We start from the raw sequence: 62822 nt of genomic DNA, 5'->3' as shown, positions 1-62822 counted from the left end.
CTGCCAGGGATTTACATCTGGGTGGTGGTAACAGTGTTTGTAAGAAGGCAGCTGTCTGCGCATGTCACATGTGTGCACTGTGCCACAGGTAAAACAACCATCACCTAAAAACTAATGCAAATATTATCTTTCCATCATGCAAGTGTCCATCCTTATTGTCTCCCTATGAGTCTATATTTTAAATAGAAGTAACTTCAATTTTGTATGTACAAGTACCTGCTCACACTGCTCTCTTTTAACTGGGAAAATCATGATGGCAAATTCTGTAAAAGACATGACAAGAAAGGTGAATTAAAATTCAAACTCTTTCAAATACTGTTGCCAAAATATCACACAGCACATTAGTAATCTTGATTCTGAGGTTTTTTTTTCTTTTTATTTTACTAAGTTTGGGATACATGTGCAGAATGTTCAGGTTAGTTACACAGGTATAGATGTGCCATGGTGGTTTGCTGCACCTATCAACCCGTCATCTACGTTTTAAGCCCCACATGCGTTAAGTATTCATCCTAATGTTCTCCCTCCCCTTGCCCCCTACCCCTGACACGCCCCAGTGTGTGATGTTCCCCTCCCTTTGTCCATGTGTTCTTATTGTTCAGCTCCCACTTATGAGTGAGAACATGCGGCGTTTGGTTTCCTGTTCCTGTGTTCGTTTGCTGAGGATGATGGCTTCCAGCTTTATCTATGCCCCTGCAAAGGTCATGATCTCACTCTTTTTTATGGCTGCACAGTATTCCATGGTGTACGTGTGCCACATTTTGGTTTTGTAAAGGAAAGACTGGGGTTTTGATATGGATATAAATGTGGTTGGATGAGGACAGGATCCCTACTGTTTAGGGTGCTGCTGGGGAGAGTGGTGAGAAGAGACAGAGCCCTCAGGTTGGAGGAATGGACATTTGGTTAGAAATAGGACCTGGTGGTCCTCAGGGACAGTCCTGTGGTGGGGTCTCCAGGCTGTAGCTGTGGAGGGTTCCCTCTAAGAGGAGAAGGGATTCTGTGCATTGTCCCTGCAGGGCTCGGGATGCAATAGGAGTCTGAAGACGCTGACCTTTGGTTTGGAAGAAATGAACAGGAAGAAAGGTCCACTCTGTGCTGGTGCAGCCACTGCCCATCCTCAGCTGGGCCTTAGTCCAGCTGCATAGACAGTGGCTCAGATCAATAGTAAGTCAGGCGGGAAGCTTTATAAACTGAGTTCATCAAGCCACTGACACTCCAGCCCAGGTGCCCCTTATCAGATAAGGGCATTAGCTGCTCACCCACAGTTGGTCAAGTGGAGGGAAGCGAAGTGGTCATGTGACAGTTTAGAATGCTGCTTTCTAATACAGTTAGGGGTCATTTGGCTGCAGGGGTCCCTTGTAACCAACTGATCATTGGAAACGTGTGGCCCAAGGCAGCTGACTGTGACTCTGCTATGAAAGGATTGCCCTGTTTTGAATCACCCTCATCTTTCCAAGGGGCTTCATTTGAGGTAAACCACATCCTGTTTGGGGTCTGGGATGGAAAGGAAGAGACAGAGGCCGGGTCTTGTGTCCAAGCTCTTTTCCGGGCTCAGGCATCTATTCCAGGACATCAGCCCTCCAACAGAAACCTTGGGTCAGGACATCTTGAGAGTCAGGGGAGTTCATGTTTTGGGGGGTCTAGAGCATGATCTGGAGGTCTGGAGTGTGAAGACATCTCTGGCCCCGAGGCCTAAGGTACATTTCTGCCCAGGGTGCATCACACAGCAGTGTGGTGACTGGAAGGTCACAGGCCTTTAGGAAAATTTCTTCCACCTGTGAAGCACAGGCCACAGCTCCTGCTCTGCCCACCCTCAGGGCTGATGTGGGCATCACAGGAGATGATCGCATGTACTGTCCATGCGCTGTAAAGCCTCTCACACAGGCAAATGAAGAAAAGCCAACCTCCACCCTCCCCTGCCCTGGAGCATCCATGTCCCCTCTCTGGTCACCCACTATCAAGTGTGTAGCTTCTTCTCCCAGGCATTTAATGATGGAGGAATCATGAAGCATTGAAGAGTCAGCCACTTTTTCTAAAACTTTAACTCTGTTCAATGATCTTCGGCCTCATCATGCTAATCAGTCAGCCCTATTAAAGTGTTTAGATGGCAGTGCAGAGAACTGGAGGCTGAGGGGTTGCAGGATGTTCCCTGGTTCTCGTGGCTCTAAGTGGGACTGAGCCCAGGCCCTCAGGCCCCAGCCCCCATGCTCAGTCACTCTGCTCAGCTGCCTTTCTGGACCGTCTCATCATAAAGGCATTTTCCACACAACCTTTGTCTTAGGTGTTTCAAGTGCACGTGAAAACCCCAAGATCTTCCGAAAGCCCAGTGTTGGCTCAGAGGCGGTCGGGGAGTCAATGCAGTGGAATCCACGGTTTGAGCTCTGCATAAATTATGGTCTGTTTCCTCTGGTCTTCTGCTAAAAAGATGTCAGCAGCTCTCATTACTGTAAGTGCATTTCCCAGGATCTTAGCTGATGAATTTGAGGAGAAAAGCATTTTCCTCCTTCAAGAATCTATACAGCCCCAGACCAGCAGCAAGTCAAGAAAGGGCCCCCGACCAAGAACAGGCACACCTGCAGACGAGCTGACGGCACTGCGGATACTCAGCCCTTATGTTGATTCAAGAATAATGATTGCAGCTTTGTTCCAAAGTTGCATATTTAAAATAAATCAATAAAAATGCTAAGCCATATTGTTATTCATGTGAGAAAATTTTAATTTACTGTTCAATCAGTAGTGTTTCAACCACAGGAAGATACACTCACAGCTCAGCTTTGGTTCACATTTAATAGCGAAACACATCTGAAGCTCCTGATGAGATATTAACTGATTGTTAAACATTTGCTGCAATAGATCTGCATCTAAAATAGTGTTGCCAAATGACTCTTTAATTAATAGAAGTTATTATTTGGATAATTTTTACATTAGCAAAAAATAGAACAGATACTGCAGTTAGCACAGGCCTTTATCCTCCATTTCCCCTGTAATTGACTTATCAGAATGGTGCATTTGTCATGGTTAATGAACCAATATTTACACACTATTAACTTATGTCTTAGCATTATGGATTACTTTCTATTTTGCATTTTCATGTTTTTTTTTTTTAATTTGCAATGTCTTGCTCCACCTTGCATGCACTCATTGTTCTGCTGCTGACAACCACCTGTGCTTCACCTGTTATTCTTTCTGCCTGTTCCTTGGAAACAGCTTTTTTTAAGAACAATCTCACTCTGTTACACAGGCTGGAGTGCTGTGGCACAATCTCGGCTCCCTGCAACCTCCGCCTCCCAGGTTCAAGTGATTCTCGTGCCTCAGCCTCTCAAGTGGCTGGGATTACAGGTGTCCCCCACCACACTTTTAGTAGAGACAGGCTTTCCCTATGTTGGCCAGGCTGGTCTCTGACTCCTGGCCTTGAGTGATGTGCCCACCTCGGCCTCCCAGAGTGCTGGGATTACAGGCATGAGCCACCACACACAGCTGGAAACAGATGATTTGTCAAATTGTCTCTAGAGTTTGCCTTTTTACAAAATGACACCTAGCTTGAATCATAGAGTATGTAGCTTCTTCAATAGACATTAAAGATCATGCCATGTTGGTCCATGGTGCCAGCACCTTGCTCTGAAACATCCCAGCCTCCAGAACTGAGAAAACACTGCATTTATACCACCCAGCCCATGGGCTTTGGGTTACCTTTTCTTTTCTGTGGGCAGGGTCTCACTGTGTTGCCCAGGGTGGAGCACAGTGGTGTGATCTGAGTTCATTGCAGCCTTGACCTTCTGAGCTCAAGTGATCCTCCCATCTCAGCTGGGACCACAGCTGCACACCACCATGCCAGGCAAATTTTCTTTATAGTTTTGTAGAGTTGGGGGTCGCACTATGTTGCCTAGGCAGTTCTGGATCTCCTGGCCTCAAGCAGTGTTGGGATTCACTCAGGGTGGCTGGCAAGATATTAAGGGAAATATCAGGGAAAGTTATAAGATATAGACTCAAACCTTTTGGAAGGCAAAAAGCTTTTCATAACTTGTAATAATGGAATAGGCTGAAGGCAGCCGTTCTTACCTTAGAGCATGAGGTCATGGGTAAAAATTAGGGGTGATAGAAGCTTCCCCAGTTAAGTCTGTTCACCCCACCTTCCTTTGTCTCTAACTCCCTTGTTTACTCATGTGGTCTGAAAACTAACCTTTGAGCCGATGGCCGTCTGGGGGAAGGTCAAAGGGAGATTACCCCTTAATGGTGTTTCCTCTGGGCCCTGGAACCAAACCTTTAACGTGTTAATTATCCACAAGCATGTTGACTTAGAACTTCTGTCATTAAATCTAAACTGAATAAATACGAGGAGGGACAGTGATTGAAGGCGTGGGTAGCTCAATGGCCCTCTGGGAGCAGCTGGCTTGTTCATGGTACTTTGTGTGTGGAGGGTATTTATTCATCTGTCACAAAGTCAGGGTTTGCAGGCCCGGCCCCCCGCAGGTGGGGATCAACATCTCAAAGCAATCCACCTGCCTCCACCTCCCAAGGTGCTGGGGTAAGAGGCGGGAGCCTCCTCGCCCAGCCAGCCTTGTTCTAGCAGCCTGCACTGACCCTGGCCAACTCTTCCAGATGACACTGGTTGGAGAGGGCAGTCGGGAGGGGCAATACCAGGCTTTGAGCTGTGCAAAAGGGGAAGTTTTGCCCAGCAGCAAATTCTCTCTGGATTAAGAGTTTTGTGATTGGCAGCCACAGTGAACTAGAGAGACACGTCTTCCAGGGAAAGCCTGAACCTCCTCCAAGGTGTCTGTGCTGGCTTCTGGGGCCTCTGACCACTGCTTTCCATCTGGTACTCTGTGTTCACGGGGGGAGCAAAAGACCTGAGAAACTCCACGCAGCGTGACTGGTGCTCGTGGTCCCTTCTCTTCTGTAATTGTAGGTGACCTCAGGAAAACAGCCTGGATTCTGCAATCACTGACTCACTGATGAAAAATCCAGATGAAAAGAAAGGCGGGGCTTTCCTGCTGCCTTCAGTCTGGAGATCTGATTTCAGCTGCCCACTGGGCACAAGGCAGGGTGGTGGAAGGAGTGGTTTTTGCAGGTGAAGAGCCCTGGCACCACTGTACAGTCCCTGGAGGAGCCATGTCCCTCTAGGTGGGTGGGTTTGTGTGCATGGGGCTCTGGGGTAGTCTTCCATGGGTGACATGCAGTGTGACTGAGTGTGTGTGGAAGTGTGTGTGGGAGTGTGTATCCTCAGGAGACGTGTCCCATCTACACAGCACAGGTGCCACATCAACGTTCTCTAGGGGAACCCTCTCCACTGTGTGCTTTCCACACATTGACACGTTCATGGCTCACCACAGCCTTCCCCATGGGCTCACTTTCCAGCCCTGTGCCTCAGAAAATGAGGCACAGAGAATGACCCATGCTCCTGAGCTTTTCTGTGAAAGAGATGCAAGTGAGTGAGGGGCGGGGCCCCGTGTGGAAGCTCAGGGCCACTGGGTGTCATTCCTCCCTCAGCAGCGGGCTCCTGGGTCACAGGGCAGGGGTGATCCAGCCCCATGCATATGCCTGGAAGTACCTGGGCATGCGGAGTTCCAAGACACCACCCACGCTTAAAAGGCAGCCCCAGTGATCACATAGCCCAGGTCATCTGTGCATGTCACAGATTTTCACCAAGCCATTAGCCTAAAAAGTCCAAGTCATGGAAACAGAGTAGAAGGGTGATGTCAGAGAGTGAAGAACATGGAGAGCTGGTGAAGGGCACCAAGTTTCAGTTATGTGATGAGTGCGTTCTGGAGACCTGACACACAGCATGGCGGCCATAGTTGATACTGATGAACTGCACACTTGGAATCTGCTGAAAAAGCACACCTGGAATATTCTCACCACACACACAAATGGCAACCATGTGAAGGGATGGGAATGTTTATGAGCTTGATGGCGGTCCTCATTTCACATTGTTTGCATATACCAAAACTTCACATTTTATACCTTAAATATACATATTTTAGAATTGTTCAATTCTGTCTCAATAAAGCCAGGAAAATAGCCCCAGAAATATTCTGTGAGCTACACATCCTGGAAGTGATGAATTAGAACCGGCAGGACCCCTGGTGATCAGTGGGGCCCATCAGCCTGGATGAAGTGCCCCAGGATTGCAGAGTTAGAGAACCAGCTCCTGGCCCGCACCTCCCCCTGTAAGGAGCCATCCTTCCGGCCTGTGTGAGCAGGTCCAGGGAGATGTCAGGAAGATACTGGCAGTTTAGTGGCAGTTAAACATGGCAGGAGAGGTCAGGGGACTTTCTTGTTGCATCACAGTGTAGAGCTGGGCACATGGGGACACTGAACATTTCCTGATGATTTAGGTGGCCTCTCGCTCCATAGCTGAGGACTCTGAGCTTCATCTCAGTCTTGCTTCTCTTTCCCAAGCCTCTTCCACCCAGGAGGATGACCCAGCAGCAGCGGAGCCCATGTGGCAAACCCACCACGCCCATGCACAGCAGGGCTGCGTCCATCTCAAGCCAGGGCCCCGAGTCATCCACGGGCAACACCATCAATGCACGGCCAGCCAGCCCCTCTGTCCTCCTGGCCTCCCTGAGAGGCTGCTGGGGGAAGTCCCACCTCACAGCAAGGAAGGAGTGCCTGTCTTTGTCCAAAATTGGGGTGGTGCTTTGTTGATGTATTTCATTTCAAATTGGCTCATGTATGAAAATCTGGCAATATACATAACATGTGATACTGTTTCCTGGCAAGACAGGGTCAGTCACGGATGGCAGCCTCAGCTCATAAACAAACTGGGAGAGGGCCTTTCCTCAGCACCTGTACTTCCTCCTTCTGGGACTAAGAATTTCCCAATTGCCAGCCAAAATAGACTCAGGAGACCCACCCTCCAGGGAAAGCTCCTTCATGTCCTATGGGTGTTCTCACCCTCCCTGCGGGGCTTTGACTGGACTACAGTTTCCCCTCTGTTTTTCTAAAGAAACCTGTTCTGTAATTATGATACAGACATGTTGGGAAGGGAAGAGCGTGGTCCCTTTAAATGATATGAAACAGGGGAAGGGAAGGGCTGGGTAGAGGAGGGTGAGGTCCCTGGTAGGGCTCCACCCCCAAGGAACTAGGTGAGGGCAAGCACTCCTGCCTTCGTACCCAAATGTTGCATTTCCCATGACCACCCTGGCCCACCATGTTGAGAGAAGCATATCAGTTGAGCAACACAGGTGGCTGGACATTGAGAGGGATGCCCTGTCAGGCACCAGCATGCAGGCAGGCCACGGGCAGAAGCAGAATGACTTGGAGTTTGGCCAGAGTGGTCAAAGAAGAGTCCCACCAATGGGGCAGGGTTGGGCTGCCAATGTCCCACCTCCAGGGAAAAGCCATCTCCCTGCTGGCTTCCCGATCTGCTGAGAGCTTCTCCCACTCAATAAAACCTTGCACTCATTCTCCAAGCCTGTGTGTGATCCTATTCTTCCCTACACCAAGGCAAGAAACCCTGGGATTGAGAAAGCCCTGTGTCCTTGTGACAACGTAGAGGGTCTAACTGAGCGGGTTAACAGGCGCCACCTGTAGACAACAAGCCAGAAGAGCACCCTGTAACACATGCCCACTGGTGCTTCAGATGCAAACACTCACCCCTAGACACTGCCGTGGAGGCAGAGCCCCACAGCCTGCTCGTCTGAAGAAGTGAGCCGCAACCCCACTGCACGCCCCTTGGAGGGAACAAGGGAACCTTTCCTGTTTCAATTACAGATCATCCCGAGAGTGAGTAAAAGTGCATGATCTAGAATCACTCACTTGCTGAGAAGAAGTGGAGGTGACGTGGAAAGTGGAACTTTCCTTTCAGCTTTGGTTGGGGAGGCTCCTTGATTCTGGGTTCCTGTGAGGGGTGAGGATCAGGGAGGTGGTGATGGAAACTGACTTTCCAATAGAAAGCAATGGGTGCATTTCAGGAAGCAGGTGTACTCCCCTTCAGATGGTGGGAGGCTGGCGTACAGGGCGGGCGCTCTGCGTGTGGATGCACCCGCTGCTCCCTGAGCGTGGCTGTCTGGGAGGCCCTGAATTCATGTCCCCCCTGGCAGCACAGCCACTGTCGTCAGTTTCCAAATGAAAAACTCGCATCTCCATGATTGCATATATATTTATTTATTTAAATTTTATCAAATATATGCTTTATATGTGTGTAGTTCATGACACTCCAGGCTGTGGCCAGGGCCAGGGGAGATGAGGGTGGGCTCATGGGGACAGTGAGGTGTCCACTCCCCTCTGCTGCAGCCTTCCTGGTTTTCCAGCACAGGTTGGCAGGGCCATGCTCTTCACTCTGCTTACAATTTGCTCCCAGCTGTGAACCCCTCTATGACCTGGATACGACCCACTGTTTAGCACCCCTAGGGCCTCACAGAGTGGCCAGTACTTGTGGCTGTGTGCAGGAAGTACCTATCAGATGAAAGATAGCACTTGTCCATTGATAGCTGCTCTGCAAGGAAAAACCCAGCGAGGCGGGGTGATGTCCCCCACGTGTCCGGATCCCCAGAACTATGCTCTCCAGGGTGGCAGTCATTAGCCAGGGGTGTCTATTCTAATTTTTTTAATGTACTCTCTAGTCCCTCATCATGCTGGGCACGTTTCCAGCACCCAGCAGCCCTGCACACAATGCAGAGAGAACGTTCCCGTCTGCACAGAATAGTCTTGCAGCAGCGGCTCTGACCTGGCACAGGGTCTGTTTGTTGGATCACCGACTTGAAGCCTGCCCGTAGTGGTTGGGGTTCCACATTGATAAGCCTGGCGGTGAGAGCCGTAATGACCTAGAGGACAGGGTAGTGGCAGGTTGAAAGGGGGTCCTCTCTTGATGGAAAAGTTTGCAAATGTGAGCAGTGACTTGATGAAGGCCTCTGATGCCAGAGAGCCCAGATCAGTTCTGAGAAGGCAGAGGACAGAGCAGGGAGTTGCTGTGGGAGGCGGTGTGGCCTCCCCTGTGGCAGGCAGGGTGGGTCAGCTCCTCTGGGTAACACCTTTCTTGCTGGTGTTTGTGTCTCCAGAGCTTGATTGGCTGTAGGAGACATGGTTCCAGCAGTGACAATGAAGACACTCCAGGTAGATGCACACACTGGAGAGAGGCTTGAGACGTCAATCACCACCAGCAGGGCTCTGTCCTGCAGTCCCAGACTCAACGATGGGTGAATAAATGCACTCTCACACCTGCTTCAGTGATTCAAGTGGGCTCGGGATGGTCGTCGGCTGCTTTTAGAGGGTGACTGCAGCCAATGGACCAGACCCCTGTCCATCCTCACATTTATTCTGTATGAATTCCATAACAGGGGTTCTAAGCCAACATACCTGTGGATAATTAACATGGTGAAAATAGTGGCCCAGAGCAAACACCATTAACGGGTAATTCCCCTTTCACCTCCCCCTGACTGGATGATCCAGCACAAAGTTTACATGAGGAAAAAGACTAGAGACAAAGGGATGTGGGATCAACACACTTAGCTGGGAAAGCCTCCCATCGTCTCCATCTTTTCCTAACGTAATGGACCGGCTGCCTTCAGCCTGTCCCGATAAAACCTCTCAGCCTTCCAAAAGGTTTGAGACTAATCTATAACTTTCCCTAATATTTCACTAATATTGTGCCAGCCACCCCAGATGAATTCCAACAGAGGCTTCCCAGGGGCAGCCCAGCCAGGCCTGCTGCCTCAGAGAAGAGGAAGGGGGAGGGGGATGAAACCAGGAAAAAAAGGGAAATATGCGTAATTTGTAAAATGTTAATGATACAATTAAAAAAGCCATTATTCCTATGGCCTTTGAGTGTCATGTTTGTCACCATCTTTTCTTGCTTTGCTTCTCAAAGATTATCTTCGCCACATGACCTGATCTTTTCTACCTCTGCCACCACCAAATATCAGACACGGGTTTTGTTGGTTACCATCTCTTGAGAACTGAGCATAGAGCGACTGGGCTGGGTGTTGGTGCTGGCCTGCACTGTGGGATGTCCACGGGCACAGCTCTCTCCCAGACACTAGAACCTGGGACTCACCTCTCCCAGAGTGTGCCAGGTGGGGTTGTGAGTGGACCTCTCCCATCTGCACTGCACTCCCAAGTCTAGTAGCAGCAACTTGGCGTTTCTGCCCCTCCGCTTACTCCTGGTTTAATGACACTCCTGTGGTTGTGGAACTTCACATATCTGCCTCAGTGTGGAGCAGTTGTAGCAAACTCAGCCCCTTCCATGATGACCTCTGGAGCTGGGACGGCCCCTCCAAGTCCTGACCTGGGTGAGAGGCCAGGGCCTCATCACTGCACACAGCTCAGCCATGGAGTGCCGGCGGTCCCTGGAAGCGCAATTGAGTGACCCCTTATCCAATTTCAAGACCCATCAGGCATCTCCGATGACACTGGTTGACCAGTAATATTCAGGCATTTGGGAAAGCACACACCGGCCTGAAGAGGCATTGAGATGGACACCATCAAGTCCGCTAATGTCCACCCCATGCACTGTTTAGACACACTCATTTCATGGGGCAGTTTCTCCAGGAATCTGTTTGGCCTTTTTCCCCAGAAAAAAAATGTCGAGCTCATCAGTGGAAGGAGCCATAGAACCTGATGGTCTCCTGTGGTAACTGAGGCTGGCTGTCCTCCTCCTCCACTGCCCTTCCAGCTGCCCCAGCCAGACACTGAATGTGTGTCCACAAAGCCATGTGTGGATATCCATGCCCCAGTGCAATGGCCTCAGGAAGCATAGTCTCTATGCAGTGATTAGGTCTTAAGGGCTGAGGCGTAACGAAGGAGCCTCCCATAACTTCTCCCACCCCCACTCTGCAAGGACGCAGCAGAAAGACAGCCTCCCACAAAGGAGGGGGCAGGCCCCCCCCAGGCATCACCTCCCCAGCGCCTCCATGTTGGACTTCCCAGCTCCCGGAACAGTGAGAAGTAAATTTCCGTTGCGTGTCACCTAGTTTACAGGACTTTACCACAGTGCATTGCACGGGCCATCTGCATCATGTGAAGAGGCTCGCTGTGCCACGGAACACAACACTGGCCTCCTGCTCAGGCTGGGCCCCATGACAACAGGGCAGCCTTGTCACCAAGCAGGGAGCCTAAAATCCGATGGGGACCCTTGGGCCCCAGTTGCTGGTGTCACCTATGAGACCCTGGGCGAAGAGATTAGACTGGGCTTCTGATGGATGCAGCGGGCAGAGTGCTGGTGATGATGGCCCCAGCACTGCAGCCACAGGAGTATGAGCAGCCCTCCAGGAGCCGTGGACAGTGACGCTTCCTGAGTCACCACAGCCTGGGAGGCGGCTCCTGAAAACAGATGACCAAAAGGTCTGGAGGGGAGATGGGGAAGGAAGGCTCTGTGTTGCCTGCCCTCCACCAGCGCAGAAGCTCCCCTGAGCAGCACAGGCAGCCAGGACAGTGAGCAGGAGGTGCCCAGCCTTAGTGTAGGCGGCCCAATGCGGTGCTGTTCTAGACCCGCTCCCGCAGGGCCAGCCCCAGCGCCTGGGTCACACCGGAGCCCTGTGGGATGGAGCTCAGACAGAGCAACTCCTTTCCAGGGGACTCATGGGACAGTCACTACTACCGAGTAGCTGCATATCAGCCACTGTGGACTCATGGTACCTGGGCCTGGAGGAGCCTTCCCACTGTCCTTGATCTGAAGAGCCCGGCCCAAGGTGCCCACTGTCCCAGAGGCATAGGGTGATGCCCTTGCTCCTGCAGGCCTTTCCTGTTCCCAGTGAGCACCGCACAGGCCAGCGTGGAGGACGCAGGAAGAAGAGCAGCAGCAACGCTGGCAAAACCATGGGGCACTGCTCAGGGAGACGTGTGAAGGGCATCACACAGCCCCTTGGCCAGAGAATCTGTGCAGATGCCTGCTCAGCATATAACACGTATAGAGCATCATGAGTCTCAAATGGAAAATTAAGTCGCCATGCTGTCTCATTACGCAAACACAGTGATGGCACAGAGGGAGTCGAGCGTGAAGATCTCTTGATGGGACGTGAACAAGTGCACATCTGAGACCTGCTGCCAGGAGCACAGCCGCTCTGCAGATGCTTGCTCACTCTTCCCAAAGCTCACACAGACTCTGTCCGAAGGTATTTCATTCTAGCCTTAGTGAAGTGCCCGAGAGAAACAAAACTGTGTGTCCACATAATGGTTTCCAGAGGAAGGGACATTGCAGGATTGTTCATAATGGATTAAGCTGGACACAACCCAAGTGATGGCCAGTAGGGGAATAGATTAAAATACCTCTATCCAGTGCAGCCCTGGGCAACATAAACACACAACACCACGAGTGAATTTCAAAGCTGCTGTGTTGAGGGCTAGAAGGTCGGTAAGACAGAGGACGTGTTACATGTTTCTACAAGATGAAATCCTACACAAGAGAAACCTCATCTGTAGCGACAGAAAGCAAATTCCTGGCACTTGGAGCCAGGGTTGGTGGGATAGTCTGTACGTTCATTGTGGAGCAGTTAAGAGATTTTCCCTCTTTGTCTCTCTCTACACACACACACACACACACACTCACACACACACACACTCACACACACACACTCACACACACACACACACAGAGTCACTCACACACATTTGTTTATCCATTTCCACATATTAGTCATTTCTCACAAGCTGTGCTCTTAATATAAACACATATGATTTCATATGAAGCTACTTCAATAACGCTGATTTCAACACAGAACTACTGTGCTATTTGCATCGAAGCAGCCAAAGGCCGAGTCATGGAGAGGTGGAGAAAAGAGGGAACTGCATTCTTAGGACTGTCAGGCCTTGTACCCTGGGTTGGGGTGGAAGAACTCAGCAGAGGAGCAGCCTGGCTGGAGTGGGGGACAGCCCTGACCCTGACAGCACAGGTGAATTTAGGGCTTCCTTTCCCATGTTCTCGAGCGCTGTGTGATCAGCACTGAGGCTGCTGTCCCATGTCAGTGTCATCATCAGCCTCCTGTACTTACTGGAGCCCAGGGAAGCTCTGGGAGGCTGAGCTGCTGACTGGAGCCGAGACCTGCCCTGGGATTCAGAGCAGGCTCGTCCCAGCAGAGCAGATGTTGAGGCATCTCCCGGCTGTCCTGGCAGCAGGACCCCGGTTACCCCCGATGTTGCTGGTGTTCCCTGTGGGTGGAGATTCTGCCTCCTGGAGGCTCAACTCTGAGGACCGCTGGGTCAGCACAGGCTGAGACCTGACTTCTGGAGGGACAGAGAAGCTGGAACCCGCAGAGTCCAGGACAGTGTGTGCTCAGAGAGGAGAGAGGGGTGTGTGGGGGTGAGAGAGGGAGAGAGGAATGACCATGCCCTGTGGCCTCAGGGAGCCGTTCCCTCCAAGACAAAGTGTGAGTGACCTCCAGTCCTCCCAGCACCTTCCCACACCCAGAGGGCAGCTCTCCATGCACATCCATCTCTGGGCTGGTTCTTCTCTGTGAGACCTGTCTCGGAGTAGTTTGTTTTCGGTAGGAAGGAGGAATGTAGAACAGATGAACCAATGTTACCAATTCCCCTTCCTCAGAGTGCCAGGTCCCACAGAGTGCCAGACACCATCCGCTGTCTTACCTGCAGGTCTGGGCTGCAGGCACAAAACCCACAGCTGTGGGGACTTCGGGTCTCAGGAAGCCCAGGCAGCGGGGACCTCACAGACCCACCTTCCTGCTCCCAGCACCACAGCCATTCCCACCATGCCCTGCCATCACCAGCTGTCTCTCAGCAGGTGACCAGGAGAGTTTCTCTACTTTTATATTGTAAAAGGGCTCATGCAAGGGACTTCAGGGGCCTGTGCCAAATGGTTTGTGTGGCTGAGGTGCTGTCCTGGGAGTTCTAGGAAAACTAATTGTGGAGCTAAAATGCACAGCGCCCTGCAGTGAGAGACGCTGCCCACCCTCCATCTGCTGAGACTTCACTTCTCACCTTCTGTAGGGCCTGAGGCAACTCCCAGGGAAATTAGTTCATTGGAAAGGAGACAAAAAGAAAGAAAAAAGAAAAATAATAAAGAAGAAATGCATCAACAGCCTCCATTTGCAAACACTCTCGGGCTGGAGGAACACAGCATTTATAAGAAATCAGAAGGAATTTACTGTCTTATTAAAGAGATTGGCCAAGGATGTGGAGCAGAGAGCCCGGCCATGGGGCTGGGAGGAGGAGTCAGGCTGTGAAGGGCCATGTGCTGCTCTGATGTCTGGAAATCATCCTCCTTAGAAAGGAGTCCCTGGAGAAGGGAACCCACAGCAGGAACAGGGGCAAGTGGAGCTGGGTTAAGATCTGAGAGCCTTAGGAGAGAGCGAGAGGCCTGAGGAAGGCAGCGGCCATGGAGAGAAGAGGAGGGTGAGTCCGGGGGTTGTTAGCAGTGAGGGTGGTTATTGGCCTTGTCCCCCTCACATGTCGTCTGGCTGGGACAGAGGAGAGTGTGTCCATGTGCAGGGTGAGTGCCAACGCGTCAGCCCTGGACACATCACTGGACACACCAGGCTCACTGTACGGAATCAGATGCTCAAGTGCATGTGCGGATGGATGTGGCTGTACTGATCGGAATTTCCAGGCACAGAAAACAGTTCTGACTCCTACTAATTTAGTCCAGAGCCTAGGGGGCTGGGCATTGGGCTGGGTTGTCTGGTCCGTCTGTGCGTTCCTCAGATGCCCGAGGCTGCCTTGTGATCAGGCACCATCTGTTTGCCTGTCTGTCTTCTGCTCATGGGCATGTCTCACTGAGGCAGGCGGCTCCTCAGGGGCTCCACAGAAGCCTCTCAGTGGAAAGACACCCGCAGCCAAGGTCTCTGGACCTGTAACAGGATCGGCCACGAGAAACAGAGCTCCCGAACGCCGAATGGGAAAGGAAAGTGTTTTTATTACAGCCGGGGGTCCAAATTCAGCTCATCTGACAAAGGAAGTTTCTGCCTTTAGATAGGCTTATACTTTAGATATTACACATGGAAGAATCTTAGGTTTATAGCTTTAGAAATCACATATGAGAGGGGTCTTGGTTTACAGCTTCAGGAATCACATATGAAAGCATTCCAGTTTACAGTGTTAGGACTCACACATGAAAAGGTTTCTGGTTTGATCTTGTTTTAAGTAAAAATAGTGCCTTCCAGAGAGTTTCCACAAGACCCAGCCTGCCACCTACAGGAAGGTGAAACAGGAGGTGACAGTCTTTCAGCCTTTTCTTCTATTGAACTACAGTGTGATAGTCAATTGGAAGTTGATCTGAGATGCCTGGGTCTCCCTCTTCAGGGCCAGGGGTTTTGTCTTACACGCCTTTTATCTGAACACGGCGAGGAGCTAAAGCAGCTTCCACCGCCAAGAGCAGTAGCGCAGTGAAAATCAAACTCAGCCAGAGCCCTGGTGAGCGCCTGAGTCTGGGTCGTATCTCAGGAGAAACCAAGGATGTGTCCCAGCATGTCATATAGTCACCAGCACGGAAGCCACTGCTCAGGGTGCAGGTGAGCAGATGCCGTGGGGACGCACAGACAGGGAGCAGCCGCATCAGCACAGGGTGCAGGTGAGCCTGAGACACCCCCGGGGATGCACAGGTGGGGAGCAGCCGCATCAGCACAGGGTGCAGGTGAGTCTGAGACGCCGCTGCCTACACACAGGTGGGGAGTAGCCGAGTCAGCACCGGGTGCAGGTGAGCCTGAGACACCCCGGGGAACGCACAGGCGGGGAGTGGCCGCATCAGCGCAGGGTGCAGGTGAGCCTGAGATACTCCCGGAGACTCACAGGTGGGGAGTGAAAAGTCAGCCCAGGGTGCAGGTGAGCAGATGCCCCCAGGGATGAAGAGGTGGGGAGTGGTCCAGTCAGCTCAGGCCAGGAAAGGAAGCCTGCAGGCGCAGACAGGTGAGTGTGGGCACCCACTACTGTAAGGCTCACGGGGTCTGAGGCGCAGGAGCCGACACAAGCTGGGAACTGAAACCTGGTCTCCAAGGCCTGCCCCGACCTGTGCAGTGAGCGAGGAGCACGAGGAGAGCAGCCCAGGCCCGTGGACTCAGCCCCTGACCCCGCCGTTGGGCGGGAATGCCCAGGCCTCCTTTCTTTCCACCCTTTCCAGAGGAGGGGCTGCTTCTGCAGATGCGTTTCTGTCTGGGACTGCCCAGCCTGCAAGGCTTCTTTGGCTCTGGCTAGCTCCTGCTCCTTCTGGGCCGGCTGGACCCTGAGCTCGGTGGCCAAGAGGACCTCGGAGGACTGGCCGCCCTGTGACTCCTCCAGGTCCTTTGCCAACATCTGCCGGAGAAAGTGAACTTCCTCCTGGAGCAGCGACCCCTATTCCCGCTGGAGCACCGGGTGGCTACAGTCGCCATCGCCTCGGACCGGGGCGCCCTGGCACGGGGCCGATCGCCGGGACCCGCCACGTCCACGCACGGCTCGCAGGCTGCAGGTCCCGGGGGACGCGCGGGCCCGGACCCCGCTCCACAGGAAAGCGCCGGCTCGCCCCGCGCTGCCAGCTGGCAGACGCGCTCCCACGAGCCCGAGTCGGCCGCCGAGTACCTAGGCGGCGCGGGAGGCTTCGACGGCGCGCGCGTGGCTCACAGCCCCAGGGGTCACCGCCGCATCGGGGAGCAGCCGAGCGCCGCCCCGGCGCCCCGGACCAGGGCTCTCCGTCTGGCCGGACGCCGGGCGGTCAGCGGCCGCCGCACGCGAGGAATTCGGCGGCCGGAGTTTTTATTTTTAATTTACCTGTTGATTTTTTTTTCTTTTTTTCCAGCTAGGTCACCGCCTCCTTTGTGACACTAGATGGCGGCATAAGCCAGGTTTGCCTTGGTGTAGAAAGCAGTTGAGTGCCACCCGTTGGGACGAGATCTCAAAGGGGACATTCCGGACTGTGGGAAGGATGGTTAGGAGATGTGCCCAGGGGACCTCTGAAACAAACCTACCACGTGCTGCTTCTGAACAGCCACGCTGATCCAGTGTCTGCTTCAGCCAAGTTAGAGCAAAGGGTTCAGGGCTGGAGACGATCCTGCCTTCCCCTCTGCCTCTGGCTGTCCTCTGGGATATTATTTCTACTTTCAGGCACATTAGATGCTTTCTGTGGGTTGAGTCAGGGACAGGTCTCCTTTCAGTGAACCCACGATGGTGGAGAAGCTGGTTGGCCATCTCGATCTCATTTTTCCAGTGCAGAATGCATGAGTCAGGGAGTTTTCTGTATGCTTGAGTGGGGCGGATTTGAGGGAGGGGCATCATGGAGATAGAAGTCTGAGTCTAAGCAGGGAGCAGTGGCTCACGCCTATAATCCCAGCACTTTGGGAGGCTTTGGTGGGTGGCTCACTTGAGATCAAGAGTTTGAGACCAGCCTGGCCAATGTGGTGAAACCCCCTCTCTACTAAAAATACAAAAAGTACCCAGGTGTGGTGGCGTGCACTTGTAATCTCAACTACTCAGGAGGCTGAGGCAGGAGAATTGCATGAACCAGGGAAGCATAGGTTGCAATGAGCCATTGCACTGCAGCCTGGGCGATAGAGCGAGACAACTCTGTCTCAAAAAAAAAAAAAAAAAAAAAAAAAAAAAAAAAAAAAAAAAAAAAAAAAAAAAAAAAACCAACAAAAAAATGGCCGGGCCCCGTGGCTTCCACCTGTAAACCCAGCACTTTGGGAGGCCAAGGAGAGTGGATCACGAGGTCAAGAGATATGGAGACCATCCTGGCCAACGTGGTGAAACCCCATCTCTACTAAAAATACAAAAGTTAGCCAAGCGTGATGGTGGGCACCTCTAGTCCCAGCTACTCGGGAGGCTGAGGCAAAAGAATTGCTTGAAGCTGGGAGGCAGAGGTTGCAGTGAGCTGAGATCGCACCACTGCACTCTAGCCTGGCAACAGACCAATACTCCGTCTGGAAAGAAAAAAAAAAAAAAAAAAAGAAGCTTCTTTAAGTGTGATTCTCTTGACATCTTCTGAAGTTTTTTCATCTGTGACCCCAGGGACTGTCTCATCCTCATATTTGAGTGCTGGGACAAGGCTGGTGAGGATCTCGGGCTGTGTGTTTCTTTCTGGTTTTCCGCCGGGTAAGTAAAGCCAGCTTACTTCCGCAGCACCCTAGTGAAATTTTGATTGAGAAATACTCTGCATATGATTGTATATGTTACTTCCTTCTCAGTGATCATTAGTCTCTAGCCATGTGATTGACAAGGACTTTCTCATCGTTCTGTACCCCTCACCACCTCATTCTCTCTTCCTCCCATAAATAGGAATGAAAATTCTGAGCCTCTCATTCTATGGACTCATCTCACATTATTTCTCCCAACATTATTTCTAGTCCGTCACCTACAACCCTCTTTTCTTTTTCTTCAAATCTCAATGTACTTTTTCTTTTTTTTTTCTTTTTTCTTTTTTTTTGTTTTGAGATGGAGTCTCACTCTGTTGCCCAGGCTGGAGAATAGTGGCACAATCTCAGCTCACTGCAACCTCTCCTGGGTTCAAGCGATTCTCCTGCGTCAGCCTGCCGAGTAGCTGGGATTACAGGCACCCACCACCAAGCCTGGCTAATTTCTGTATTTTTAGTAGAGACAGGCTTTTGCCATGTTGGCCTGGATGGTCTCGAACTCCTGATCTCAGTGATCCATCCACCTCAGCCTCCCAAAGTGCTGGGATTACAGGCATGAGTCACCACGCCTGACCAATGTACCCTTTTAAAAATATATTAATTTAGGGCAGGTGTAGTGGCTCATGCCTGTAATCCCAGCACTTTGGGAGACCGAAGTGGGCAGATCATGAGGTCAGAAGTTCATGGCCAGCCTGGTCAACATGGTGAAACCCTACCTCTACTAGAAATACAAAAATTAGCTGGGCGTGGTGGTGGGTGCCTGTAATCCCAGCTACTGGGGAAGTTGAGGCAGGAGAATCGCTTGAACCCAGGAGGCGGAGGTTGCAGTGATCCGAGATTATGCCACTGTACTCCACTCTGGGTGACAGAGCAAGATTCTGTCTCAAAATACATATATATGTATGTAAATTTAATTGCTATTCCTGCATGTAATTATTCTCACTCTGGCTTCATGTAACAGGAACACCCCTGGCCTGAGAGCTAAAAATTTCTAACTTCTTTACCAAGCACACCGCCTGGCTGTCTTTACCCTGGGCTCTGCCACTAACTACCTGGATAGCCTCAGTCACATAATTTCTCTATCAGGGCCTCAGTGTTGTGGCTTGGCTGCGTGGTGGTTGTGGTTAGGGTTAGTTTTGTCAATGCCAAAACTCTTTCAAAAAGTTGATGAGATTTATGAACTCTTTTCCAGAGAAAAAGCACACTCAAATAAACATTTTTCAAATGATTTCCAAGTGTTTACAAACTTCCTAGATTTTGTCTATGAACTTCAGTTTAACATTCCTTGGACTGGCTCCCCAACCTTTTCTTTAAATAGCTCTCTCTGGCTCTAACTCTAAATCCTCTTAGAAATAAAAATAGAAAAGGAACAATTTTTCCGGGCTTGGTGGCGTGTGCCTGTAGTCCCAGCTACTCAGGAGACTGAGACTGGAGGATCTCTTGAGCCCAGGAGTTCTGGGCTGTAGTGCATTATGCCGACCTGGGGTCCACACTAAGTTTGGCATCAATATGGTGACCTCCCGGGAGCAGGGGACCACCAGGTTGCCTAAGGAGTGGTGAACCAGCCCAGGTCGGAAACGGAGCAGGTCAAAACTCCCGTGCTGATCAGTAGTGGGATTGCGCCTGTGAATAGCCACTGTACTCCAGCCTGGGCAACATAGCGAGACCCCCGTCTCTAAAAAAAAGAAAAAAGAAAAGAAAAGGAACAATTTCTATCTCCGCTAAGAACTCACCTCTGAGAAAAGTGGCACTGACATCTCTCAGCCACATTCTGAAAATCAGGCTTCTGGGAAGTCCTGTGCTCTAAGACAAGTGATCTAGGCAAGAAAACTCTATACATCTGTTTATTTGCCCCTTAGAAATAAAAGCTGATCACTTCTACAGTTTCGTGGCATTCTCTCATCAGATAAGAGGCGTCCATCTTTCAATCTCCATAAAATGTAACTGACATATTTAGCAACTTGGAACCCTCACTTCTGGTACATTTAGTGGGGAATGTTGTGTTGAATTTAATAGATATGTTGTTCATAATAACTTTTTTTTTCTTTGAGATGGAGTTTTGCTCTTGTCCCTCAGGCTGGAGTGCAATGACGCTATCTTGGCTCACTGCAACCTCTGCCTCCCGGGTTCAAGTGATTCTCCTGTCTCAGGCTCTTGAGTAGCTGGGACTACAGGCATCTACTACCACACCTGGCTAATTTTCATATTTTTAGTAGAGATGGGGTTTCACCATGTTGGCCATGCTGGTCTTGAACTCCTGACCTCAGATGATCCACACACTCGGTCTCCCAAAGTGCTGGGATTACAAGCATGAGCCACCGGACCTGGCCTGTTCATAAGATTTTTAGTTTGTTTTGTTGTTTTTTTATTTGGTTTTTTGTTTGTTTGTTTGTTTTTTGAGATGGAGTCTTGCTCTGTCACCAGGCTGGAGTGCAGTAGTGCAATCTCGGCTCACTGCAACCTCTGCCTCCTGGATTCAAGCGATTCTTCCACCTCAGCCTCCCGAGTAGCTGGTATGACAGGTGTGTGCCACCACGCCCGGCTAATTTTTGTATTTTTAGTAGAGACGGGGTTTCGTCATGTCGGCCAGGATGGTCTCTATCTCTTGACCTGGTGATCTGCCCGCCTCAGCCTCCCAAAGTGCTGGGATTACAGGTGTGAGCCACTGCTCCTGGCCTTATTTTGTTTTAGAGACAATGCCTCATTCTGTCGCCCAGGCTGGAGTGCAGTGGTGTGTTGTCAACTCACTGTAGCCTCAACCTCCCAGGCTCAAGCAATCCTCCCACCTCAGCATCCTGAGTAGCTTGGACTATAGGACGCACCACCGTGCCTGGCTCATTTTTTGTAGAAATGAGGTTTTACCATGTTGCCCAGGCTGGTCTTAAACTCCTGGGTTCAAGCGATCCTCTCACTTCAGCCTTCTAAACTGCTGGGATTACAGGCATCAGCCACCACACCCAGCCCTCATTTTTATTTTGAAAAACAATTAAGGACTGGCTAAATGAGAATTACATTGGAAACACCATTGTGAACTATTCACTTTTTTAAAGCATAACTTTTCTAGCACCATTACTAAAAATAGCCCACAGCAGGATCACCCATTTTCGACTCACATGGAACAATTTGACATGTGCCCCTAGAACCCTCAACGGGGTCTCTAACACATCGCTAAGAGAACCAAGCCTGATGCAAAGTAGCTATACCTTGGTGCCTATAACATCTATTCTCAGAAAGCAAGATGCTTTCAGAGCATCTGGGATGGCACTCAGGAGACAACAGCAAGCCTAAGGGATCTTCCACAGGAGATGTTATCATCTGAACAATGAAAAGGAAATACTGGGCCAGTTGCGATGGCTCATGCCTGTAATCCCAGCACTTTGGGAGGCTGAGGTGGGCGTATCATCTGAGGTCAGGAGTTTAAGACTAGCCTGGACAACATGGTGAAACCCGTCTCTACTAAAAATATACAAATTAGCCAGGTGTGACGGCATGTACCTGTAATTCTGGCTACTCAGGAGACTGAGCAGAGAATCACTTGAACCCAGGAGGCAGAGGTTGCAGTGAGCCGAGATGGCGCCACTGCACTCCAGCCTGGGCGACAGAGCAAGACTCTGTCTCAAAAAAAAGAGAAAGAAAGAAAAGGAAATACCTGTCTGTCATTCTATTTCACAGAAACAAATCTGAGAGAAATCATGGCTATAGAGTGGTATTCCAGCACAAAATAAAATGCAAAGCATACTAGAAGAGCATTTTGACTCGTAAAAAGAACGACGTGCAGTATGTATTAGCGGTTACTGTGCAATCCTCTCTGCTGTCACCTTAGTATTAATATTAATTGGATTGGATTGGCATTTTATTATATCAAGAAATTGTTAGATACAGGTGATATTTGTTTAAAAATATCAAAGATTATAGTTATAAAAGTAATTGGTCCATTGACCGTGAGGGAGAGCGCTACATCTGACTTGAGAATGAGAGACAATATAAGAGAGACAGTAAAACATTTTAAAAGTGTAGAATCCATTCAAGGAGCAGAGTGATTAGTTATTAATACAACCTGGATAGAGGGCTCGTGACCTCACCAACTCAAATGTCGTGAAAGTGACCTGTGTTGGAAGGGTGTGGAAGTGACCAGTGTGGAAGAGTGTGGCTGTACACTGGTATTTCAAAAAGCACCTCATGGGATTCTAATATGTAGGCAGAGTTCAGAACCAGAATGGCAATTTCAAATGAGAGTACATATTACCCTGAGGTTACATTAAGACTTTCCAAGAGGCATGCCTTGGGAAGTTTAGGGCACAGATCCGTAAACTAGGGCCTATGGCCCAAGTCTGTCCTGTCTGTTTTTGTAGCCTCCAGGGAGCTAAGTTAGTTTTACAGTTTCAAATGATCCGGGGAAAAAAATCAAAAGGGAAATAATATGTTGGGATGAATGAAAATTATATGAAATTTAAGGCTGTGCGCGGTCGCTCACGCCTGTAATCCCAGGACTTTGGGAGGCCGAGGTGGGTGGATCATGAGGTAAAGAGATCAAGACCATCATGGCCTACATGGTGAAAACTTGTCTCTACTAAAAAATACCAAAAAATTAGCTGGGCGTGGTCACACACGCCTGTAGTCCCAGCTACTCTGGAGGCTGAGGCAGGAGAATTGCTTGAACCCGGGAGGTGGAGGCTGCAGTGAGCCAAGATTGTGCCACTGCACTGCAGCCTGGCACCTAGTGACAGAGCGAGACTCTCTCCAAAAAAAAAAAGAAATTTAAATGTTAAGTGTCCATAAATAAAGTTTTATTAGAACTCAGACACACTCGTTTGTTCACATATTGTTGATGACTGCTACAAGGTCAGAGTTGAATAGCTTTAGCAAAGTCTGAAATATTTACTATCTGACACTTTCCAGAAAAAAACTTGCTCGCCCTGGCTTGAAGGGAATACATTTGAAGGGAATGGACCTCCAGGATCTCAACATCCCCATGACCTCTTCCAGACACTTGCCCGCCAGGAAAGGTACCAGCTGTCAAGGTGTCAGGTGTGGGTGGAGGCTCCAATAATTGCAATGATGGATGAGGTTCTCAGTGTCTTGCACAGGACAGAGGCCTTTCTCATTCTCGGCCACTTGGGCCCCACCCAGGGAGGCTCACAGCATGGCTTCCCTAAGAGCTAGGAGCTCAGCAGGAGGGGCTGGGCAAGACAGATGTCAGGATCTTTTTGTAACTTAATCTTGTAAGTGGCATCCCATCATTTTTGTCTTCTATTCTCATTCTTATTTTTTTTTTTTTTTTGAATCTGAAGTTTTGTGTTTTACTCATGGAAGAAAAAAATACAAAAGAGGTTTTGTTCTCATGGCTGCCCACTGCAAGCCTGGCATAAACAGCCCGCTCACTTCTGTTTGGAGAAATATTCTTTGCTCTTTTGGACATCAAGCTTGGTGGTATCACTGCCAGGCTTCCAGCCAGGCGGGCACACTTCCCATGTTTGTCAGTGAACGGAGCCTCTGGGTCCAGCCCACCCTCTGGGAGGCGGATTCAGAAGGTCATGACTCCCAGGAGGTGGGATCCTAGGAGCCATCTGAGAAGCTGCCTAGGACAACCACCAATTTTTACATAACAATTACATCCGCTACATCTAGACTTAGGATAGAGAATTTTAGAAGTCGTATGACAGGATGCAGTTTTCCAAAATTGTTTTAGAAACAGACAAGCAAAGATATTTTGAAGGCCCCTGAGTTTCAGGCTTCATTCAGCTGGGTACTGTTTGTGGGCGGGGCTCATAGAGATGTCTCTGGGGTTAGCGGGTGCTTCGGACAGCCAGAAAATCCGCCGCCCCAGACGTGGGCCTCCTCTCCAGGCCAGTGGAGAATACAGGGAAAAGCCACGGAGTGCAGACTCCGTGCGTGTCAAGGCCAGGCAGAAGCGCACCTGATAGGCAAGGAGAAGCAGACGCTGGTGGGCTTGGGAGGAAGGAAAGAGAGGCGAGTGGGCAAGAGCGCGTGGATGACCTCGGCGGGTCGGGCTGGACGCGGGAACAGAGGATGGGGAAGCGTGGGCCTTCTTGAAAGGGCCCTTGAGGGTCCCGTGGGGAGAGGCCGCAGGCAGCCCGCGTGCTGATGGTGAGACTGGTGAGACGTGTACTTCACTGGCGACAGTTTCAGGGGCCGTGGAGTCCGCCTCTGGGGAATAACCATTCTTAGCTGCAGCTGGGACAGAGTCGCACAGACCAGGTGGGCGCCTGCCCTCCAGGAACTCAGTGTCCCGGAGCCGAGCCAGGACGCTGGAAGTGACTGCTGTCCCCTCCTCCCTGCAGCCCAGAGCTGTCTGTCCTTGTCCTGAGAAAGAGAAAGGAAAGCCATCAAAGCACAGCGAGCAGAACCAGGCAAAGGGGTGGGGACGATAAAATGGGATGGGGCCCGCGGTTCCAGCTACTCAGGAAACAGAGGCAGGAGGAGCAATTCAACCCGGGAGGCCTGGGCTGCAGTGAGCTGTGGTTGCACCACTGCACCCCCCGCCTGGAAGACAAAGCGAGGCCCTGTCTAAAATAATAAAACAAAATAAAAACTACGGCCGGGCGCTGCGGCTGACGCCTGTAATCCCAGCACTTTGGGAGGACGAGGAGGCCAGATCACCTGAGGTGGAGAGTTCGAGACCAAGACGGCGAAACCCTATCTCTACTAAAAACACAAAAATTAGCCGGGCCTGGTGGCACGTGCCTGTAGTCCCAGCTGCTAGGGAGGCTGAGGCTGCAGGGAGCCTAGATCGCGCCACTGCACTCCAGCCTGAGCAACAAGAGTGAAACTCCGTTTCAAAATTAATAATAAAAATAAAAGGACAGGGAGTAAGAAAATGGACTTCCTGGAATCCCAAGTTGGGATTTGACGTCCAATGACCCAGGAAAGAAACAAGGAGTCTGAACGGGTCCAAGAGTCAAGAGAATGAGGCGGAGGATTAAAATCGACCTTGCCGCAGCACCGCCAGGGCGGAGGGTGCGTGCCGAGGCGGGCGAGGCTTTGGCTGGAGTTGAACCCATCCTGGCGCGGGCTCAACTGGGGGCGGGACGGGCCAGGCCGGGGAGCAGCGGGAGGAGAGCACCTGGGGCGCTCGGCTGGGGAGGGCCGCGAAGGGACCCCACGAGGACTGAGCGGAGGGCCGGGACGAGGGGCACAGAGAGGAACCCGGGAGGCCCCGCCTCAGCCTAAGCCCCCCACTGCCCCAGCCTAAGTCCCCCTGTCCCAGCCTAAGCCACCACTCCGCACCCCAGCCTAAGTCCCCCCCCCGCCCCACCGCCCCAGCCTAAGTCAGGCCCTACCCCAGCCTGAGCCCCTCCCCTCCGCTGGCCCGGCCCGCCCCTGGTCCCGGGCTGGGAGCCGAAAGCGAGCTGAGCGGAGCCGACTCGAGCAGTGGCTGAAGAGAAAGCCCCAGAACGATCGTTCGCTGCGCGCCCAGCCGGGCCGAGCCCTCCACGACGCCACCGGGGCCATGGGGGCCGCACGCAGCCCGCCGCCCGCCGTCCCGGGACCCCCGCTGGGGGTGCTGGCCCTGGGTGGCGCCTCCCTGCGACTCCTGGACCACCCGGCGCTGGTCGGCTCCCAGCCGGTGAGACTCCGCGGGGGGCGCGGCCGCCGCCGGGGTGCTTTGGGCGCGGGGCAGGGTCGCCGGAGGCGCGGAAGGCCGGGACTACCGCCGGGCTGGGGAGGCAGGAAGGTCGCGCGGCGGCTCAGAGGGGTCCGAAGCTCGGGCGCGGATACCGCGGCGCCTGGGCGGGCCGTCGGAGCTGCGGTGGGGACTGGGGGTGAGGAGGCGGCAGACCGCGCGGCGCGAGCGGCACCACAGGCCTGCCGTAGTGACTGGGGGAGCCCGTGACACCCCGCCCGGGCCGCGGAGGTCGGAGAAGGAGGCCGCGGCGCTGGGCTGGCCGCATGGGCGGGCAGGGCTGGCGCAAACGCGCTGTGGGGAAGGGGCCGGGAGGAGACGGGTCTGGACCCGTCTCCACGCCTTGCGCCCTGCACGTCCCCCGGCGGGGCACGGCCGACCTTCGGGAGGCCCTTCGCGCCCTTGGGAGCTGCCCTCAGGCCCTGCCCTTCGTGCCGCCGACGGACCCAGGAGAGCCCACGGCGGCCGTACGGAGGTGAGCGCCCTCAGCCGCGCTCCCCAGAGGGACCTCGCGTTCGCAGAGCCGCCGGGGCACCGCGTTTCAGGGAGAGCTGTGCTGAGGCTGGCCGAGGGCCACCTGCCCAGGGGCGTGAAGACCTGAGTATGAGCGGATGGTTCTTAAGACGGCGCCCGTCTCGCCTCTCCCACCGCCGACTACCACCACCGGAGTCTGGGAACCCGCTGAGTACGCGTTGGGAGGACAGCAAGTTTGTAGCTATCAAGATGTAGCCCCGCAGCGCTCACAGGAAGTGACCCACCAGCCTGCCAGGTAGTGGCCTTTCTGTGAGCCAGAACTACCTTTAAAAAAACAAAACAAACAAACAAACAAAAAACAGCGTAATGCTGTGTCCTTCCACATATACTGTCTTCTCCCCCGCACCCCCCAGCTCTCCTCTTTCCTCCCCTCCGCCACCACCGCTGACCCCAGGGAATAATGCTCAGTAACTGAGTCAGAGGATGTGAAACAAAGGGATATTTCTTCTTATCTAATTTTGTGGACGATTTACCAAAAGATGGTGGAGGATGACTGACTATTTCGCAGGAAAAAAAAAAAAAAGATGTTTTTAAGGTGAATGGTGTTGAGAAATGTCCTGTGACTTCCACTGATGGGCAAAGCAGGGAGAATTGTGCTCAGCTGGTCCCTCCTGCAGGCTGTGTAGGAAGCGTTCTGATATGAAGGGTTCATGTGCCTGGCTTGACAGCCATTGATCAGGTGCGTGCAGAGTACAGGGTGCAATGCTGGGAACTGGAACTATCAAGATGGGGAACCTAATGACCAGAGACGTAACTAGGGGCCCTAGAGACCTCCCTAGGGGAGGAACAAGGCTTGAAGTTAGGAACTGGATAGCAAGGCAGCCTGTACCAAGCTGCTTGCACAACTGCTAAGTGTACAGAATTCCAGGGAAAAGAAAAATGACTTCCAGCTGGGGTGTCCTTCATGGAAAAGTCATTTGGGCAGCCCTGTGGGAGTCACAGGAGCATTCCAGGTGATAGAAAAGGCCTGAGCCACAGTCCTTAGGTGGGACAGGGTATGGTGTGTGACCGGAATGGAGGGTCTGTGTAATCGGACCCTGAGAAAAGATGCCTGAAGTGGGAACGGGACTCCCCTGTGTATGGCTTGGAAGCTGGGCTGTTTCACTGCACAGTGAAGCAACTGCCAGTCCGGAGCAGAAGCACAGCCTGGCTACCGGGAGGACTGGAGAGCGACACTTACTGTTCGTATTTATCTGCAGTCTCTTGTTCTCCTCGTCCTTCCTCTCACACTGCTCTGCATACACCTGGCTCACAGGCAGCTCATCTCCAGAGACAGACAGCTCTGGGATCCACTGACTAATTCTTTTAAAAAGAAAAAAAAACCGTCCGGGCCCGGTGGTTCACGCCTGGAATCCCAGCACATTGGGAGGCCGAGGTGGGCGGATCAGGAGGTCAAGAGATGGAGACCATCCTGGCCAACATAGTGAAACCCTGTCTCTACTAAAATACAAAAATTAGCTGGGTGTGGTGGCGCACGCCTGTATTTCCAGCTACTCGGGCAGCTGAGGCAGGAGAATTGCTTGAACCCAGGAGGCAGAGATTGCAGTGAGCTGAGATAGCGCCACTACACTCCAGCCTAGCACCTGGCGACAGAGTGAGACTCTCTCAAAAAAAAGAGAGAAAGAATGAAAACACACCCCTCAAATATCTCTCCCTCACTGGTGTTTTAGTGGATGCAGTGCGATATAGTGAGGGGAGGGAAGGCCACAGAGGTGGTCCCCGGAGGACCTGGGTTTGCATGCGACATTGCACTTACTGTCTCTGCAGCCTCCAGTTTTGAGGCTGCCTGGGCCTGGGTTCCCTCATTTCCACAAAGGCAGGACTGGGTGAGCCGTCTCAAAGGTAGCCCACGCCACTTTCCATAATATAAGTGTCTGCCCAAAGCCCAGTTAGATTTAGCCCTCCATGACTATCCTCAGACAGGGAGGAGGCTTCTGCACACCTGTTCACCTGTTCTGTTCCTAGCTCAGTGCTGAAGCACCAGACGCAGGGGCTCCATTAATATGTGTTGACTGAACAAAAGAATGCATGAATGAAGGAAAAAACGGTCAGCTACGCTTGGAAAGTAGTGGCAGGCTGAGACCCGCCTTAGCACTGATGCCAGCTGCCTGGGGTTAGCACCTCAAAACCCAGAAGACTGATTTCCCCACAGAAATCAATACAGGAGAAACCATCAGTAATTGCATTTCCCTGTGCATTTCCTTGTGGCTAGCCCTGCCCCCTGCCTAGGCTTCATGCAGGTTTCCCATGACCGCCAGCCTGGAGGAACGCCCATAGGAAAGAGCAGCAACGTAAGAGTTGGCCAGGGTGAATGTTAACACATAAGTTCACAGACAGGATGTGTGTTTCATTACCGTCTTTTTTCCTGAGCGTTCGCGGTTTTGACTTGTGGCTGTAGAACAAGTGCTCAGACCCCATTATCTTCTGCTTGCCAGAAGCCACTTTCATCATGCCAATCTTCCAAAGTCCACAAAGTTGTGTTCTTTGTGCCAGGCACTGTGCCGGTGGTTCACAAGTATCCCTCCATCCTGTGGTCACAACAGCTCACAAGGTTGGCAGGATGAACCTGCTTTTGAGAGGCTGCGTCGTTGGCCCAATGTCGCACAGCTAGTGAGTGCTAAGCTGAGAATGAGAGCAGGCTGTGCTTGTAAGTTCAAAGCCCACTTTCTGTCTCAGGCACTCAGTAGTGTTCACTGAATGCACTGAATTGAATAGAATCTTTCATTTCTTCCTCTTAACCTTCACCTTCTGGGTAGAGAATAGTGACCTATTGGAGGTGTCTCTTATTGATTCATTGATTGAGACAGAGCTTGGTTCTGTTGCCCAGGCTGGAGTGCCGTGGCATGATCTTGGCTCACTGCAACCTCCATCTCCCAAGTTCAAGCAATCCTCGAGCCTCAGCCACCAGAGTCACTGGGACTACAGGTACCCACCACCACACCCAGCTAATTTATGGGCTTTTTTTTTCTTTTTTTTTGAGTTGGAGAGCCACTGTTGCCCAGGCTGGAGTGCAGTGGCAAGATCTCAGCTCACTGCAACCTCCCAGGTTTGAGTGCTTCTGCTGCCTCAGCCTCCCAAGGAGCTGGGACTACAGGTGTGCACCATGACGGAGCTGATTTTTGTTATTTTTAGAGGAGATGGGATTTCACCATGTTGGCCAGGCTGATCTGGAACTTCTGACCTCGGGTGATAAGCCCGCCTCAGCCTCCCAAAGTGCTGGGATTACAGGTGTGAGCCAAGACGCCCAGCCAATTTATTTATTTTATTCATTTGTTTTTTTGAGACAGGGTCTCACTCTTTTGCCCACATTGGAGTGCAATGGCGTTACCTTAGCTCACTGCAACCTCCACTTCGGGCTCAAGGAATTCTCTTGCCTCAGCCTCCCAAGTAGCTGGGATTACAGACATGCACCACCATGCCCAGCTAATTTTGGTATTTTTAATAGAGACAGGGTTTCACCATGTTGGCCAGGCTGATTGCGAATTCCTGACCTCGAATGATTCACCCACCTCAACCTTCCAAAGTGCTGGCATTACAAGCATGAGCCACCACACCAGGCCAATTTTTTTATTTTTTATTTTTGTAGAAACAGGGTTTCACCATGTTGGCCAGGCTGGTCTTGAACTCCTGATCTGCCCACCTCGGACTTCCAAAGTGCTGGAATTACAGGCATGAGCCACCGCACCCTTGTCTTTTTTTTATTTAGAGAGACAAGATAGCAGTGATTAAGATATTGTATTCTGGAGCAAAACTTCCTCGTGCAAGTGCCAGCTCTGTGAGACCTTGGGCCATTTACCCAACCTCCCTGGTTCTTAGTTTTTTCAGCAGCACAGTTGGGATAAGGGTGCTTGGCTTATAGGATTGTTGTCAAGCTCAAATGAGGTATGTGTACAAAGTGCTTACCATGATGCCTGCACAAAAGAGGAGCTCAATAAACATCAGCTGTTGTCACGTTCATTGTCATGACAATCCCTCTCAGCTTTCTGCAGGATGCCTCACATAATGCCATTCACAAGCAGGGAGCTCACAGATAATGTTCTGATCCTGCTGTTTTTAAAGAATGGGCAGCGGCACCACGCCTGTAATCCTAGCACGTTGGGAGGCTGAGGGAGGGGAATCACTTAAGCCCAGGAGTTTAAGACTAGCCTGGGCAACATGGCAAAACCCTGTCTCTACAAAAAATACAAAACAACCAGGTGTGGTGGTGCATGCCTCTAGTCCAGCTACTGGGGAGGCTGAGGTGAGAGAATCTCTTGAGCCCAAGAGATCAACACTGCACTGAGCCCTAAGCATGCCGCTGCACAACAGAGTGAGACCCTGTCTCAAAAAAAAAAAAAAAAAAAAAGAATGGGGGATTTGAAATTAGAGATGACTGTTAGGAAGGAATTTGTTAGACAAGATATGTCTTAGTAATAGCCAAGGAAGATCCCCCCCCCCAAAAAAAAAGATCCCAAACACTTTTTTTTTGCTTTATTTAAAATGTTATATAATTTTATATTGAAACTAAATTATAAGGAAAAAATGCCTACTCTTTCTTCCTCAAAACAAATTAACATTTTCATTCATTCATCTTACTTTTCAATCATTTCATTTGTTTGGCAAACATATTTTTAAATTAATTTTTATCAAGTTATGTATGGTGATCCTCCTTTAACTCCTTTAAAAATGGTACTAAGATGTTTAAGACAAAAAACAGCAGATCCCTGTGCCACCCCAAACCTGCTCCCCAAATATGATTCCTTTAATTCTTCTGACATTTATCTCCATATTTCTAAACATGCTGATACTGTTAATTCATGATTTGTTAATTTCAGATATTATGTATTGACTTCCAATAGATGAAAATTACCTTATCTTTCTGCTACCATTTCTCTTTTATTATAGTTAAATCATGATGTTAGTTAAATGATAGGCAGCATTTATATTATTATAACAAGTAAGTAATCTTCACTGCCGAGGCAAGTAAGTGTACTTTTTGTTTTTTGAGACGGAGTCTCTCACTGTTGCCCAGGTGGAGTGCAATGACGTGATCTCAGCTCACTGCAACCTTTACCTCCAGTCACACACAGGGATCAGTCAGGCCAGGCTGTAAGTTAGGTGACACTGACCCCACGGTGCAGTGTGTCTCAGCAGCACAGGGTGGATTTCTCTGCCCTGTTATGCATCCCACCTGGGTCGACTGAGACTGCTCCTTGTGTACTTCACTCCATGCTCTCTCTGCTCCTGGAAGAGGGAAAAGAGAATGTGGCGAACCACGCCCTGGCTCTTTTTCTTTTTTTTTTTTTTAGATGTCCATCCACTCCCTCCTTGTATTTTGTTCCCTGAATTGTTAATTGTTGTTCCTTCTAGGCATAGTCAGGTTATTCCTTTTATTAACTAACTAGTAGAAAGAGCCTTTTAAAATTTTCGTTTTCAAATGAAATTCGAATTCAGTTTTAGCCTAGTGTTCTCCCTCTTTCTGGAATATGACCTGACCCTGGAGTGTGGAATTTCTGTCTAATTTTACAGAATTCAAATTATCTGGTTCTGTTTGGCAAATTTTCTTGATAAACTTTGCCTAATGTCAAGAGGTAATTTTTCTCTGACAATGCTGTTGTCTTTGGCTTCTGGTTCGAAGTTCTGTATTTTTGTACTTTTCTTTGCTTCTTCATGGTATACACACATATGCAGTTTTCTGGTTTTGATGTGCAGTTAGTTTCCATCTTAATGCGGATGTGTGTATACGTGGGTGTGTATAGGTCTCTTGTCCTGCTCCCTGCTCCTCCTCCTGGTCCTCTTGCTTCTCAACTTTGATCCTGGACACACTCACATGCAAACAGTACCCGTTGCCTGGCATTTCTCCTGCTTGGTACATTAACACCTTCTCACAACAGGGAGGGAAAGATCCTCTGAATGGAAGGCTTGCTCTTTCTGGGGCTGCCTTTGAAGCAAAACAGCAAAGGACCTGGTAGAGGGTCTGATAATCTTTGCTTCTCATTCAAGGTCTGGGTTACAGCTCACAGGTCCAGTAAAGGTGGTTTCTCTCCCAGTATTACCCATTAGATCCCACAGAGATCTCAGAGGAGGCTGAGACTTCCCACCTGGCCACTTTGGAGTCATTGCACATCCTTCCTGTGGAGACCCTTTGGGAGGGTAACCATGATTAGGGCTGACATGCTCTTCAAGAGGCACATCTCCCAAAGGACAGGTTTTCACTGCAGACCTCACAGGAACATGTGCTCAGCTCTTGGGGAATGGGATGAGGGGCTCCTACACTCCCCTACATAGGGACAAGCAGAAACTGTTGTTAGAAATGGAAAGGTGCCTATTAAATACAGAAACCAAAGGTTTTCTTTCTTTCTTTCTTTCTGTCTTTAGTTTTTTAGACAGAGTCTGGCTCTGTACCTCAGGCTGGAGTGCAGTGGGGTGATCTCAGCTCACTGCAACCTCTGCCCTCCAGGTTTAAGCAATTCTCCACCCCAACCTCCTGAGTAGCTGGGATTACAGGCACATGCCACCACACCCAGATAATTTTTTGTATTTTTAGTAGAGACAGAGTTTTACCATCTTGGCCAGGTCGGTTTCGAACTCCTGACCTCGTGATCCACCTGCCTTGGCCTCCCAAGGTGCTGGGACTACAGACGTGAGCCACCACACTCAGCAAGGAACTAAGAGTTTTCTTTATGTCATTATTCCACATAGTATGAAATACATTGAACACTCTGTATAATTCCTTATTTAGAATCTAGATTAACATTTTCTTTCTTTCTTTTTTTTAATTGTATTTTAGCTTCGGGGGTACATGTGAAGAACATGTAATATTGTTGCACAGGTACACACATAACATTTTCCAGTTTCTATTTCTAAAAATAGAGTTGCTGCAACTCCTGTGAAGTAAAAGGAATAGCATTGAACTATCCTACATGAAACAACGAAGAAAAAATATAAAATGGGCAAAATCCACAGAAGGAATATTTTCAAGGTAATAAACATGAGGCAGAAAAGGACAGATCACTGGTTCCTGAGAAACTGGCACCAGACATGAGAACCCTATAATTGGCCTAACTTACTGCCTTGAGAAGGTTTCCACATCAGGCACAGGGAGGGGAAAGTGAAGAGGATCTGAATGGGCTCTTTGTGTTGAAGACGCTGAGCTGAGAGTCCAGGGAACCTGCGGTATCATAGAGTCCATAGAGAGAGGAGGGCGAGGGAGCCGAGGAAAGTGAATCAGGAATAACTGCAGAGCACGACAGCTGGCATGCAGCACAGTGCTGAGACATACTAGAAAACTACCTGGGTCTATTAGAGGAAAAACCATTTGAAAAGATGGGAGGGAATAGAGTCTGGCACTCACACAGGGGTGGAATAGCATCTATTTCCAAAGAGCAGACAGAGGAGAATACGAATGCCTCAGAATTCACAAGGCAAGGGTAGAGAACTCAGAAAGGTTTGACTGAGTAGTAGGAACTTATTTCCCCTAGACTGGGCACTTCTGTGGACCCCCCCGACAAATCAGAAATGCAAGACCTGAAAAGTTCAAACTTCTTTCCGGCAACGCGAGTGCATCCCTAAACAAAACTCAAAATTTGTAGGATCACAAAAGTATCCAACAATCAACAAGAGAAAATTCACAATTGTCTGGCATGCTATCAAAATTTGGAATCACGTCTGGGCAACATAATGAGACCTCGTTGCTACCAAAAATAAAAATAAAAAAACTGTAAGTAGCTGTGTGTGGTGGTGTATGCCTGAAATCCCAGCTACTTGGAGGCTGAGGCAAGGGGATCTCTTGAGCCATCTGTTTCTTTGAGTCAAGGGCTTCAGAGCTTGCCAGGCACCCAGTCCAGGAGGCATGTAATGTGATCTGAGTGACAAAAATAGATGCCTGCTTGTAGACTAAGACAGCCACTGGTGTTTAGAAAATAAATGTTACCTATGGGTAGAGGGTTCCCATCCACCAGCATGGGTATATTTAAAAGGCAGCAAACACCACATGCTGTTAAGCATGTGCAACCAGTGGAACTCTCCTTGGTGCTGAGAAACGATTCTGGAAAAGCCCATTGGCCATTTCTAGTAAAGTTAACCTTATACCTACCTAATGACCCAACAATTCTAGTACTTGAAATGAATGCATGTGTTGACAAAAAGACCCACACAAGAATATTCATTCATCTTGTCCAGCAAGTGGCACCTGTTTCCTATCAGCAGGAGTATAAGTCTGAACACTTCTGACCCCAGCCTTGGTATCAGAATCACCAAGGAAAATACAATGCAGTCAAGCATTGGATGGAAGAACAACACTTTATTCACACAAGGAGGAGATGGAGTGGGGTCTGCTTTCGTGGTGGCTGTTGATCCCATGGCCAGCAGGTCCTTCTGGGTGCAGCAGGGCTATTTGGCCTGCATACACAGCCTCTTGAGAAACAGAAAGAAGGGCCCACCCTCCCCTGAGGGGGGCAGATACAGCAGTGGGGTTGATGCTCGTGTTTAAGAGTAACAAAGGGGGGCATACTGAGTCTGACCCAGAGAAAGATATTCCCACACTAAGAGGTGAGTCCAGAACAGGCTGTGAGGACTCCTTACCTCTTGGGAAGGAAGTGCCGCAGGCCCAAGGTCCATTCCTATGTGGTGGAGTGGAGGTGGAAAGACTCCTTTCATGAGATTGCCTTTCCCCACGCTTTCCTGTTACCATACAAACTTGGTGACAGGGCACACAGACAAACCAGTGTAGACCATGACACAGTTTGGAGTTCAAAGTCATTAAAAGCTTATGTCCTTTCATGTATAACAACCCCAGAGACCAGAAAACCAGTTCTGAGCACACCATTGGCTTCATGTAAGCCACCAACACAGGTGACTGGGTTATTTGCTGTGCCAAGCAGGGTTTCCCTTGGACTTCTTCCCAGGTTAGTGAGCTGTGAGGTCTCTTTCCCATCCCCTGACACCCTTGGTTCGAGGATCAAAAGGGAGTTGATGGCCAAGAGGAACAACACTGCCATAATTCAGATTCGAACAGAGGCTGCTGTGGCTACAATGCAGAGTATTGGCCACTGTACCATCACAGCTAGCCACTGGCCAAGTGACCCCTGAGCTTGCTCTAGTACTGTTGACATCAGTAGATTTCGATATTAGGCAGCTTTGTGGCAAGACCACCACTGCGAGCTCACGCTTTTCTTCCTTTCCTGCCTGCTCTGCTTTTCCCTCCCTTCCCCCCAATTTTCACAGGTGAGAACAATTCTCATCTCCACTGCAGCCTGGGCCCCCCTGTACCCGCCTCTCTCAGGAGGTCTCCCTGTCCTCGTCCACACATCCTCTGCTTCTCTCCCACCTCTCTGCATTTCTGCTTTTCGCCCTTTCTCCTGTATCACCGACTGATGCCAGTTGACTCAGGGAAGGGAGTCGTGAACCCGGGTGTTTCCCAGGATGCTGGCTCTGACACTAGCCCTGGCTAGGGGCAGGACTGGGCGAAGACCATTCAACTGCACTTTTAGCTTCGGAATTGCCCAATGCACTGGTTTCAACATAAGCCGGCAAAATACATCTCTTCTGGTTTCCGAAGCTTTGGAGCCTGAACAATTTTTCTACAGAAGGTGGTGGCTCAGCTAGCGTCACATGGGGCTGGCTCTGCATGGTGAGGCCTGAGCACACTTCGACCTTCCGTGTGGTGCAGCCAGTTGGTGTGCTTGTTTCCAATGCTGGAGGCGGGCGGTTCGAGGCCTTTTCCGGAGTGTCTCTTGCATTTGAAAAATCCTTAAACCATGGGCAGCTTTCTTCTGTCTAGCACATCCTCTCATGGAAAGGCAGAGTGAGACCTACTTTACCCTCCTCCCCTTTGTGTCTCCTGTAGGACTTGAAGACATAAATCAAGGTCTGCTAGGATTCTGTGAACACCCATTCCTTAATTTCATTTGACAAAGTCCTCTCTGTTTCTGTCTCTATTTTTTTTTTTTTACTGTTATTCATTTAGCCCTTTTCATATGCTTTTGAAGTTAAATTGGTTCTAAGATTTTTCGATTACATATAATGCTCTAGTCATTCTTGTACAGGTGTTCATGGTAGTTTTGTATTTCTGTGGGACAGAGGTGCAATCACTACAGAAAGAGCAATTACTCTATCATAGCGTTCAGGCAGTTTTCATATCATTCCATTTTCTGCTCTCTTGGCTCATTAGCTAGAACTCTTTCTTTTGTTATTTTAGTAATTGCCTTAGGGCTTATAGTATACCTTTTTAACTTATCACAGTCAACCTTCAAGTGATCTCATACCTCCCCTTCTGGCCTTGACACTATCACCGACATGCACTTTGCTTTTACACGTGTTATAAACCCCACAACCCATTGGTATTGCCTTTGTTTAAATAGTCAAACTTTTACAAAAGAGGTTTACAAAACAAAAAATTACTAGTGTAGTGACCCATTTCTGACGCTCATTTCCTTGTGTGGATGTGGATTTTTATCTGGTATCAGTTTCCTTCTGCCTGGAGGATCCTTTGACGTTTCTTGTAGTGTGGGTCAGCTCGAAGTGAATTCGGTCGGCTTTTGTATGTCACTACATGTCCTTGTTTCACTTCCACTTTTGAAAATACATTTGTTCTGATATCGTATTCTAGGTTAACGTCCCCCATCCTCAGTACGTTAAAGATTCTGCTTTGCTGTCTGCTCACAAGTATTGCTGCTCCTGGTAGAGGCCGGCAAGAGCAGAAAGAAAGCTGATGCCATCTTCGTTTTTGCTCCTGCGTATGTAGTGTCTTCTTCTGGCTGGATTCGGGCAATGTTATCATGATGTATCTAGGAGTGGTTTTCTCCATGTGTCTTGTGTTTCAGTTTCCTCAGCTCCCTGGGTCACTGGATTTATAATTTTCATTATGATTGGGAGCTTTGCAGCTATTACTTCTTCAGAAATGGGCCAGGCACAGTGGCTCACACCTTCTGGAGGTCGAGTCAGGAGGTGTCAGAGTGGGGCCTGCAGTTCGAGATCAGCCTGGGCAATATAGTGAGAGCCCACCCCTAATAAAAATGAAGAAAGAAATTAAATGGTTCCTTTCCTCCTCCCTTCTTTTCAGGGACTCCCATTACTCATAAATTAGGCCTTTTAGTCTTCCCTACAGTTCACTGATAATCTTTTCATTAAAAAAAAAAAAATCTGTTGCCTGTGAGTTTCATTCTACATATTTTCAATTATTCATGGTTCCAGGTTCCTTAATCATTTCTTCTGCAATGTCTAATCTGCGGTTAATCCCTTCTAGCAAATGTATTGTCTATCTGTGATATTGTGGGTTTCTTTTCTCTCTTTCTTTCTCCTTCCTCCCTTCTTTCTATCTCTCTCTCTCTCTCTTTCTTTCTTTCTTTTCTTTCTTCTTTCGAGACAGGGTCTCACCCTGTACCCCATGCTGTACTGCAAATTATGTTATCTTAGCTCACTGCAACCTCCACCTCCCAGGCTCAAACGATCCACCCATCACAACCTCCTGAGTAGCTGGGACTGCAGGCACACATCTCCATACCTGGCTGATTATTTGTAATTTTTGGTAGACACGAGGTTTTGTCCCATTGTCCAGGCTGATCTGAAACTCCTGAGCTCAAGGGATCCGCCCGCCTCTGCCTCCCCAAGTGCTGGGATTACAGGCATAAGGCACAGCACCTCATCCCTGATGGTGTGGTTTTCATCTCCAAAGTTTGATGTGGGTCATTTTGACATGTTCCATGTCTCTACTTAATTCTTTGGGCCCATGAAGTATGGTCATAATAACTGTTTTAAACTCCTCTTGGCTAATTCTACTATCAGGTCAGCTCTGGTTCCGTTTCCATTGGTTATTTTCTTCGTTATGTGTCCTGGTTTCCTGCCCCTTTACATGCCTGCTCTTCTTTGACTGGATGTCAGACATTGTGAAGTTTCCCTTTTGTCCACTGGCTATGATGCTATCCCCAGTAAAACTTTTAATACCAGGTTATTTTTTGTTGTTCTTGTTCTGGGATACCAGTTAAGTGACTTGGGATCAATTTAATCCTTTTGGGTATTGCTTTTATGATTTCTTTTGGGGGCAGGTCAGTGTAGATAGAACTCATTATTCCCACTACTGAAGGATGGCCTTCTTAAGGATTCTCCTCAAATGCCCCATGGATTATAAGTAGTCCTGTTGAGCTGGTGGGAGCAAGTGGGATCTCCTGCCCTGTGAGCACCAGGCACTGTTTCATAACCCTTTCCTTTCTTGGCCTTGGGCAGTCTCTTCACAAGCATGTGCTGCTAACTACCTAAGAGAGACCCTTCCCATTTTCCCAGATTCTCTCTCCGTCCACGTCTCTCACCGCTGCATCTTTATTCTATGAGCCCTAGCTGCCTCGCTTTCCATGGAGGTTCAGCTTCATCCCCTCAATCCAGGGAGCTGGCCTCAGATTCCTGCCTGGGGCCTAGCCTGGGAACTCCCTGAAGGCAGCAAGCTGGGGCAACTGGTAGGGCTCACCTTGTTTCTTTCTCATCCCTCAGGGGTTGCTGTCCTTTGTCACCTCATTTCCAGTGTCTTGAAAACTGTAATTTCATGTATTTTGTCTTTCTGTTTGGGGAGAGGAGCAGTGGCCAGGATTCAGGCAAGAGAGTAAATCGAGGCTGTACGCAGTGGTCCATTCCTAAAATCCCAGCTCTTTGGGAGGCCGAGGCAGGCAGATCATGAAGTCAGGAGTTTGAGACCAGCCTGACCCACATGGTGATACCCCGTCTCTATTAAAAATACAAAAATTAGCCAGGAGTGGTGGCACACGACTGTACTCAGCTACTCAGGAGGCTGAAGCAGGAGAGTTTCTTGAACCTGGGAGGCAGACATTGCAGTAAGCCCAGCTCACACCACTGCACTCCAGCCTGGGTGACAGAGCAAGATTCCATCTCAAAAAAAAAAAAAGACAGAGAGAGAGTAAATTGAGTATCTGTTACTCCACCATTGCTGGGAGAAGAAGGCATCTCTTTACGTGTTCCTAGTTTGACTTCAGTAAGAGGTGTGCCCATTTATCTTGCAATGTATTTTTCCAACTGAATGAGAGAGCCTTTTCCTTTGTGCTATTGCCAGCACAGCAAATTTTCCATATATGAATCTGCTGGACCAGTGAGTGGGGTAGTGCCCTACTGAGGTACAGCAGAAGCACGTGGTGGACACTGCCTGCTCTGGCATGTATTCCGGAGCTAAACTTCCAAGATGTTTGGAAAGTCTTCCAAAAATTGTAATTGTTTTCTCTTGTGATCTACCTAACAAGTCCAGAGAAAACCAGCCTGAGGGACACTGAACTGCTTTCTGTCAAGAGGCTTATCCAATAGGAGGGGAAGGAATTGCTTCTTCCAGATGTTTGGTCCTCTTCTCTTTTCTTTTTCTTTTTTTTTTTTTTTTTAAGAAAATAAGTTTATTTAGCACATGATTCTAGAAGTTGGGAAGTCCAAAAGCATGATGCTGGCATCTGGCAAGGGCCTTCATGCTGTGTCATAACACAGCAGAAAGTGAAAGGGGAAGCAAGTGCATGCCAAAGAGAGCACAAGAGAGAGCCAATCTCACTTTTATAAAAACTCGCTCCCTCAAGAACTAACTTTCATGATAAAAACATTAATCCATTCATGAGAGCTCTGCCCTCATGACTCAATCACCTCTTGTAGGCCACACCTCTTAATACTGTTACATTAGTGATTGCATTCTGCTTTTGTTGGATGCAAACCCTCTGATGACTCTTCTCTCTCCTAGGCAAGAGAGAATTAGCATGATAATAACTACCTCTGTGTGATTCATTCTCTGACGTGTTTGTCTTCTTTTTCTGTAAAACTCATCTCACTGGAGACGGATCGCTGGGGCCACAGGATCCTACACCTAACCATGCCTCTTATGCAGATCTGAAGTCTTGCAGTTACTGACTCCCCTTGCCTTGGTTCTTTTGTTGACTCTCTTCAGCAAAACGAACTCTGACTTTCACACCCTAAATTTGGCTCTTGGACATACAGGTTCTTTTGCTTCCCAATTCCTCCTCAACCCAGCCCTGCCTTTCCCAACTCTCCATCTGCCGTGTGTGTGCCTGGGTCTGTCTGTCTGTGTCTCATACTCCAGGCTGCCCCCAGTCTTACCCACTTTCTTCCCCTTTCAGGGTTCACCTTCCTCTCTGCCTGCAGAGTCCCACAGGCTGAGGGGTGGCCCCTTACAGGGAGGGCAGCTCATTCTAGAAGGTGCTCTTTAGACTTGGCACAGATGTTACAAAGAACACCCAGGTTTGAAAAACTTCCTGTCCTCCCATTACCTGAATTATTCAAAGGACTAAAAGTGGGAAGTCCAGTAGAATTCTCAATGTCTCTCAGAACTCTGCCTTGGAATACCTTCATTCACCGAGCAGCTATTGGGTGCTCACAGGGTGCAAAGGCTTCCTCCAGGCGAGAAGCTGCATGGTAACCAAGTCCTGCTCCATGGAGCCCACATCTGGAGGCATCAAGAAGGGACCAGGAAGTGGGACCAAAACCAGCTTGTGTCCTCCCTGCAAGCATTTCCTCGTTCGGGCTCAGGTGCAGTGGGGTGGCTTCAGTTAGGGGAAGCACAGGGTGTGGTGTCCTAGATTTGTCATTCCTGCATCAGGCCCCCACTCACATGGGCCTGGTATTAAGGCAGAAATGTGCCTAACCACGAAACTTCTGGCCTCTGTGTCACCGTGCCCTCAGGCATCTAGAACCCATGCAATGGCACAAAGAAGTAAGAATGTACAGTCTGGGCATGGGGGTGTTTAATCATGGACAGGTGTCTGAGGTGATGAGTCAGACTTCCAGGCACCATGTACCTCTTTGTGGAGCAATCAGGGTAGTCGTTGGCAAACAACAAAAGACTACTCATCCTGTCCCACATAGAGGCACAGTTAACTCTGTGACTACTTTTTCTGACTTTCTATCTTCCATGTCCAGATATATGGGGTCTTTGTTGCCCATCTGCTTCAAGTGAGATCATGAAAATCCTGCCTGAAGTCTTAAGGGTTTGTTAGAAAAATAAATGTTGTTTGCAAAAGGTGCATTTTAGGCAGAAGTTCAGCTCTGGAGCCCCAGAACCCACTGATCCCAAGCCCAATACACACATCCTTTCTCTCCCTCCCTACTCGCTGCACCCACTGTCACTGATTGTTAGGGCTGTGCATCTCTGAGATGATGACAATCCCAGCAGAAGAACAAGAGAACCTCAGACTCTTCTGTCCATGAAGCCATTGACTGAGCAGACAGACTCATTTGGTGGCCATGTGACTCTGAAGAAGTCACTCAGGTTTTCTGTGCCTCCATTTCTGTGTTGTAAAACGGGCCCAATAGAAATACGTTTCCTTATGGGTCATTCCAAGTTTAAATGACACGTGGCAGTAAAACCTTAAACCCACATCCCGACACACAGCAAACGTTCCAAGAGTATTAGCTGTTATTAATATTATTATCATCGATGGCCTCATCATGGCTATTTTCATAATCTACAGCCATCTTTGAAATAGTGGCATATCCTTTTAGGGTATGGAGGGACCGAAGCTTACATAACTCTCTCTAACTGGTCAACATGAGACTGGCCCCAGGATTTATTATTATAAATATTGCTGCTGGGAACATACTTCTGCATTTATCCGTCACCACCTGTGTGTTTGTCTGTCACATCGCTTCACAACTCAAAAACATTCCCTGACTGGAAATCAAACCCAGGCCACAGCAGTGAAAATGCCAAATTCTAGCCACTAGACCACAAGGGAAGTAGACAAACCCAGCTGCCTCCTCATCACAGGAAAAATGTGAATGTAAAGATTAACTTTCTAAGAGGACGAGAGCCCACGTGAACGTGGCTCCCAGCGTCCTGAGTAGGTTGCAGGCCTGCAGGGCTCCCAGCAGCCACTGCCCTGCTGCTTAACACCTCTCACCTCTGCCAGCCAGCCACTGCTCTGGGCTGTATTGAGGCAGGGCTACAAGGAAACTGAGTGGTTTTTTATTCTGGTCTAGCTGTAGCACAGTGAGAGGCAGAGCCAACACATGCTCTCTTTTTCAGCCTCAGTTTCCTTGCCACTAAAGTGCAGACTTGGCTGTCAGTGGGTGATGAGCTGAGTTCCTCTGGTTCCTGATCTCTGAACTGGCTCAAGGGGCTCTCCTGATGATGACATGTGCAGGGGCTCTCTTTTGTCCCCCAAGCAGCTCAGTTTGTAAAGCATGAAACTCTGAATTAAGGGGTCTTTGGCTGAGCTCCAGGTGCAGATGCACGTTTAGGTTCACTTTTTTTTTTAGGCTTTCTTTTTTTTTAATTGCATTTTAGGTTTTGGGGTACATGTGAAGAACATGCAAGATTGTTGCATAGGTACACACATGACATTGTGATTTACTGCCTTCCTCCCCATCACCTATATCTGGCATTTCTCCACATGCTGTCTCTCCCCAACTCCCCACCCCTCGCTGTCTCTTCCCTGTTTTCCCCCCGACAGACCCCAGTTTGTGATGCTCCACTTCCTGTGTTCATGTGTTCTCATTGTTCAACACCCACCTGTGAGTGAGAACATGTGGTGTTTGATTTTCTAGGTTCGCTTTCTTTTGTTCCACCACCATTGGACCAGTTCCACAATTGTGCTGGGAGCACGAGGAAACTCCCCTACTCTAGCCAAGTGGGCTTCACAGGAAAGACCTCCCTGGTTTCAGAGACATCGTAGCTGTCCGCTTGTCAAGAAGATTTCCATGATAGATGAGAATGCTGGGAATTTCTGGATCTAAAGCTAACATAAAATCTGCCCCATCTGGTGCCCTCATCTCCCATCTGACTCCTGGCAGGCAAACCAGGCCTGGTTCCCAGTGCTCAGCAGGGCTTCAGGTAGTAATGGAACTCAACCCATGCTTCTTGAGATGCAGCTGGGTTCCCCCCACTCCACCCCTCAGCTCCCCTCCCCTACCTTAGAAAATAGTAAGGAAAAGGTCACTATGAAAGGCACCGATCATGGTGATGCAAACCTGCTGACCCTGCTGATCCTGCTGTAGCTAAACGAGCTGAGCGCCGCCCCTTGACGCATCCACAAAAGTCTTAGGCGCTGCCTTGGGCAACTGCGTATTGCTGCCCAAGATGATGAAATTCGCCTGCATCCCGACATTCCTGTGTTCCCAGAAAACTGCTGGCAAAAGGTACCAGGAAGCACCTGCAATCCCTCAGGCCAGAAGACTTCGGGTCACAATAGGCCTGGGCTGAGGGCTCCCACCTGCTCCTGAAATGAAGACCCTGAAGACCCACACCAGGGCATGGAGATCCCGCTTTGTCCCATGATGCATCCAGTTCTAGACCTCAGCGCCCCAGTCCGGGATTCACCTGGCTGACACTCTCTGGCTCCCAGAAGCTGCAGCAGCCGGCGGGTTATGCACCTCTGAGTCCTGGGCGCTCCACACCACGTAGAGTGTGGACATGTGGACCCTGCCCCTCCAGGCTGTGGACGCTGCCTCGGAGCCTCTTCCCTTCTCCGGCAGTCAGAGCTCTCGGCTTTGACAGGCGATGGACCCTCCGCAGGAGCTGTGGGACCCTCCCTGCTCGCCCTTTGCTCAAGCAGCGGGGCCTGAACCAGCGCACTTTCTTCACCAGCCCTTTGGCCTCAGTGCCTCGATGTCTTCCTCTCTGCTCGGGGTCTTTTGGGTTCCTGTTTAGGTCACTTATTCTACCTGATTGAAGTTCAATACTTGATCACACTTTCAAACTTAATGAAAACATAACATTCCAAAACTGGTGAGAAGCAGCTGAAGTGGTGCCTAGGGCAAGTTTAAGGCACTAAATGCTCACGTTCAAAAATGGGGAATGGCCCCAGTCACATAATGGATAAGGCGCTGGTGTCCTAAGCCAGGGATTCTAGAAATAATAACTTCTTTTTCTTTTGAGGCAGACTCGCTCTGTCGCCCAGGCTGGAGTGAAGTGGCAAGATCTGGGCTCCCTGCAACCTCTGCCTCCCGTGTTCCAGTGCTTCTCATGCCTCAGCCCCTCCAATAGCTGACTTAAGCCTTACCTTGTCAATCACCACATTAAATATCAATGGCCTAAGTACACCAATTACAAGATACAGATTGGTACAGTAGATTAATGGACCTGACCCAATTACATCTTGGCTACAACCAGACTACCTTCAAATATGATGATACAGGCAAGTTGAAATCAAAAGGATGGAAAAAGATATATCATGCGAACGTTAGCCAAATAAATGCAAGATTGGCTCTATTAATGTGAGATACAGTATATTTCAGAACAAACTAATTAGAGACAGACAGGGACATTATATAACGACCAATTCACCAACCCGTCCGCTGACTAAAGTCATAAATGTCTATGCAACAACAACTGAGAGTAGTGAACAGAGAACTAGACAAATCCACACATATAGCTGTTTGCTTCAATATCCCCTTTCTCAACAATTTATACAACAACCACACAGAAAATCAACAAGAATAAAGAAGAACCCAACAATATAATCAACCAGTGGGACTTAAAGTGACAATTGTAGAACACCCGACCACACCAGAATACACATTATTAGGGGATACATTTTGCTAGCTCTCCCAAATTCATATTTTGAAATTAGAACGTTATTACCCACTAGTAATATACTAACTAAAACCACACTGAGAAATTGCTACATACCTGTCAGAATGGCCAAAATAAAAGCATGACCACATAAGGTGCTGCCAAGAATTCAAGAAAGCTGGATCACACATATGTTGCTGGTGGGAATGTAAAATGTTACAGCCTGTGCTGGAGAACATCTGTATAGTTTTTACTTTTAAAACTGTATGTGCAACTACCATACCATATAGGAATTGCATTCCCTGCATTTGTTGCAGAAAAATAGAAACTTACATTCACACAAAATCCACATACTAAAGTTTATAGCAGCCTTGTTTTTAATAGCCAAAACTGGGAAAACAACAGACGACTTTCATGAGGTGAATGGTTAAACTGTGGTATGTATCCATAGCATCAAATAGTCCTCAATAATTTTTTTAAAAAGAGAACAAACTATTGATACCCAGAATGACCTGGATGAATCTCCACAGAATTATGCTGAGTAGACAGAGGGTAATCCCAAAGGTTACATGTAGGATTCCATTTATGTAAAATTCTTGGAATGAATAAATTGTAGGAATGGAAAATAGTAGTTGCCAGGGGTTAAGGAGGGATGGAGGAGCAGCACTGAAGAGAGGGGATTGTGGTTATAAAAAGGCAACATGATGAATCCTGGTGTTGATGGAAATGTTCTGTACCTTGCTTGTATCAATGTCAATCTCCTGGTGCTGTGGCATTTGCAATACATTTGCAATATTTACAAATATTACCGTTTTGGAAATATTACCAAGATGTTACCATTGGAGGAAGCTGAGTAAGGGGTACAAGGGATCTCTCTTTTTCTCTCTGCCTTCTTAAGATTGTATGTGAATTATTTCAAAGTAAAATTTGCTTTAAAAACCCAAGTAGATTTTTTTCCTTGTTTGATCATGTCTTTGCTTAGAAAACATTAAGGTAACAATTTTTTTCCCAAACTTTTATTTTCTTAAAGACAGTTTTCACAAAAGCTGTTGTTAGGCCTTTTCCTAAATGTTGAAAACTTCTACTAATATTTACTGTTCTTCTCTAAGGAACCTCCAGAATTTTATTTATTTTTACATCTTTCGAAAGCATAGACGAAAACAGGCAACTGGCATATATTACTATATTAGCCTGAGTTATCCAGAGAAAGAAAATGAGCAGGACACACACACACACACACACACACACACACACACACACACGTAGAGAAGTCTAAGGTCTTCACGGAGTAAGCTCTAGACCCAGGAGAGTTGAATATAGTTAAAGACCAAGTCCAAGGCCCAAGGCAGATTAGTGTCCCAGCTCAAAGACAGTGGAGCAGAATGACTTCCTTCTAGCATTTCATTCTATCCAAGTCCTCTATAGTTTGGATGAGGCCCACTGACACTTAGGAGGGCAATCTGCTTTACTCAATTTACTGATTCAAATGCCAATCTTGTCCAGAAACACTCAGAGATACGGTGAGAAATAATGCTTAGCCAAATATGTTTAGCACCCCTTGGCCCGGTCAAATTGACAAAAAAAATTAACCTTCACAAACACCCCCAATAAAAGTGACTAGTAAATTTAGCATCATGTCCTCCCTATTTATTCCATGACAATTAATATATTCCAGCATAACATTGGCTTCCTTTCAATTACAGTAGCAACATATAGAAATTTCATTTAAAGGGAAGCTAATATTGACCTTATGGAATTTCTCTCCACCCCTACCTATTATTGCCACTTGTGGATTGTCATTTTGCCATGGCCTTCTTTTGTAAAATATCAATAACTTGTATACTTTGCTAATATAAGTTTGAATTTTATCCTGGCTTCGTAAGTCACTTTCCATTTTGACAAGGCCTGTAACTATTTGCGTCCATCTCCTTGAAAATGGATAATAGACACCTATTGTGGGGCCCACTCTCAATCTTGTGGTTTTCTTTATTTTCATTCAGGTCTCAACAGATATGCTGGGCTGCCTGAAAGCCCCTGAAAATGGCCCTTGGCCTTGTCCATCTAATAAAGTCCAGTAAAATCTAGGCCATAGAATGGGGGAATGGAAAGTGAGAACCACCAAACTCAGCACACAACAATTCAGTTTAAATCTTTGGGCTAAGAGATGGCCAGACTCTATCGTGGCTTCTAGCAGCATAAGACAGTGTCCCACAGATGACCCTACACTTCTATTACAGTGCCTACCCAAGAAAGCTCAAGGCTGCCAGGGGAACTAAGTTTAGTTCTATCCAATACCTGCTGATGATGGTAGGTTCAGGATCTCCCTTTCTTATGACACTTACTAAAAAGGGAATCCTTCCTCCATCCCTTTGAGATGTGCATGTATCTCCTGGGAGCTCCAGTGAGTCTTTCCCCAGGATCTGAAAGCCATTCCTTTAAACCATAGTCCTTGGGAAGGACTGGAGTTTCTGTCTTCCAGTCTCTGTGGGAGGTTAGAATCCTGTCTTCTAATACTGCCAGCAGGCAGACACAGCTGGCCTGATGAGGCAGACGTTTATGATAAGCAACCTTTTGTAATGTTTTCCGTGAGCGCTGCCCCCTGCCCTCTCCCCCACCTTCCTCTCCTCCGAGAATGCCATCACCTCTGCACAAATGGGAAATGAGCTCAACTCCTTCCCCTATGGTCAGTAGTTACTGAATAAAATCTCTTTTCACAGCTTTGACTAATGTCTGGCTTTATGTTTGACAAAATAAATTCAAGTAATTGTTTTTAGTGACATAGCAGCTGCAAAGAGAGGCACAGACATGGCAGGACAGGGATGGATTACCTGACCCTCTCATTTCATAGCCATCTATTCCTGCCTGGTGTTTATGAGCCTGACACTGGGCTGGGCTGCCCTGAGGTATCTCTCCATTACTCTGCAGTAAGACTTCAATAGGCTGGTGGTGACAATTGGTGTGACCATAGCCACCTTCAAAGATGCCATTAAGGGTTAAAAAGAAAATGATGGGAAACATAGAAAAACTGATTTTGAAAGTTGTTGCCTCTCTTCTGCATCCAGAGTGTGTGTGATTTGCTATGTGATGTTGGTTGGACTGCAGTTCAGCACAACACCTTTTCTAATATTTCGCAGTTTCTCATCGAGTTAAGCCTATCCTATAAAAAAGCAAATTTACTTTCACTGATTACCCCCGTAAAATGAACAATACATCCAACAAGGCTTCTTCCAAAAATGCTCTTAGTAACCTCATTTTTGTACTAAGGAAAAACTGGCTACAACACAAATCTTCATCCTCAGAAGAATTTAATACCGACTGTTATATAGTCATAAAAATGTCCTAGAAGTTCATTCTATAACATCAAAACCAGAAACCCACACCGATGCCACTACTGATAGAAGAAAATCATGATATAAAAATGAGAGAGAGAGAGAGAGAGAGGTCTTTTGGTGTCTACTTTCTTTCAGTTAGCATAATGTTTGCAAGGTTCAACCATGTTTCAGCATCAGTACTTCATTCCTTGTCGTGGTTGAATAATACTTCATTGGAAGCACACATCACATTTTGTTGATTCGCCAGTTGATAGACACTCGAGTTGTCTCCACTCTTTGGCTATTATAAATCATTCTCCTATGAATATTTACATACAAGATTTTGTACAGATAGACAATTTCATTCCTCTTGAGTTCAAATGCAGGAGTAGAAATCCTGGGTCCCAGTTTATTTTTCCTTTGTTGCTTGTGGTTTGGTTTCACCTCTAAGAAACCACTGCCTAATCCATGGTCATGAAGAAGATTTATTTCTATAATTTCTTCTAAGAATTTTATACATTTAGATCTTAAGACGTTCGGGTCTTCAATGTAGAGGTTGTAAAGCAGGAGGTACAACTTCATTCTTTTACACAAGAATATACTGTTTTTCTTAGCATCATCTGTTGAAAAGAATTCATTCTCCATTGAATTGGGTTGGCACCCTGTTGACAATCAGCTGACCATAAATGTAAGGGTTTATTTCTTGACTCTCAATTCTATCCCATTGATCTATATCTGTATACTTACTCTAGCACCATACTTTCTTAATTATTGTAGCTTTGTTTTAGGTTTTTAAATTGGGAGTTACGGGTCCTCCAATTCTGTTCTTTTTCTAGTTTTTTGGCTATTCTGGCTTCCTTGCATTTCCACGTGACTTTTAGGATCAATCTGTCAATTTCTGCCCCCCCCCAAAAAAAAAGATACCTGGGGTTTTGGTAAGGACTGCAATTAAATCTGTAGATAAACATGGAGAGTGCCACCTTGATAAGAATATTAAGTCTTCCAGTCTATGAACATGCAATATCTTTCCATTTACTTAGGTCTTTAACTTCTTTAAGTAATATTTTGTAGTTTTCAAGTGTATGAGTTTTATACTTCTTTTATTATATGTTTTTCTAAGTATTTTTGATGCTATTATAAATTGAATTGCTTGAAATCTTTTTTATTAGCATAAAATTTAACTTGGAATTGTAGAAAGTCACTTGGTAGATGTACAAGAAACAAGGACCGAAAGCTAACAGAAATCAAAGGTAAAACTAAAGCTGGATTTCAGAGAGATACACTATGTCAAGATTCATGTCAGGCTTTAAGCTTCATGCAGGCAGAAATAGTGTCTGTCTTGCTCATCCTGCACACCTAGCACATAGTAGGCACTCTAAATGAACACCTACTGAATGGACAAAGTTTAACAATAGCAGAAAAGACTTACTCTGTATTTTCCATTCTAGGCAATAAATATTCCCTTAAATATTCATTTCCTCAAGCCCTACGTTGGTCTTAATGGTGTGGGTTGAAGATATTACTGACAATAATGAGGCAAAATATTCTCAATCATGACACAAGTTTGGTAAGGACCCTTGCCAGGTGACAAACACCCCTTTAGGTTTTCCCAGCTAGAAAGTTCAAGAAAATGTCACTAGACAAGGAAGAGAATAAGGGTGCACAGGAGAGGAAGCACCTGAGCTTTCTCAAATAGCATTGGTCCTCTAGACAATGATCTAAACAATGTCTAATGATACCCAAAGGTAAAACAAGAAATGCTGCAGAAGGTGCTAGAAAAGAAAGGTGGGGGGACAAGAAGGGTGAGAAGCACAAACCAATCTATATGAGAAAAATGTTGAAACACAAGGCTGAATATGGCATTTATCACTACTGTATCTTTCCTTCATTGTCACAGATAACAGTCAATTAAAATAACAAACTTTTTTTTTTTTTTTTTTGAGACGGAGTTTCACTCTCGTTACCCAGGCTGGAGTGCAATGGCGCGATCTCGGCTCACCGCAACCTCCGCCTCCTGGGTTCAGGCAATTCTCCTGCCTCAACCTCCTCAGTAGCTGGGATTACAGGCACGCGCCACCATGACCAGCTAATGTTTTTTTTTGTATTTTTAGTAGAGACGGGGTTTCACCATGTTGACCAGGATGGTCTCCATCTCCTGACCTCGTGATTCACCCGCCTCGGCCTCCCAAAGTGCTGGGATTACAGGCTTGAGCCACCGCGCCCGGCTAAAATAACAAACTTTTATTAAGGACAAGCAAACTGTATATGCTGCACCAGCACGATGCTAAGTGTCTCATGTACATAATCTCATTAACTTCTTGTGACAACCCTCAGGCAAGTACTATTATCATCACCATTCTAGAGCAGGGAGAACAGAGACCTGGAGATGTCAGGGTACATAGTTATAGTGTACACATTTGGATTTAGGAGACCAGGGTTTAAATGCCCACTATGGCAATTTGGAGAAGTGAAGCCTTAGGTGAGTTTGGAGAAGTGAGGCCTTAGCTCAGTATGTATGAATACAGACATAAGAGCATACATACTGTGTATACTTACAAGTGTAGCAAATATGCAAGGCCCTAATATGATGGTGAATATGTTTAGTTGCTAACGTGAATCCAAACACCAATCATAGATTAGAAGGAAGCAGGTTTTTAGGACCAGAAATTAAGGGGGTATCAGATCATCAATAAAAAGGTTGTAAATATCTTGCCATCAATACCCCACAAACCATGAAGCTTGAGATTCCGTTGTTTCCTACAGCCACTGAGGCAATGCTGGCTTTGAGTCCTGAATCTGTCTCAATGGTGGTATGTAACTTTAGACAAGTCTCTTCTTTTAGCAAATTGCACTGCCCTAATTTATAAGGCCATTGCCAAGTCTAGGATTCTACCAATTCATGCTTTTTTCCAGCCTTCAATTATTATGTAATCAACTTTCATTGCACACCTATTTACATCTTTACCAATCTCATTGGTCACTTATAGTTCTCAGCCTCTGTTAAGGGGAAGAAGAATATTTGGGCATATGTAGACATACCCTAGAAAAGCATTTTTTATGAAAATAAAAAAGAAGAGTAGAGGAGTTGGATGGAGAAATTTACTCTGATAAAGTACATCTTGAGCCCTTTCTTTCGTGGCTGGTCCATATTTCTAAGTCATTTCTGTGCTTTCACATAGTAAATTTTCTGCTAGAGGTCTAGATATGCTGTGGATCAAGTTACAGTGTGAAGGACAAAAGATAAAAACAATCTGCGTACATCCATCTGGCTCTTCAGAACAAAGTCTAGAGACTTGAAATGTGAGGAGAGAAGCATGCTACTCTAGCTGCACAGCAGATACAGCAAAATGTCACAGAAACAAATCTTTCAAGAGAATCCGAGATGCTGGAATGTGTGTTTCACCAGAATTCACTCTGAGAGCATTAAAAAAAAAAAGTTAAGGCTCAGATACTGAACACAATGTTGCCTCTGTTACAAGATGAAAAGTTGTAAAGAGACCAATGCATTAGGAAGTCCACACTGTACTGCTGGGATGCTATTCTTACTGCCGTCAAAAGACTCCTGGTTTCAAAACAAACCAAAAACCACCTTCTAGATATTTATTCACATGGTCTTGCCCAGTTTTTAGGACTCAAGAGTCAACGCTCGAGGTTTGACTCTGGTGAAACTACTCCTTTGCCACATGGCATCACGCCACGCAAGACAGGTTTTCAATATGAAAGAAACCAGCAGTTTCCAATACAAACATGGGCTTTCCAATATATAAAAATGAAGAAAAGCCAGGGTTTGTACAGAAAACTTTAAACTGCCTTATATATCAAAATCATGAGGTTTAAGCAGAAATGCAGCATTAAAATAATTTACAAAATGGCTCAACAATGAACGTTTTACTCCGTGAACAAACATCACTCAACGTTTTTCATATGACACATAAATTTTACAATACCTGCAGGAAGATTTTAATTGGTTAAATCAACACCATAGGTCTTGTTAGCTCTTAAGCATATTACAATTCTTGTCTTTTTATGGCATTTTTGTGTTGTTTGCACCCAATGAAATAAGCTTTTGACAACAAGAAACAAACCATAATAAAAAGAAAAAGAACTATCCCTCTGTATCTGCAACTTTCACAAGAGGGGTGGGGGAACAGAGCGATTGAAATCTTATTTTTATAGCTGCTTTCTTGATGGGATTAGTGTAAAATAATTGTCTGCACAGGCCAAAGCAGAGGCTGAGTCGAGGCACTTGAATGCATTCCGGAAAACGACTTCCCTGACTCTTCCTTCAGCCTGCTGCAGAAGATGTTGGCTGTTAAGCAGCACAGATGACACAGTTCATGGCTTTTCTAAGATGGCTGTGTGCCACATCTGCAGTTGATGAAATGGAAAGCAGAAGTGTGGCAAACACACAGAGGAGAGTGTGAGCGAGGCAGGCAGGTGCGGGCTGGGCCAAAGGAACTTTCTTTAACGCTGGCCTAAAAATAGACACATACTCACACTCCTCCCTCAGCAGCCAGCTCGTAAAACCCAGCCTGGCTGTCCTATTATGGAGCCAGCCTATGGCAGACACTTCCTGCATCCAGCTCGGGCTGCAGATAACACAAGAGCATGGAGGCAGGAGTGGAGGGGAGCAGGTGGTGCAGCATCCTCAAACTGCAGCTTCGCTCTCTGACTCTCGGTATAACTGGGCTGTGGTCCAAGTTCAGCTGGGCCCCCAGAGAAAGGCAATGCTTGTGTTTAGCCTGCTCAATCCTGACATAACATTAACAGATTTACATATACAAAACTGTGAAGCAACAGGCATTTCCCCTCAATTGACCCACAGCTTGTAGTGCCTGCCCAGTTATTTCCCGCTTCAGCTCTGTAACCAAGTGGGTGGCATGTGAATGCCATCTGGGTACCAATTATTGAAAACTGGCAGTCGCTCTGTAATAGGCAAGCTGGCAATAAGAAGGAAGGGAATAAATTGTATCATTTAGTTAACATCCACTTGCTTTGTAGCTGTTAAAAACCCATGACTGAATAATAATTTGGTTATTCTTTTGCCAGAAACTGCTGTCAGCCAAATTATACTGTGCATGCTGCAGAAGTCGACTTGCAAAATTTCCACTTGAAAAGGGATTGAGGAGGATTGGGGCAAAATGGGCACCAATCCCTCTGGTTGTTAACAGTGGCGAATCCTGCTGCACGGTGGCTCTGTGTTCTCCAAGTGTCCTCGTCACCCCAAATTTGGTTGACCCCAAGTCCTGGTTAGCCACTGGGCCATGCTGAACCACAGCACCAAGCTGTGATGTGTGGTAATGCCCTTAAGCAGTTCAGATCCAAGGGTGTGTGTGACAAGTGACATCTATGCAGCTCTCAGCTAGCCATGGAAGCAGATGTGGCCAAACAAAGCTTGAGTTGACATTACCCAGTTTCACCTCAAAACAAAGTGGGTAAGCAGGCTCACAGAACGCCTGAGAGCTGCATGCCTATATCTCCCTAAGTCTGTGCCTGGAGCAGGCAGACTGAATCATTTATTTCTGGTTTACTCACCTGCTTTCAAATACAACAAAGAAAGTGACAGAAACCTTAGACCACCACATAAAGGTAGAAGCGATCTGTAGTAAAACTCATGCATTTGAAGTGGTTCACTTTTGAATATATTTGTAAAGAGACGAAATTCTCTTATTTACTATATACTGTGCATCTGTGTGTATACACAGATATACACATATGTGTGTATTTATACTACTTTCCCTTTCTATGTTTTTTAGGAAAATCAGAGCTGAAATACGAACAAGTGACCAATGCCGTAGTAGTTTTGAACAGATGTAAGTAATTAAAAGATATAAATAAAAATTATGTCTTTTTATATGTTAGAAATATTTTATCATATAAATCCAGTAATAAAATATCTTCTATTTACTTCTTTTAATAATTTATGTCATCTTTAAACTGCTACAGCATTGGTCAATTGCACATATTTCCACTTTGACTTTCCTTAAAGATATATCAAAGGAAAGTAATTTTTTTAAAAAAGGAAAATCTGGAGCAAAAAAAAGAAAAAGCAGGAAAGACTAGACAGACTCTGCTGATCGCAGAAGTACTACAAGTAAAGTTTGATCAAATTCAAAGGAAAAAGGAAGATGAGAATATTTGCAGTGACACCAATGGCAAAAATATTTGTTTGCAAAATCCAAACCTGAAACATTTGGGAAGGAATGGCTAAACAATCTTTCAAAGCCCAAGACATTTAAAGACTACTCCATTTTATATGTGTGGTAGTCTTTCTGAAAAATAACACAGTTGGCTGGTCATGCATTAAAATAAGCAGAATACGATCATGAAGAGGAAAGAAAGACAAAGGAGACAAGACCAAATCTTCACGTATTTTACAAATCACAACTGTTGTAAGTTACCATATGATTAAGTGAAACATGTTTAACAGTTTTTTTCAAGGCAATGAGGTTAGTCAAGAAAAATAATAGGATTTTTTTTCCCAGATTCAGCTTATGAATGTAATCTTGCCTTGCTATAAACAGCTTACAAGGCAAAGAAAAGACAAAGTCAATTCTGTATCTAGAGACATAAAAAAATTCTTAAGACTGTAAAGCAATGGGCTGAATTTTCTTCCTGAAAGGATGAGAAAGAAAATGGTATTTCCAAGTCACCACATTTGTATTCAATTTGCTAAAAGGAAGCAAAATAGCAATTTTACCCAGGACCATGGTAGTCAAAAAAAATTAAATTAAAAATAAACATTTTATTTACACATGTACATGTGCATATACACACCCCAAAATAATCAACATGCTGTCATGAAAATACCATCATGACAGGAGGATAGATTTTCCCCAAAGTGTGGCTACTTTCTAGTTGAGTAAGTGACCTTGGGTAAGTCACATTTTCTCTGGGCCTAATTTTCTTTTCTTTGGGAAATAGTGATATGTAACAAAGCAGTGTTAGAATTTCCGAAATCTAAGAGATATAATGGTTTTTCTAACAACTTTTTATTGTACACTTATCATTCCAAAACTTAAATCCATCCTATGAAAATGAATCAGAGTTGCATAAGATTTTCAAATTACTCTCATTTTACTTTGCAAATTACTTTGCAAATTAAACTTAGGGTAAATATTGATGGGTTTTGTTTGTTTTTAAAAACACACATGTTGAAGGACTGAACTGTTTACAAATATTTATCTTCTAGAACATTATATGCTCCTCAATGTTTGTTTAAAATCCTAAGTTTTCAATAACTGCAAGATTTCTATTTAACATGTAATCCTTAATAAAAGGCTATAATATAAATGGAACCTATATATCTCATTTTGGCAACAGTAGGAACCAAGAACCTACAACTGAAATATGATGTAAGCCATCTTAAGATTTTGGAAAATATTACTTTCCTAGAAAACATATTTTTAAGCTATTTCCATGTCCCTTTTGTTGCTGCATATTTAAAGGTGATCACATTCTCCTTGTTAGTTTCCACTGTTTTCTTCTTCTTAAGTTCTACCAGTGAACCATGGGCACAGGTTTCCAGGAATCACTTTAAATGTTGCATATATCCTGGCAAAAGTCCAAAATTCTAGCCCACATCAGCATTTTCCAGTTAACCTTAATCAACTCTATTGCCTTTCAAAAGTGGAGACAATGCACTTGACCCTTGTTCGGTGGAGTATGTGTGTGCAGCTTTTCCCCAGGAGCGACATGGATTTGCACTAATCCACACAACACCTTCCCTCAGCTCCCCGCGCTCCAACATCCAACTGCAGACATTCACAAGCCAGCTGGTGAGGGTTAGGGGTCGATGGCCAGGAAAGAGAGTGAAGGTAACTGGTCCACAAGAGGCAGGAATTCCCACTTTGGCCTCATTAGCAGCAGGGCTAAGCAGCCAAGGCTAAAGTTAACATTCACTGAATACACCTGGCTAATCTTGTAAAGAATAAGTATTTGCTCATTAACTGAGCTTAGAGAAAGGTGTGACCTATAAAACTGAAGCGCTATTTTCAGGTCCTTTAATGGTCCAAATTTTGTGACCAAGTTACAAATTCTATGTGGTTCATCATAAGGTCCCTTTAAGAAACTTTTTGGTGATGGACAGCTAAGCCTCTAGCCATATCAATCATACACACACAGAAACACATAAACACATACCCACCACTTCTGTGACGCAGGGTTGAATAAAGCTAAATGGAAGTTAACCTTCTAGCCTGGGTGCAAGGTACCCAACCACCATATGCTGCTCATCAGGTACCACAATGCAGCAAAGCGCACCTCCAGTGCCTAGCTGAATGGCACTAGTGCCAGGGCCACTCCTTGCCCATTTCTAAGAGGCCCCCAGAGAGTGAAGTCAGGGAGCTGCCTGGCCTCTGCAGCCCACTCTAAGTGGATGATGATTCACTGATGGTGATTTCTCCTGCAAGAACTACCCAGAGCCACTAATGGAGGCAAGCGCCTGCTTGTTGTTTGAGCTTTCATCTGAAAACAAAATTGAAGGGTCAATTTTCATCATAAGCTTGAGAAAAGAAGGAAATTGCAAAGAAAGGAAGGGGGGAGAGAGACACACACACACAGAGGAACAGAGAAAGGAAGGAAGGCAATTGTTTGCTACAAAGACAAAACAAATTGTTAAATCTAGAAATAAATACTCAGGGCTGAAATCCAACACAACTGTCACTGCTGTCAGTTTCAGGAAATAAAATTCTTATCAAATGCAAAAAGTTTCAAGGGGGAACTCAATCTATCTGAGTTTTACCTAAACTAAAAATTATAGGTTTCTGAAACACTTAGGATTAGGCAACTTTCTTCTTAGGCAGTTTAGGTGGCTGCCCTGTCCTCCCCTTGATTTTCACACTGTGAGGGGTCTGTCTACCTACCCAAATGTAACCAGTGCAGCCCCAACCACCAGATCAAGGAAGAAACAGCACATGGCTAGACAGCAGGTTTGTGAAAACCCAGCAAAAACACTCTTTGAGGAAAGGAGGGCTTGGCAGGTAGACAACCATATCAGGCCTTACCCAAAAAGAAGGTAGGGGTGGGGCCTCCAGGGCAAGGCCTAGATTGTCTACATGGGCTGCTGTGCTCCTGTGTGCCCCGTTTGACCTTTATTTATTTATTTATTTAGAGACAGAGTCTCACTCTGTCACCAAGGCTAGAGTGCAGTGGCACTATCTGGGCTTACTGCAACATCCACCTCCCGGGTTCAAGCAATTCTCTTGCCTCAGCCTCCCGAGTAACTGGGACTACAGGTGTACACCACCACACCGGGCTAACTTTTTGTATTTTTAGTAGAGGCGGGGTTTCACTGTGTTAGCCAGGATGCTCTCGATCACCTGACCTCATGATCCACCCACCTCAGCCTCCCAAAGTGCTGGAATTACAAGTGTGAGCCATCACGCTTGGCCCTGACCTCTTTTTAAATGGCTCTGAATACCACTGGAGAATCCATGTCATCCCAGCAAGGGCCACTCAGAGCCACACTTAAGGGTCAATGCATGTATTTTCTTCCTCTGTGACATCAGAATGCCAGTCGCTGTTCTTGGGGCCCAAGGCAGAGAAGAATGTGAACACACAAAGTTCTTGCAGAGAATTAGTCCTGACATAATTAACTAATGGCCTATTCAATCAAACACCTGGTTGGCTACTTATCAGTAGCAACCCTATAAGCAGCACATTCCAGCAAGGTCCAGAAAGAGAGAGAGAGAGAGAGAGAGAGAGAGAGAGAGAGGGCAGCTGTGACTATTCAGTCCTTTGGTGGTCATCCTCACCTCCCATACTTACGAAGCCTTTTGGCCACAAAGGTCTGAGCTCTTGTTGTGTACATCTTTATTAGTTGGAAGAAAAGATCTAAGGTTTCTTTCCCAAAACAGAAAATCCCTCTTAAACCAAACTAACTTAGCCAGCCCCAGGCCAGTACAAGCAATCAATTTCATAAGAGGCCAAAGGGCAGCTTTGGAAAGGTGAACAGAGACGGAGGATGAAGAAATCTGCAGTTCCTCTCTGGCTGGGGCCTCTCAATGGGGCCTCATTCTTTGTTTCAAAGACAGACAGGAATTCCAGCATGGACAATACCCCCATGTTTAAACACACCTTTGAAAATGTGGGTGACTTGCAGATTATTGTAAACCACTGATCATCACGATTAATGTGGATGTTTTAAAAAGTTGGCCCTATGAATGGAGGTTGAATGCAAGATCCAGATGTATTTTAAAACTAAATACACACATACACAAATACATACACACACACAAAGAGTGTAAGTTTTCATGTTGATCATTTTTCTCTCAAACAGCCTCTTAACAGGCTAGTAGAATTCAATGTATGTATTTCCTGTCCCCCTTCCTCAGTTATCCGTTTTTGGTTTTGTTTTGAGACAAGGTCTTGCACTGTCACCCAGGCTGGAGTTCAGTGACACTCTCACAGCTCAATGCAACCTCAACCATCAGGGCTCAAGCGATCCTCCTGCCTCAGCCTTTCAAGGACCTGGGATTTTAATAGAGATGGCATTTCACCCCATTGCCCAAGCTGGTCTTGAACTCCTGGCCTCAGGCAGTCTACCCGCCTAGGCCTCCCAAAGTACTGGGATTACATGCGTGAGCCACCACACTCAGCTAACTGTTGTGTTTTTGGTAGAGATGGAGATTCACCATGTTGCCCAGGCTGGTCTCACACTCCTCAGCTCAAATGTTTCTCCTGCCTTGGCCTTCCAAGGTGCTGGGATTACAGGTGTGAGCCACCATACCTGACCCCATTTCTCTTTATTTCTTCCTCTATATTCCCCAGCCTCCTGAAAGCAGACCTGGCCTTTACCACCCCAAAAGAAATGAGACAGAAGTCAAAATACAAAGACAAAGCTAATACTAGTAAGAATCACTAATATTTAATCTTCATTTGCTATGTAAAAAGTAGTAAGCATTTTGTTTATACGGTATTGACTCATTTAGTCAAAACAAGAACATGATGAGGTAAATACTTACATGTTACAGATTTAGGAACTAAGGCAGAGTGTTTCAATAAAATATCCAAAGTTAATAAGAGGCACAGCTGGGATTCAAACTAGGCATGTTAACCACTGCACTACACTGCCTCAAAGATGTATTAACACAAAGAAGTTAACTGTTGACTTCTGAGCTGCTAAGAGCCCACCAGTTGGTTATATATTGGGTTTTCAAGGTTAATATCAACTTCTTGAGACTTATTCACTGATTATATACGATGCAAGTCAATTCTTTTTTTTTTTTTAAAGATGGGGTTTCACCACGATGGCCAGGCCAGTCTTGAACTCCTGACCTCAGGTGATCCACCCACCTCAGCCCCCCAAAGTGCTAGGATTACAGGCATGAGCCACCACACTCGGCCCAATGCAAGTCAATTGTTAAAAACATACTGCGTATGCACCACTTAGAACTAACACAACTGAAAGAATGATAAATTAAATAAGCTTCTCCCCTGCCTAGTGTTTCTTTCATGGCAACAATTCAGTTGCTGGAGTTTTTACTCATCTCTAACTTCACTGAGTAAAAGCAAATGTTTTTAGATCCAAAACATATATTAGTATTATTATTTGAGATGCAGTAACACTCTTTCCCCAGACTGGAGTACAGTGGCACGATCTCGGCTCACTGCAACCTCCACCTCTCAGGTTCAAGTGATTCTCTTGTCTCAGCCTCCCAAGCAGCTGGGATCACAGGCATGCACCATCACACATAACTAATTTTTGTGTTTTTAATAGAGATGGCATTTCACCACATTGCCCAAGCTGGTCTTGAATTTCTGGCCTCAGGCAGTCCACTTGCTTAGGCCTCCCAAAGTGCTGAGATTATAGGCATGAACCACCACACCTGGCCCAAAACATATATATATGTTTATTAAAACATATCTCAAATATTTTATTTCACAGGTTAGATATAATAATGGGAACAAAACTGTCTCAATTTGGACTGTAATGTCAAATCTTCCCGTGAACTGAGACTTGCTGAAAGCCCTTGAAGATGGAAGAAGTGGTAAGTTATATCACAGAATACTCTAGTGCTGCAAGTTGAGTCAAAAAAAATGCTCTCTAATAAACTTTTAATTTTTTTAGGCCTCTTTATATTTAGAACATGCCTTTCTAAAATTTGAAGCTAAGCATATGTCAAAAGATTTTTTTCAAAGAACCTTATTTTTAAAACTATAACTACGAATGTCAGACTAGTTCATTGTATAAAAGTACTGCAAACAGTATAGCATAAATAAATCAAAAGCAAGTGTGTGCCCTGCTCACCGACCCGCCTCCAACCCTAACACAGTTTATTCTTCAGGAGTAGCCACATCATTGGAGTCGGTGATGGTCCAAAGCGGGATAGGAGGAGGCCTGTGGAGACTTAGCTCTCTCATCTCCATGATCCCCGCCTGCCCCCAAGTAAAATGATTGTAAATCACATAGCAGAGCTGGTTGAGAGCACAAACCCTTCAACAAAACCACATAGGTCTCAAGTCTACCTATTCCACTTATTCACTGTTTGACCACGAGCTAAGATGTTAAAAACTGTTTTCATGGGCAAGTAGACCTCCCTCCAGCACAGCTTGGGGCCCACCCAGACCCCATCACACCGACGGCCAGCCAAGATCCAGCCAGGAGGGGAGGAGTCTGCGTCCCACGAGGTGTCTAAACATTCCAGATAGCTGACTGCTGAGGACAGACCTGAGCATGCAAAGCATTCAATCAGGCTGAAGAAAGCAAGTCCTGGTTGAAGTGGTTTTCCTTTTGTGAGTTGGTGCCAGCCCCAGCCCTGGAGGAGGGTAGTGACTCATCCCACCCCATTTGATGTTAAGGAGGGGCTCCCACCATCCCTTTGAATGTCGGGCCTCAGGAGAGCTAGGATTTGACCTGTCCCTGCTTCCAGTCCCACCGGAGGTTTTATATCTCCAGCTCCAGCATGGTGACCAGAGCCACAGAGCCTCAGCAGGATGATCTTGGGTCTCACTAGCCCAGCACGGTGAGCACAAGGGGTGGCACTGAGGGAGCTGTGTGCTGGAGTCACAACACCAGCTATTTTCAGGGTCTGGAGGTTATTTCCATCATCCCAGAGGGACACTTCCCAAATAGAAGCCTAGACAGCAGGCCAGACTCAGGACAACACAGGTTGCAGCTGGAGGGCTCACTTCATGGGTATAAGCGTCCCATCGCTGCCCAGCTGGGCAAGACCATAAAGATGTCCCACAGGCTCCTGGCCATTTGAGAGGCCCAGGTCCCAGTCATCGTGGGGTCCAAAGGAGGACGGAGGATCCGGGGTGCAGAGGTACAGGCCAGGAGAGGCCACTCACACCTATGACCACAGCAGTTTCGGATGCCTTGGCAGGAGGATCGCCTGAGCCCAGGAGTTGGAGAACAGCCTGAGCAACATAATGAGACCCTCATCTGTATAGGAAAATTATTCTAAAAATTATGGCCAGGCCAGGTGCCATGGTTCATGCCTGTAATCCTAGCACATTGTTAGGCCAAAGCCAGTGGGTCACCTGAGGTCAGGAGTTCAAGACTAGCCTGGCCAACATGGTGAAACCCCATCTTTGCTAAAAATACAACAATTACCCTGGCATAGTGGCTAGTGCCTATAATCCCAGCTACTTGGGAGGCTGAGGTGGGAGAATCACTTGAACCTGGGGGACAGAGGTTGCAGTGAGTCAAGATCCTGCCATTGCACTCTGGGCACAGTGACTCAGGACTGTAATCCCAGCACTTGAGCTGGGGAGGTTGAGGCTGCAGCAAGTCGTGAGGGCACCGCTGCACCCCAGCCTGAGTAACACAGTGAGACCTGTTCTAAGATACATAAATACAATCAACAGCCAATGGATTGGGACAAAATATTTGCAAATTATGTATCTGATAAGGGGCTAATATCCAAAATATGTAAAGAATTCCTTCAAGTAAATAATAATAAAACCCCCAATTATAAAAAGGGCAAAAGAGGTGCATAGATATTTCCTTTTTGTTTTTAAAACAGACATTGCTTCAGGCTGGGCACGGGGACTCACACCTGTAATTCCAGCACTTTGGGAGGCTGGGGCAAGCAGATCGCTTGGGGTCAGGAGTTGGAGACCAGCCTGACCAACATGGTGAAACCCTGACTCTACTAAAAATATAAAAATTAGCCAGGTGTGGTGGTGGGTGCCTGTAAATTTCAGCTACTTGGGGGGTTGAGGTAGGATAATCGCTTGAACCCAGGGGCAGAGGTTACAGTGAACTGAGATTGCACCACTGCACTCCAGCCTGAGTGACAGAATGAGACTCTGCTAAAAAAATTAAAAATTAAAAATTAAAAAAAATTAAGTTTCAAAAAGGCCAGGCATGGTGGCTCATGCCTATAATCCCAGCACTTTGGGAGGCTGAGGTGGGAGGATCACTTGAGCCCAGGAGTTGGAGGCCAGCCTGGGCAATATGGTAAGACCCAAATCTCTTCCAAAAAAAAAATTAAAAATTAGCTGGGTGTAGTGGCTCACACCTGTGGCCCCAGCTACCTGGGAGGCTGAGCCGGGAGGATTGCTTGAGCCCAGGTGGTCAAGGCTGCAGTGACCCACAATGGCACCACTGCACTCCAGCCCGACAGAGCAAGACCCTGTCTCAAAAAGAAATAATTTAAGGGCTGGGCGAGGTGGCTCACACCTGTAATCCTGGCACTTTGGGAAGCAGAGGAGGACAGATTGCCTGAGCTCAGGAGTTTGAGACCACCCTGGGCAACATAGCAAAACCCCATCTCTACTAAAAATACAAAAAATTAGCTGGGTGTGGTGGTGGGGCTGAGACCAGCCTGGCCAACATGCTGAAACTCTGTCTCTACTAAAAATACAAAAATCAGCTGGGCATGGTGGTGCCTGCCTGTAATCCCAGCTACTCAGGA

At 47.3% G+C, this 62822-nt stretch overlaps 1 long non-coding RNA gene across 1 annotated transcript; it reads right to left on the bottom strand.

The window, feature by feature from the left end:
* Nucleotides 1-14236: 14236 nt before the first annotated feature.
* LOC119469743 lies at nucleotides 14237-36706 on the bottom strand. Its single transcript, XR_005198580.1, has 3 exons — nucleotides 36559-36706; nucleotides 14509-14512; nucleotides 14237-14248 (listed from the first exon to the last, which is right to left on the bottom strand). It is a non-coding gene; the product is annotated as an uncharacterized LOC119469743 (long non-coding RNA).
* Between the last annotated feature and the right edge of the window lie 26116 nt (nucleotides 36707-62822).

The sequence above is a fragment of the Cebus imitator genome, unplaced genomic scaffold (assembly GCF_001604975.1).
Source record: "Cebus imitator isolate Cc_AM_T3 unplaced genomic scaffold, Cebus_imitator-1.0 Scaffold804, whole genome shotgun sequence".
NCBI lineage: Eukaryota > Metazoa > Chordata > Mammalia > Primates > Cebidae > Cebus > Cebus imitator.
This window is presented reverse-complemented; position numbering and strand designations above follow the sequence as displayed.